Genomic DNA, 72,089 nt, shown 5'->3' with positions numbered 1-72,089 from the left:
CTAAACACGCCATCCTCATCAATTGGGAAGATGTCAACGGATTGGGCACCGCATTATCGTTTTCTCTACATATATATGAACGCGACATACATGTTTCTCCGTCTAAACGCGCCCATTCATGTAGCGTCTCGAGACAATGGTGTCGCGTGTGAAACGGCTCTAAGATTAAAACATGTATTGCTAATTCTAACCCTCGATATAAAACTGCACCAAGGCAAGAAAAATAACACATTATACAATTGAACAAACCTGATGTATTGGTCTGTAATCTGAACCCGGTTGAGGATCTTCAACATCACATAATGGGTCTATTACATCTTCAATAATCTCGCGCTTGATGACGGATAGTTGATCATCCGTCTCGGGTTTTATATTAGAGAGGTCCGCTGAAAGATACTGAAAGAAACATTATGGTTAACACAGTAAAACCACTTTCACGTTCAATGTCTAATTATAGTCAAAATGAATTAGAAGATAACCTGCCCTAACCAAATAACAAATGTATCGTAGCTGTCAAAATGTATAGGTAGTCGAGTTATTTTTAAAATCAACGGTTAATATCATTGTATGTCACTACGCAGTTTATAAAAAAGCAACATATTATTATTCCACACTAATCGTTGTTATTTCAAATCTAAAAAAATCAGTTTAAAAAACTAACCTCGAAATTGCAACTTAAATCGTCGGCTTTCTCCTGCTTTACTTGAGTGCGAACTTCCGGGCTGATTGGGTGGCTAATCTGCTTATCAAACAAAAGTTTGACTTCTTCATCAGATTGTTCTCCATCACATTCTCGCTTTACGTCCATTTTAATGGTAAATATGTCAGGAAGAACGTGACAGATAGGATCCATTCAAGGTACCTACATTAATTTAAGAAAAGTGTTGCCGCAATACGTAATTATTTATTATGTATGGCCTAAATACTTAAAAGTCTATTCCGTGGAAGCGATCAAACAATAAACTGTGTTTTATTGGATTTAAGTTTTGTACTATTCTATTTGAGGAGGTAGTTTTTTTTCACTCGGGTTTTGCCTTTCGATATTTTCAAGCACTATGCGTATTCACCAATGGCAAATACACACTAACAGCATATACTGTTACACCCGTGACTATTGGGCCTCTCTCGATAGTCTAAATTGCGTCTAATTATTAGGTGTAAACATGTCACCTGACTTCTAGTCAACAATGGGCGTACGTACGTCCAAAATTACTTGATTAACTGTAAACATGTTCAACATGTAGGTACTTAGCAAGTAAGAATTGAATCTAATTATAATACTAGTATGTCAGGGAAGAATGTGATTGTGCCGAATAAAAGAGACGAAGACAAAGAAATTCGGGAGTATGTAAAAAGAAAAGATGGCATCGTTGCTCAATATAAAAAGAATGGAAAACAATACATACCTAGTCACGGGAGGACTTGGTATTGAGTTAGCGAATTCCTGCGCTAACAACTTATTCATGTAATAAAAAACGAATTCAGATAATAATAAATAATTAAAATATAAGCGATATAATTAACATTATTAACGTAATAATATAATATTAATTTGGATAGGTACTGTTAAACATAAGTTTCTTTTCTAAAAATAACCCTTGAAAATATTATAAAGCCACGTTTTCAAAAAATAAAGACTTTTCATTTATTATTTAATTTTTGTGAAACCCGGGTCCTACCAACATCCCGAGATAGCCACAGGACCCGAAATATCTCAATATGTACCTACACTGTGATTTTTAACCTATATATTAAATCAATTAGGTACCTAATACAACAAAGTAGAGACACTTTATTGCCTAACCATTCAGTCAAGGATCAAGTAAGTATAACAAACATGACATTGTCAAAGGGCCATGTCTTTATTTGACTTTGCCCTGTCCATCCGTGCTTGGTGCAAATCACACCCAATGTCCGTGTGCCTGGCTCAAAAATGGGTGGCATTTGGTTTGTATTACACTGACAGATATGTTCTTTTACCACGTTGAAGATTAATATTGTATTTAACAACGTCTGTAGAAGAAAACTTGAAAATAGGAAAAATGCAAATGGGTCCTTTTGCCATTTGAATGCCGAGATGCGCTAATCTCGTTATGATTGAGGAAATGCAGACGATCATTTTCGTGCCATTGTTTTGTTTAGACAACAAAACACTTGTGGCAACACTATTCTAACATTACCTTGAAAGGATACTGTCTGTCACGTAACACGGGGCTTCTGGAATATATACCCTTAATATGGATGTAAAGCAAGAATGTGACGGAGGACACTCCGATACAGAAGGCAAGTCTTTGTTTGACATGATGCCTAGCCGTCCAAACAACCCGGACCCTCGCTTTCATGTAACGCAAGAGAATGCGGACGTTTCAAGTTGCAATTTCGAGGTTAGTTTTTGGAAACTAAATTATTTTACAATTACATTAGATTGAGAATAAGAATGATTAGTTTATTATTGTAAACTGTGGAATTTTTACATACTATTTAGGAACATAAGGAGATATTAAACTTTGTTTCAAAAAATTACATGTTTAAACAATTTGACAGCTATGATACATACGTGTGATATAAGTTAGGTTATCTACTAAATCATGTTAAATATAATTATTATAAGTACATCGTTGTATGGATGTTTCGTGAACTGAAACTTTACTGGTTTTACTGTGTTTACAAAATGTAATAATGCTTCTTTCAGAACCTTATAGCGGAACTCTCCGATAAAACATTTGATAATCAACCAGCTGTCGTCAAGCGCGAGATTAATGAAGATATACCACACCAATTATATGATGATGAATACCCTCAACCGGGTTGTTCATATTCAGATGACAGGCCAATACATCAGGTATGTTCAATTGTACGTAGGTATATGTGCCGTTTTCTTCCCTTGATACCGTCTTATATTGAAGGTTTGAAATTGCAATGCATCTTTGAAACTTCATAAAGAACTATTATAATATAATTCAGTCAAACTTGTTTCATTTATTGATTGCGGAGTAGATTCGAGCTATTGGCGATTGCTAAAACAGATATTTTGAGACAGTATTGAGTAGGTATATAAATCTTTTGTTTAATCACGTAAGTATATTTAAATATGGCGATTTATACATCACAATCATTCGAATGTAAAGCAATAATTAATGTGATTATTAGTAAATATAATTAATCGCCCGTGAGCCCTTTTTAGGTAGATAATAAAAAACTACTTTCAGTCATAAAATACTATAAACGGAAACAATATCTACGTGAAATGGAGTGAGAATAGACCAATTCTATTTCCATAACTTTTTGTAACAAATTAATGGGTACTGTTCGGTTATCAACCTAATCTAACCTAAACTAACCCAAACTAACAAATAATCCAGTATATCGGGTATTTTCAAAATGTGTTTTCCGCTGTATTCCTGATAACCGAACAGCAATTCCTTACCTTAAATAACTATTAAACGCCAGAGTGACAGTTGGTACTTTAAAAATAAAAAAAAACGATAAATAATTACATAATTTCGTAAGTTAAAATATATAGAAATAATCCAACGGCGCTTCAATAGGCGGCCCATTTTCTTACGTGTCTAATTTAACAAGATAATTAAGAGCTAGTCGAAGAATCTAGGTTATCACAAGTTTTGTGTTGTTACGCGAACGAAGTATAACTTCTAACGTGCGTACATAATTACACACACAATTTTTTTTTAATTGTCCGACATTGAAATAAAATATATTTCGAATTTTACTGATCATTAAGTTATTTTTATTGTTCTATTTTATTTCTCTGTTTTATATTATTTTTATTGATTTTTTATTTCTATAATAAAAGAATTTTTATATAAAACACTAATTTTAATAAAATTTTATATGAAAAGGAGCATTTGGTTTTTTTCTATTAAAACCATGAAGCCGCATATGCAAGTTTGTTCGTCAATTCTCAAACTATATGGCCGCAACTGCAAAAATCCACAATATAATTTAAAAAAATATATTTATATATTTAAGAACTACAGTAGGGTAAAGTACACAAAATGATTCTAACATGGTACAACTTTCTGCTATCTACTGCAATTAATTAAATTGTAGTTAATTATTTTACATTCAAACTCAAATTACACAATATCATGTTATTTGCAGTTACTACGCTATAGATCTCAATGTGCGATATGTTTACAAAAGGAAGATTAAAGTACGCTATGTGCTGCAGTTAGCCGGAATGTCTTTCGGTGAGTATACATTCACTTGCCAAATGCAGTCGTACATTGGTGGTCACTGAAAGCAGAGGATGCAGCTGTGGCAGGTCTTATCCAGAAATGGGTTGACTCTGGCTGATCATAATGGTGATACTGTTACATAATATTATCAATCATGTTGTTTTTTTCAGGAGTGTGAAGACATCCTGATAAATACAAGATCAGAGAATGATAATGAGGGTGTCATCATCAAACAAGAATTTGTTGACGATGCAATTCGCCAAATCAATAATGAGAATCCTCAACCCGGCTCCTCCGATCGACAATACAGCCCAGTAGACCAGGTACGTTTATTTACAGGTTCACTAATACACAACTTTTAAACATTTTTTTTATATTCGAAACATCGATATCTACATGGCATTAAAATTTATATGGTTACCGCAATTGTTCTCAAGGAAGAAAATTCTGCAAGCGCTATATAGACGGATTGGGATTTAACTGTATGTTAATACCGTAATTTTTATCTCAGTCTTACAGCCAGTCAGCTTAGTCTGATTAGGTCTGACCCTTTTGATCATACGGGCCTTCAATTTTGAAACTAAGCACTTTACAGTATCAAGATTCGTTTCTAGTGTAAAGTGTGGTTATCTATAAGTCTTATCTAGTTAATCTATTCTAGTAAAGGTACCGTGTGAAGTATTCTTCTTTATTTTTAATTATTCTCTGAACTCTTAATAAATACTAAACCTGGAACTATTTCTATTTTATAAATTAGTTATCCTATACATGTTTATTTTTTGGTTAATTTCATACGTACACCAGTGTGCTTATTTCAGATTTTAATAGTTTTTTAGTACCTAATAATAATTGTAATTGTGATATATCGAGTAGGTTTATAGAAAGTGTTAAATGACGTTACAATTATATTGTACACGATGGAGTGAAAGATCTGAAAAATCACTGTTTCTGATAGGAAACGCGTTTTATAAAATGATATAAGTATCAATAGTAATTATGATTATGTCTAGCTTTTTAAGATTGTACTAGATTTAAATTGAAGTATGTTCGGGACTCCAAAATTCGAAGTAAAAACGTAGGTTATGTAGGTACCAATTTACATCACCGAGTACCATAGGCCGCTTTAATCGATCGATTCAAGTACAAGCCTAAGCATTCGGAAACTAGCCGTCAACAAGTGGTATTACCTCTCCTGCGACTCCTACTGCTGACTAATCATTATTTTATAGTAGCGATGGTGAACATATGCCACGTGACTGTTTTAAAGAGAAAAAAATATTACGTAATATAATAATAAAAAAAAATACAAAAAGTGATACAAATAAATATCATCATAAGCCGGGGTCAATCCACTGCTGGATGAAGGCCTCCCCAAGCTTTCTCCAACTCTCTCGGTCCTGTGTCGTTCGCTGCCACGTATTTCCGCCGAACTTTACCAGTTCGTCAATCCAGCGGCTTTTAGGGTGACCCTGTGGCCGTTTCGTCTTCTTCGAGCTCTAGAAGTTTGGCGTTGCTGGATAATGTTCTCACGTTATAGGTGGCAATGGTCATTGGTAGGCAGCCGTTACCGTCTTTCCGGGGATTCTTAGCACCCTCTGCCTTCCCTTGCTGATTGCTGCCGTGATCAGTGTCAGGTTGGCCTCCGGGCCGAGATTTTTGTTTTTGTTGTTCTTGTTCCATAGGGGTATTTGGACATAACACACCACGCTGTCTAATCGAAACGGATTGATTTGGTGTCCGCTGAATTTTTGCAATTTGCAATAAGGACGAACTTATCAAGAAAGTGTTCCCGAACATCATTGCTAACCACAAAAAGCACAATTGGTAGAGTGAACGAGTATTCTTGCGGCAAAGAACAAAGATGTGGATACTTAAACTTCACAATTCAAAAATAATCGTTGGTCCACTGCATTCCTTCAAATCTACCGACTGTGTAACAAACGAAGACTAAGCAACTAACTATCCAACTGAATTTTTAAAGTCATTGGATCTGCCTGGCTTGCCACCGCACAATTTACAACTGAAGGATGGCTCAGTAGTCATCATGCTTTGAAATCTGAACCAACAAAAACTACGTAACATAACGCGTTTGGTGGTGAGTTAGTTGTCAATGCCGTAATACTCTTTTTCTAAATAAATAAATAAATAAAATAAAACTAATGGGCAATATGATTCACGTGACGATAATCAAAGGAATGTTCAAAGGTGAGGAAGCTCTCAATCCGAGAATTTCGATGATCTCAACTGATATGCCATTCGAGTTTAAACGAATTCAATTTTCAATTCGTCTTGCATTCGGCATGACGATCAACAAATTACGAGGCCAATCCTTGCGTGTTTGTGGCCTGAATCTATAAAATGAATGTTTCTCTCACGGTCAATTGTATGTAGCATGTTCATGTGTCGGCTAACCATCTGCTTGTACGTTTTTGCACCTGACAACAAAACGAAAAATGTCGTATATCACAAGGTGATTCAATGAAGGGAATCGACCCGAGTGCAACTCATCCAGCAAATAGTTTAACATAAAGTAGTGCAACAATGCTACGCGAATCATTTCCATTCGCTTCAATAAAGCAAATGCCTTGCTGCCACGTGAATAACATTCTTTTTTTTCTTTTGACCATGTCCGATCCTAATAGGATTATATGGGCCTCCACAGATTGGAGGTTTGTATTAACAGATTTTATATTTACGAGAAATGGATGTCAGCCACTTGCTCAACCTATTAGGACCATACTCTGACTCATGAACAAATTGAAAAACAATATGTGAACTTACCAGACCCAGGATTCGAACCTGGGACCCTCGACACTATAGACCGGCGCTTAATCCACGCGGTCATCGTGGGTGTACAGTGTGTACAGCTCAATATAATTTACTTTTCATTTTGATTTGATTTTTGCTTATTTATTGAACTTATTCATTTGAGTATTCATTTTAACTTAATAAAAAACTGAATTTAATTTAGCTAATAAGTTAACACAAGATTATTGATTCTGAGGCGGTACGAAGTTCGCTGGGTCAGCTAGTAATTTATATATAATATAGTTCTTAGAAAAACTGTAAATAAATTATATATAGTTTATATTTATAAATATAGGAACTAATTCGTAGAATTTTATTGAGTATTAAAGTCCAAATTTATTTATATATATTTATTTATTTACTTTTTATTAACTTATAAAACTCTTAATAATGTGTATAGTTTATTTATAGAAATATTTATATAATTTTTCTAATTGTCTTTTGTTCAAGGAACTCGGTTTTATAATGAAACTTATAAAATGTTTATTTATTCATTTATAAAACTTAAATTTTACACCTTATTAAAATGAATAGAAACGATTTATATAATTATTTATAATGTCTAGATTTACACTAGGCGGCTTAGAGGTATGAGTCGCTAATTAGAAAGTTGGAGAACCGCACACGTAATTAGGATGTACTCGCGGCGGAACGGCTGATCGAAGTACTTAGGAACTTATTTGCGATCATTAATACTGGTGAGTCATCGGAGTATGACTAATAATTATTATCGCTCGGTAAACTTGTTAGTGGTTTACTTTCGGATGTGTGAGTGCTTCTGTTTACGAAGACTTTTACGAAAAGTGCGAAGTTTGCACTGAAGAGATCCTGCGCGTGTTTTGGAGAATATCACTTGAACGGAACTGAATTCTATAGAAATTTGGGCTCTTTTACGTGGTACGTGGCATCTAGCTATGTATGAGAGCCAATCAGGTTTGACCGGAAAAAGAAGAGAAACGCTGCGCGAATTAAATTTTTACCTCTCAAATAGTTACATCTTGAATAAGATAAGTTAATAGTTTACATACATAATGGTCCCTTAGCTCATCGACTGGACTTGTAAGGATGTGCGTTTAAACTTTATTGTTATATCGTCCCGTTTTGAGCTTTACAAACTATGATTTTTCATTTCTACCTATGTTCGGACATACTCGTCTAAAGCATAGATACAACGTTATAAAGGCTTAAGATTATCTTAGTCTATTAGTTATTACTATTATAAAATTAATACTTTCGACCGAAGGTACTTGATGGAATTTGAATTCTAATGGATTCAAGCTCTGTACTATTCTATTTAAGTCGTTTTTTGCGACCCGGGTTTCGCCTTTCGGCATCTTCAGGCGTCATGTACACTCACCAATGGCAAACTGACAACGAACACCCTTAACTCTACCTTATATAGTAAATCAATACAATAAAGTAGGTAAAAACTCCATTACCTACCTATTTAGTCAGAGGTTACAATAAATAAATTATGAATAGCTGAAGTGTCAGTAAAAAACCTAATTATTAAAAACCCTATCTTATTAATAACAATACACTGGGCAGCATATTGTTATAATAAATCGTCAAACCTAATAATAGGTGAAAATTCTTTATAACAATAAAAATACTACACTCAAGAGGTGTAAATCGTCAATTCTAAGAAAAATAATTAATCGAGTAACCAATTAGATATTAGTCTTTAATAATACTCTTATATGGTACCTACTTTTATAACATTATTTTTTAACAAAAACAAAATTATACATATAAACTCGCTTAATATAATATAATATATAACTCACCTAATATTATAATATCTCTATATCTCTATATATATAAAAATCTCGTGTCACGATGTTTGTGGTCGTACTCCTCCGAAATGGTTTGACCGATTTTTATGAAATTTTTTATGTATATTTGTTAGGTATGAGAATAGGTCAATAAGTATATTTCATACCGCTAGGTGATTAGGCTATCTCTATCCAGAAAAAATATTCTTTTATTTTTTTTGACAATTTTTTTTGGTATTTTTTTTATTATTTGGCATCAAAAAATACATTTAATCCCAAATTTTCACCCTCCTACTCTTATCCTCCCATTTTATAATCGCGATTTTATTATTTTTGTATGAACAAATTTAACCGTCGTTCGTATTTCAAACAGAACGAAATTATTTATGTTGTTGAATGACAGATGGCGCTACGTCCGAGAAGAATTCAAGAGAAACGTCACGTCATGTTAACATTTCATTCGGCATACCACAACGCAGTGCGTGCAAAATTTTGTACGATTTATTTTAATTTTCCTATTTTTGTGTGCGTGTATTACTGTGCACAATGCCAGCAAGACGCAAAGGGAGCCATTTGGGCCGTCGAACGAATAAAGCAACAAACATGCAAAATAGTAGAGCAGAAAGAACAGACGAACAAATCCAACAAGATAACAAAAACGTGCGTATGAGCATGTCGCAATTCCGTGCATCTCAATCACAAGAGGCACGAGCTGAACGAAATCAACAATGACAGTTGGAACGGAGCCAAGCGCGCCGGTTCGTAGTTAATACACGCAGAGCAAATGACTGACAACGCCAACAAGTACATCGAGCATTTTTACATCCGCTTCGTTCCTTCGTCTCGCATTAGAGTACGACCCAGATATTGAATATTCCGCTCATCCGAAAGTGTTGATTGGTGCTATGGACAAAGAATGTCCCCATTATCATGCGCTCAAATTCAAACATGAGTCAGCCGGGGTGTGTTGCGCATCAGGAAAAGTGCAACTACCAGAAATTGAGATACCACCAGAACCATTGAACGGCTTGCTCATCGGCACGGTTCCAGATTCAACTCTATTCCTGAAGTCCAATCGCACATTCAATTCATGCTTCCAAATGACTTCGTTCGGAGCAACAGAAATAGTTCACAATACTGCGGCAAATGGTCAACAATTCCATTCTACGTTCAAAATCAAAGGCCAAGTTTACCACAAAGTAGGCTCATTGCTGCCAATGCCAAACGAACCACATACATTTTTACAAATCTACTTCATGGGCGGTGAGGACATCAATCGTGTAGATGCACGTTGCGGCTACAATAACCTCAATTCGCCTAATACCAGGCGCATCGTCGGCGAACTGGACGCCCTATTGAATGAGCACAATGAATTATTGAAATTCTTCAAAGCACACATGCACGAATTGCAAAGTGACAATCACGCCATTGTGATAAATCCTGATAAAACACCAGCTGGAGAGCACGTGCGTCTATTCAATGCGCCTGTTGTTGACGACATTGCTGGAATCATGGTTGGCGACCGCACATCAACGCGAGAAATCATGATTCGAAGAAGAAACAATAATCTGGAGTTCATCGCTGACACACACCGTTCATACGACGCTCTCCAATATCCGCTAATTTTCTGGAAGGAACATAACGGATATTGCATAAACATTAAACAACGAGATCCAATCACAGGTAATTCATTCATAGTGAACATCATTACTCATTTTGAATTGAGAAAATGAATGGTTGGTGTTTTTTGTTTTTATCGGCGGTCATCGTCTACATCGCTCCATTCCTCTTTCTGTCATAAATCCCATCCCCACACACTTACGATACATTCGATATTTTTTATTTACAACCAAAATATTCACTAGAAATAATTTATTTGGCAGAACAACGTTTGCCGGGTCAGCTAGTATATATATAAAAATCTCGTGTCACGGTGTTTGTGGTCGCACTCCTCTGAAACGGCTCGACCGATGTTTATGAATTTTTTATGTATATTTGTTAGATATGAGAATATGTCAACAAGTATATTTCATACCACTAGGTGATTCGGGTATCTCAATCCAGAAAAAAAATAATTTTATTTTTTTTGACAAGTTTTTTTTGTATTTTTTTTTTCATTTGGTATCAAAAAATACTTATAACCCCAAATTTTCACTTTCCCATTTTTAATCGAGACCTTATTTTTTAATCGCGATTTTAGTATTTTTGTATGAACAAATTCAACCGTCGTTTGTATTTCAAACAAAACGAAATTATTTATGTTGTTGAATGACAGATGGCGCTACGTACGATAAGAATTCACGATAAGCTTCGCGTCATTTTGACATTTCATTCGGCATATCACAACGCAGTGCATGCAAAATTTTGTACGATTTATTTTAATTTATCTATTTATTTGCGTGTATTACATTGAACAATGCCAGCAAGACGCAAGGGAGCTATTTGGGCCGTCGACCGAATAAAACAACAAACATGCGAAATAGTAGAGCAGAAAAAACAGACAAACAAATCTAACAAGATAACGAAAATGTACGTGTGAGCATGTCGCAATTGCGTGCATCTCAATCACAAGAGGCAGAGCTGAACGAAATCAACAACGACAATTGGAACGGAGACAAGTGCGCCAGTTCGTAGTTAACACGCGCAGAGCAAATGACCGACAACGCCATCAAGTACATCAAGCATTTACATCCGCTTCGTTTCTTCGTTTCGCATTCGAAAAGGAGCCAGATATTGAATATTCCGCTCATCCGAAAGTGCTGGTTGGTGCTATGGACAGAGAATGTCCCCATTGTCATACGCTCAAATTCAAACATGAGTCAGCCGGGATGTGTTGCGCATCAGGAAAAGTGCAACTACCAGATATAGAGACACCACCAGAACCGTTAAATATCTTGCTCATCTGCACGGATTCAGATTCAAACCTGTTCCTGAAGTCCATTCGCACATTCAATTCATGTTCCCAAATGACTTAGTTCGGAGCAACAGAAATAGTTCACAAAACTGCTGCAAATGGTCAACAATTCCATCCAAGGCGCTTGGCCTTTACTACAAAGTAGGCTCATTGCTGCCAATGCCAAGCCAACCTCATATTTTTTTACAAATCTACTTCATGGACGGTGAGGACATCAATCGTGTGGATGCACGTTGCGGCTACAATAACCTCAAGTCGCTTAATGCCAGGCGCATCGTCGGCGAACTGGACGCCCTATCGAATGAGCACAATGAATTATTAAAATTCTTCAAATCATACATGCACGAATTGCAAAGTAACACTGAGCGGGACAAGGTGGACTCTTTTTTTTTTGATGCACCAGGTGGAACTGGCAAATCATTTCTCATTTCGCTAATTCTCGCCGTAATACGATAAAATAATGTCATCGCATTGGCCGTTGCATCATCTGGCATTGTAGCAACTTTATTAGATCTCGAATCGTCCATAGCAACAGTGCTGAAACAATGCAAAATTATCATATGGGATGAATGCACTATGGCCCACAAACATTCTCTTGAGGCGTTGAACAGAACACTCAAAGATAAAAAAAAAACAATGACAAACTATTCGGTGGCACTCTGTTACTCCTTTCAGATGATTTCAGACAAACACTTCCCACCATTCCAAGTTCAACGTACCCTGATGAGATTGCTCAACGCTTGCTTGAAATCATCGCAACTGTGGCGTAATGTTGAAAAAGTCCAGCTTTTTTATTTTTATAAACATGCACGTCCAAATGCTACAAGATTCATCCGCTGACACATTCTCGAACCAATCGTTAGATATCGGCGATGGAAAAGTTAATTTCCATTCGTTGATTCGCAAAATGCTCTCATTGACCGTATATTTCCCGATGTAAGCACACAATACATAAATCATGCGTGGCTGGCAGAAAGAGCCATTTTGGCAGCAAAAAATGTAGACGTCGACGATTTAAACTTCAAGATACAGCAGTCGTTGCCTGGCGATTTGGTATTATACAAATCGATCGATACAGTTTGCGATGGCAACAAAGCTGTAAATTATCCAGCAGAGTTTTTGAACTCACTGGATTTGCCAGGCATGTCAACACACCTTCTACGACTGAAAGTTGGATCTCTGGTTATTTTACTTTGGAATTTGAACCCACCACAGCTGTGCAATGGCACGCGTATGGTCATTAAAAATTTGATGATAAACATTATCGAAGCCACCATTTTAAATGGCAAATTCCGAGCCGAAAATGTTTTGCTGCCACGAATTCCAATGATTCTCACAGACGTGCCAATTAAATTCAAACGCGTTCAATTTCCTATTAGATTGACATTCACAATGACAATCAATAAGTCGCAAGGCCAAACGATGTCTGTTTGCGGATTAGATTTGGGCACACCATGTTTTTCACACGGACAATTATACGTGACATGTTCTCGCGTGGGCAAACCATCGAGTTTATTTGTGTTGGCTAAAGACGGACTGACAAAAAATATCGTACTCTCAATTGCTCTTCGAAATTAATATTGATTTTCTTTATTTAATTTTTCTACTTTAGGATAAAAATTATATTACTTTTTTTCACTTTACGTTTAACTTAAAAATAAACAATGAATATGTCTGTTACTTTAATGAAATACATTGAATTGAGAAAATGAATGGTTGGTGTTTTTTTTGTTTTTATCGGCGGTCATCATCTACAGCGCTCCATTCTTCTTTCTATCTTAGGTCCCATCCCCACACACTTACAATTATAATACATTCATTATTTTTTATTAAATAACCAAAATATTCACTAGAAATAATTTATATGGCAGATCAACGTTTGCCGGGTCAGCTAGTATATATTATATGTTAAACAACTATACATACCTAAATCCTCATCCATACACCCTCATACAAACATATATAATCTCATTCAAACATATATAATTTTTTTTTCAATACAATTGACCATAATATAGTCTCATATGTAAAACATCATATAGGATATAACAAAGGGCTACTAGGAAAGCTAAGTTGATCGTTCAATATAGGTAAGTTCTGCAACTGTGCTCTATTTATTTCTAATATTTCTTGGTATAATAATTTATAATTACCCGTATGACTGTGAAGTAGTTTTGCACCCTTTTCAATGTCAAACGTGTGTTTTTCATTTAATAAGTATTTCGCAAAGTTGAAGTATCCTTTTTCAATCTTTGGGCTGCTAAATGTTCTGAAATTCTAATATTTAGGTTCCTCGTAGTTTTACCAATATAAAATTTAGGGCAGTTGTTACAGTCTAATTTGTAAATACCGGATTTATTTTTAATCTCTATGGAGTCTTTATTATTTATTAATAATCTACCAACTGTATTATTACAATAAAATGCCGGTTCGACATTATTTTGGTCACTTACACTGGATTTACCTATATAACTTAATCTACACCAATGATTAGCAATGGCCGGTATGGTAGGTTCTATACCTTTATATAGTTATTTAGATACTAATTTTATTTTCTTTTTTATTAAAAGTTTGTCTATAAGAGACTCCTCATAACCGTTGTTAATAGCAATTTGCTTAATCGTTGAAAGTTCGTTTTGAAAATTTGTTTCACTTAAGGGCACAGTTACAAGTCTATGTATATCTGAATGAAATGCGGCTAGTTTATATGCAGGTGGATGATTCGAGGAACTACGTATAATGCAATCCGAATATAACGGTTTTCTATAAATTTTGTACTCATGTATGTTCTTTTCTATGTTAATATTTAGGTCTAGAAAATTAATTTTCTTAACACCAACTTCTAATGGAAATTTAATATTATCATCTAGTGCAGTGCTCCGCAACCGGTGTGCCGCGGAATTCTGGGAAGACCTTTGGTGTGCCGTGGGTTCGTTGTCAGTGTGTGTTTGCCTTTGGTGAGTGTACATGACGCCTGAAGATGCCGAAAGGCGAAACCCGGGTCGCAAAAAAACGACTTAAATGGAATAGTACAGAACTTGAATCCTTTAGAATTTAATACTATTATGTTCGCCTTATTTCTAAGTTTATATATATCTATTATAGCATCATAAAGAATTAATCTGCAAGGAAATTTTGATTAATTCTGTTTTAGCATTACGGTTTTATCTCGCTCACATATATAGAGTTTATTTATGGAAAATTGCCCACCTACTTAGTGTGTTTTCCTTCCACTCCCTGCACTCTAAACAAAACGTTTGTGGAAAATTGGCCCGATCGCTGGCTCTGTCAGACATACGGAGTTATACAGCAATTATAAGAAGGAGAGCTTGCACTTTATTATTAAATTTACGTAAATTTGCATAATAATAAATATGCTGCTTTTTACACGATTCTATTTGGGTAGTCCCAGAAGTACCTGACCTGACGTATAGATAGCAGTTGTTGTTTGAAAATAGTGACCATGATGGAAAGTACCAACCTTTTATAGCCTAACTTTGACGATGCTACGTTGTTCAGTAGTTATTTGTCAGCCATCAGTAGTGAACGCTCTCAGTGAATTAGTAAACATGGAAAAAATTGGTCATATTTATGTCATACAATACTTTCATTTGAAAGGCTTCAGTCCAACCAATATCAAAGCGGCGCTAGAGTCTACTCTGGAGGTGTCTTCTCCTTTGTTTACAACAGTAACATGTACCGTTTAAAATAAAAAAGAATTTTTCGGTTAGGTACATGTTCAAACACGCGCGTTAACATGATCTTACTTCCTACTTCAGTTGTATCATGTCAATTTATGGGTACGGCCGTATTTTGTAACTAAACTACTGGGACATGCCAAAAGAAATGGCGTATTTCAAAAAAACACTACCTTATTCTTAGGTCAATAATAATTATAAATCAATCATTATTCGTAAAATGTTTAACACTTGAATGTTCAAAAACATAGCTTATAATTAGTATCTTTAGAATTATCTTCAAATATGTTAATCTTGCCCATTTTTTGAATAATAAAATGCCTAATTCTTGTCAAATTTGGGATCACAGATATTATCAATATAATTTTTTATCGTAAATATTTATGTAATAAAAATACTTTATGCAGTCATCAAATGTTTAAAATAAATATAAAAGATAATAAGGCTTTAAAATTATATAAATAGATTATCTACAAAGTTTAAGGAATGTTCAGGATCATGCTTTGAAAATACAATAAAAGCTCCATTTTGATCTACGCTGAGCATGTCCGCCCTTAAACGAGGCTGTACGAGCTGCCAAAATAGGCATCGCAGTGGTCGACCAAATGAGGTGACCATGCCAGAAATAGTGACGAAAATCCACAAAATGGTATAGGATGAATGTCGACTAAAATTGCGCGAGCTACTAGACATGGTAGACATTTCAACAAGTGTTGTACATCACATATTGACTGAAAATTTGGACATGAGAAAGCAAGGTGGAACAAAAACAGCGTCGTGAGGATGTTTCAATCGAGTGTTTGGCGAAGTTTCACAGCAATAATCACAGTTTTTGCGTCTAATCATAACCATGGATGAAACATGGGTCTATCACTTCACACCTGAGGTGAAAGCACAGTCAAAACAATCGACTGAAAGGGGAGAATCGGCTCCAAAGGCGAAGACAGTTCCATCTGCAGGCAAGGTCGTTTTAGGATGCGCGTGGGGTAATTTTCATTGATTATCTTCAGAAAGGAAAATCAATAGACGGCTTGTATTATGCAAACTTATTGCAGCGTTTGAGTGATGAAATCAAGAAAAAATAACCACATTTGGCGAAAAAGATTGTTTGGTTTCATAGGGAGAATTCATCAGTTCACACATGCGTTATCGCGATGGCCAAAATCAATGAGTTAAAATTCGAATTGCTTCCTCACGCACCCTATTCGCCAGATTTAGCCCCCTCGGATTATTTTCAGCTTCCAAACTTCAAAAAATGGCTCGGTGGTAAAAGATTTGCCAACAATGAAGAGGAGTCGGCGGTTGATGGCTGTTTTGAAGCGTTCGACGATTCTCACTATACACGGTATCACAGCTATTGAACATCGCTAGAAAAAGTATATCGACCTAAAAGAAGTCTACGTAAAGAAATAAAAAAAAATCCCAATTTTTTTGTGTTTTCTTTGTTAGGTCGGGTACTTCTAGGACCACCCTCGTATATAACAGCTACGTATTTTGATTCGTCATTTTGATTATAATATAATGGCAATTATATAATGATTGTTAATTTAATCGATTCTATACATTGAGTAATGGCATATTAAATTTGTTAAGTGATCGTATGTTATCAATACAATTAAACATTTAAAATATATATTAATTCGTTATGCATACGAGTAATACCTATATATATACTATATATATATATATTATACTACATCTAGAATACTAACCGCTTAGATCGACTCTTGGCATCCACAGCCCATCCTGAGTAGTTGTTAAACCAGTCAGTATAAATTGCGGGACTTACGTCGGTTACGCTGGTTAACGTCATTTTATTTAGCGACTGGATTTATTATTTTATGTCGTCAAATTTTCACCTTCATGAACACCAACTGAAGGTCAATGCTCTTGTGTTGTCACAGGCCTATGCACACTTTCCAACGACACTATTGCCATTTTACTCTCGCTTCGTTATTTAATAATGTCAGCAGAAGCTGAAAACAAAGTGAAAAAAAAACAAATGGAATATTATAACACATAATTGATTATATTGAATTTCTTTCTAGGTTTCTACCAAGGGTATTTTCACAAACCATTACGATACAAGCGACAGTCAACAATCCTCAGATGATGGAATCCAGGATAGAATGTTACAGTATGCAGAAGTCACGATAGATGAGAAAGATATTAAAAAAGAAATTTTTGAACGAGATACTCCGAAGGAACTTCGCCTTATTCTAAGAAGAGTAATCCATTTCTCACTTAATTTAATTTGCTGCATTTGTAGCGCAGTTTTTGGTAGCAGATCTGCTCTAAAAACTCACAAAATTGCTCACATAGACGTGATTGATGATCAAAATCAAATCGTAGTATCTTCTCAACACAGTAATAGTAAAGCAAATAAAAATACAAGTACAGGTGAAAAACCTTATAAATGCAATGTATGTTCATACAGATGCTCGCAACTTGGTCATCTCAAAACACATAAAATGACACATACTGGTGAAAAACCCTTTAAATGCAATGTATGTTCATATAAATCCTCGACATCTAGTCACTTAAAAAGACATCAAATGACACATACTGGTGAAAAACCTTATAAATGCAATATATGTTCATACAAATGCTCGCAACTTGGTGATCTTAAAAAACATAAAATAACACATACTGATGAAAAACCTTACAAATGTAATGTATGTTCATACAGATGCTCGCGACTTGGTCATCTCAAAACACATAAAATGACACATACTCGTGAAAAACCCTTTAAATGCAATGTATGTTCATATAAATCCTCAATATCTAGTCACTTCAAAACACATAAAATGACACATACTGGTGAAAAACCATATAATTGCGATATATGCTCATACAAATGCTCGCGACTTGGTCATCTTAAAATACATAAAAAGACACATACTGGTGATAAACCCTTTAAATGCAATGTATGTCCATATAGATGCTCGCAACTTGGTCATCTTAAAACACATAAATTGACACATACTGGTGAAAAACCCTATAAATGCAATGTTTGCTCATATAAATCCTCGACATCTAGTAGTCTGAAAACACACAAAATGACACATACTGGTGAAAAACCTTACAAATGTAATGTATGTTCATATAGATGCTCGCGACTTGGTCATCTCAAAACACATAAAATGACACATACTGGTGAAAAACCCTTTAAATGCAATGTATGTTCATATAAATCCTCGACATCAAGTCACTTCAAAAGACATCAAATGACACATACTGGTGAAACCCTTTAAATGCAATAACTGTTCATATAAATCCTCGACATCTAGTCACTTCAAAAGACATAAAATGACACATACTTTTGAAAACCCTATAAATGCAATGTATGTTCATATAAATCCGCGACATCTAGTCACTCCAAAAGACATAAAATGACACATACTGGTGAAAAAACTTATAAATGCAATATATGTTCATATAAATCCTCGACATCTAGTCACTTCAAAAGACATCAAATGACACATTCTGGTGAAAAACGTTATAAATTCAATATATGTTCATACAGATGCTCGCAACTTGGTGATCTTAAATAACATAAAATTACACATACTGGTGAAAAACCTTATAAATGCAGTGTATGTTCATATAGATGCTCGCGACTTGATGATCTTAAAAAACATAAATTGACACATACTGGTGAAAAACCCTTTAAATGCAATGTATGTTCATATAAATCCTCGAGTTCTAGTCATCTCAAAAGACACAATGACACATACTGGTGAAAAACTTTATAAATGCAGTGTATGTTCATATACATGCTCGCGACATGGTGATCTTAAGGTTCATAAAATGACACATACTGGCGAATAACCCTTTAAATGCAATGTATTTTCCTTAAATCCTCGACACCTAGTCGGCTCGAAACACATAAATTAACACATACTGGTAAAAAAAAAACCTTATGATTGCAATGTATGGCCATCTAGATGTTCGCCACTTAGTCATCGTTAGTCACATAAAATCACATATTCTGGTGGAGAACCTTATAAATGGAATCTCTGCTCATGTCGATGCTCGCAACGTAGTGAACTAAAAAACATAAAGTCACACCTACTGGTAAAAAGCCTTATAAATGCAATGTATTTTCATTTAGATACTCGCGACTGTTCATCTCAAATTTACACATAGTGGTGAAAACCTTCTAATGAAATGTATGTTCATATAGAAGCTCGCAACTTGGTGATCTTAAGAAACATAAAATGACACATACTTGTAAAAAACCTTATAAATGCTATATATCTACGTTTATGTAGATGGTCGACATCTAGTAGTCTTAAAAAACAAACAAAGACATACTAGTGTTATTGCCTTCTAATTATAACGTATGTTCGTATAGATACCCGCTTACTTATCCATTATTTTATATTGATGTTATGACGTTTATGAAGACGTACCACTTATGCAGTCTGTCAAACATCATGTTGGTATTATTGGCCACTGGCATTTATGTGACAAATTAGTATTTGTAGCATAGGATCTGAGCGTATTAACACTAAAGAATCCAATCACGGGATCCCTCCCGGACAATTTTTGATACCTATGAGTTCAAAGATTAGTAAACATTATCCCAAATCTTTTGGGGTTGATTTTTTCATCAATCACAATCAAACGGTATGTGTACAAAGCATTATGTTAGTGACATGTATGTACCTGCACACGTCACACGTGGAATCGCCGTTTGCTCGCGGATAATAAATAACTATAGACGTTATGACCTATTGTTTTAGGTTGTGAAGATATAACGTCTATTATTTGTATGTAGAAGGTTGCTTCGTGTATGTGATAATATAACGTTCGGGGGCTCGATTAAATGAGACACAGTTTTGATATGGATTGTTTTATATTGTCTTACAACATTTAAGATTAACGTGGCACTAAATTAAGACTGTCATATTGTTTTTATACTTTGTTACTGAAGGTTACATTATGATTTTGAATATGATATCGAAACTTTATGCGGAGTTGCTCGCATGATTGACTGCACTGTTGAAGGCCGGATTTGCAACTGAATTGTTGACTCATTTCATTATTATTGTATATGGTCGATCAATGATCATAGACAACAACTTGACATTTATAGAGTTAAAATAATATGTAACCTCTACATAACCATTCTTGCTGCTATACGTAATTGTAACAACATTAGAAGTACAATAAATCCGATTATTTAAAACGAGTTAGACGTCACTGAAGTCATGGCACGCAAGCAGAAATAATTACTACATTTAAATGGTATGCTAATTATATCGAATAGCCACTTCACCGTTACGCGCTTGGTGCGTCCAATGATTTAAACCTATGTAAATCCAAGATTCTATTCTGGTAAGTTTTAAGCAAACTAGGTTCACACGTCATAATCTTTAAATATTTATATTTCTGTAAGGGTATAATTGACCTTACAGAATAACCTAAATGTATTCATCATAAGATTCATCTTCAGAATTTCAATCATACTTTTATATTTTAAAAATGTTATATTTACTATAAAAAAAATACCAATCCCGAGATAGTCAAATTGTAATCGCGAGATCAAAATTTTAGCTCGAGATTGGATTCTTAATTGACACATAGGAATGACGACATTTTTTTACTTCATAACTATCATTTGTTATTATTTTGCAAGTGCATGAATCGTGGTTAAGTTGGTAAACTCCACAAAAATATAAATATCGCTCTGTTTTCATTCCATTTTTTTACATGCTCAACAGTGGCAGTATTTTATTATTTTTGTGATTATGTACTTACTTGAGTCCAGTTATAAATGGTTTTGCACAAATTACCATAATTTTCAACTTAATTATAATGATGTGTAGTATTTATTATTGGCTCCTGTAATCTATATATCGTGACGGATTGTCTTTCTATACACCCTGCATATTGGAAAATAATATTGTTATAGCATTATGTAGTATAAAATTCTTGTAGCTAATTTAATTTATTTATAGTATATCTCTAGAGATACAAGTAGGATTTTTTTAAACTTTGTAGGTACCTGCCTAACTAGAGTGCACTTAGTAGTACCTAATCACCCAGAATTATTTTAAATGCCAACATTGAAAAAATCTGATTCATTCAGAATAACTATAGGTAGTGTTACGTTCCTGGACTTTGGTCTTATACCATTACCCATCCTTTTGCGTATCGAGCTGGTACACGAGGCGTAGAAGTAAACGCTAACACAGGGTGAAAGATGAGGGAAGTACTTGTCTAGTAATGAGATTGGATAACTTTATAAAATGTCTAGCGATAAAATATGGAAATTTTGTCTACATAATATAAGTTAATTGATAAACATATAAGTATAACGTAGATAAATACATGATAGTGCTAACGGAAAAAAGCAGATGAAAGCTAAAGAAAATTAGTAGGTAATGAGAATTATATTATAATAATGTTTTTATTGGTATTATTTTGAATTGTAAATAAACATCATTATGTAATTGGGTATGTGTATTAAGATAAGAACCTGATATTCATTATTCATAAGATTTGTACTTAGACAATGTTGGAAATATTTGTAGATATAAGATTTTATGTATTCGGATAATAATTTTGATGCCAACCGTTAGCCAATTAGAAGCAGAGTTACGCGGAGTAATTTATCTTTGTAAAATGCGCCGGTTCTCGCGGGAAAGGCGGTTAGAGCCTCAGACTGAGATGCACGTAATATGATTTCACCAGTTTGTTACGAAAAATAGTGCAGAGTTACAGCCGACGCCGGTCGCTGCAAAGATTGTATTAATTATCCGGATGAATTAAAGTCATCGCTAGGTGTTTAAGTGATAGCTCAAATATAATAATAATTATTATAAAATAAGAACAATAAGGGTTGTAATCTAAAAGCCACAATTGTAAATTAAGAAACAATAAGGAATGTAATTCAAAGCAATAATAATTGTAAAGAGTAATTCGGATTGTGTTATAAAACATTAATTAGGTACCTTAAAAATAAGAAATATTAAGAACCATGTAATAAATGGAGTATTTTTATACAGTCATAAATTAATATTAGGATGCAAGTGTAAAGAAATATTATAAAAATAACTGGTGAAAACAATATACGAAGTAAAGCTAATCCTGGTGTTTTATTTAATTCTGCTTGCTCCTTTATAGCACTACATTACAAAACTTAAACAATCAATTTATTCGACACCCCAAGTGAACACCAACACCCTGAGCTAGCTTCGAACTTGAGGGTAGGTACATCAGTAGATACGTTACGTTCTGGTATATTGAGTCAAAGCCGAGAGGTTAAATAAGAAGGGGGTAAGGCTATCTGTGTGTGGCTGTAACGGGGACCATGAAGATATCCTGGGCTGATCACATTACAAATGTGAAGTTTTTAACAGCAGCAAATAAGACAGAATAACTTATAGGTAACTAAAACCATCAAGCACAGAAAAGCTGTATATTTTGACCATATTTACCTCAATGAGAAGTATGATTTCACTCCTACTCTTTTTTTCTGTTGCTCAGTTTATTGAGGAATGCATAGTCAACCTCGTTTGTGTATGACCTACAACCAAGTTATCATGGGTAATAGTCTGTAGGTAAGTTTCCAATGGCATTTAGGTAGATACTAACACCGACAGAACTGTCTGCCTTCAGCAAACGGCTCCCCTAGAGTACGAAAACACCGGATCATCGACCTCTAGTATAAATATTAGTCAGCTGGTCTTAAAAAATTAAGTAACCATCCTGCTAGCTACTATTCGAATACAATGAAAACATTAATTAATTATAATATTTATTGCATTAATAATGAAATTCATTCAACCTTAAGAGGTTAAAAAATGGCGCTATCTTTTAACACTATTCCTTATGCTTAATTATTTAAACATTAAATTTCTCGCGTTTATTTTTTTACGTCCTCTCGACTGGACAGCTTTTTTCTACTGACCTTCGACCTTTTATCCCCTTCTCCAGAACACTCTCGTGGACGATGCGAAGCCATCGGCAACGCAATTCAAAAACATCCGACGTTCCTCGCCCAATAAGAATTATTGGTCGACAGATCGCGCCATGTTTTAACCTTTTAAGGTTGAATGATTTTTATTATTAATGCAATTGATATTATTATAATTAATGATTATTTTCATTGTAATCGAAACGTAGCTAGCAGGATGATGGCTTACTTATTCGAGATATTTTGTTAATTAAATGATAGCATTTATAATACCTATCAATAGATGGCAATGGGTACCAATCCTATATCACCTATTTTGACAGATTTTTCATGGATATACCTAGTGGAGTTAAGGAGATAAGCAAGTTAAATTCATTTAGTAACACCATATTATAAGTAGGTACTGGTATAGATTTGTGGATGATAATATCTTTTATGATGATAACAGTTTTGGTAAAGATTTTGTTCCGTGACCTAATAGGTAGGTCGGTAATAAAGTTGTTTACCTACTTTATTGTGTTAATTTGTTATATAAGCGAGATTTTACTGTACCTATTCGTTTCAGTGTTTATTTGCCTTTTGGTGAGTGCATATAGCGCCTGAAGTTACCTTAAGGTAAAACACGGGTCGCAAAAAACTACTCCAATGGAATAGTATATAATGTAAATCCATTAGAATTTCTACACTTTCCTACCTATATTAAATATTATAGATTAATTAATTATAATCGAGGATCTTAATCTAGAAAAAGTGATACAGAAACACTTGTCACTATTAAATTCTAGGATCTATGTTTCATATTATATAAGCTCGTACTATTCACTTTCTCAGGTGGTTTATTAATGTGTTATTAACACAGCTTAACACTAAGGGGTTCATAAGGACAACTCATTCTCTTTCTTGACTATTTGGACGTCGATAATAATACACTTGGTTGTGATTAGCTCCGAGTAATTAAATTTTAGATGTTTCCAAGATCCAAGACGTGTGACCTGTTGCGCCTACGACAACTTAAGTGTGGACAGGGGAGTAAGGTCATGTTGACGCCCGTATTTGAACATACCGAACCGAAAAGAAACCATTTTTTTCCGTCTTTCGTTCCGACAATAATAACGGGTTTTCCGGTGTAGTGCCGGTTCGAAGACCTGCTTTTGATGCGCATTTGAATAATTTCCGACTGACTCAACATATTCAAATAGGTACGTAAATTTCTGAAGGGGGGCATGACACTAGTGGCTAGGGTGGTTATAAATTCTAGGCAATCTGACGGTAAATTTGTCTTTATTTCATAATTTTAAGACTGAGCTGAACAGGACAAGGTCATTCATAGTTCAGTCAGAAATTAACCTCAGCGTTGAAGGACTTGATTTTAATTCAATCCTTCAAAAACCTCTAAACATCGGGGATTTATTTTAAGAAACGCAATAATTATTAATTACAATTCTTGGTCGAATGAATTATCATTATTATTATTAGTATTATTATCTTCAAACATAAAATGTATGCGACGTAACCTGATGCCGGCCGAAGGAATACAGGGCTGTCAAAGAATATCAATCTAATGGAACGTTTTAAAGAGTTACAAATTTAAAGTTAAAAATTGCTAGTAAGCTATTTTATTATTATTCCATCTGTACAGTAGTACAGATGGAATTATTACATATTTCCAAGCGTCAAACGGCATACAACATTCGTCTAAAATAAGTATGAAAAGACTAGCTGATTATGTTATGTTATTTTTGTATTGTTCTTATTTTTTTGCTTATCAAAATATTTCACGTATTATCTGATGATGTGTATTTTCAGTATATCATTAAAATCATTAAAATTGGTATTTAGTTGATATAACATAGAAAAATCTGTATATCATTAAAATGTTAATTTAGTTATAGTTTTTAATTAAACCTGTACAATTACATATTAGATTTAAACACTGTTGTACTGTGTGACTTTTATAATATCAAATAGCCTTACGCGAGATGGGCAAGATAAAAAATAAAACTGTAGGATGTCTGCAGAAGATTAAACAAAACCCAGCTCATTGGATAACCGAATGGTAAACAACGCGCTAGCTTAGTATTGGTTTGTGACACAGACCACTTTTATCAAAAAAAACTTTTTTACGTAAAACGATCATTGAGTATTGTTATGTTACATATCCAGTGAAAAAAGACCAAAAAATATTGAAATAAACTAGTTGTAAGTATATTTTTGTTCCAAATCCATAAAAATAACACAAAAGATTGGATTGGTTTGTTCCATATCCGGATATAGAACAAACCAATACTAATAATTCGCTACGCTATATTATAAGTTGTATTGGTTTGTTCCATATCCTTTTCGACCAATGGCATTGCGCATTTTACCTGGAAGAATGTGGACAAAGAACAAAACAATACGCAAATTCGTCAGTTTATTTAGTCATAGTTACATTTAGTTAGGTCATGCATAATGTTTGACTGGCTTTAATATTTGTTTGTGATTTGTATTGTATTATTATAAATATAAGTTTTAAAGTAAATAATGGATTTTTCTCCATCTCCCCTAGAATTTCTGATAACATTTGATTTAGAAAATGTTTTTTTCTCTTCCAAAGGCAAACGTATCAAATTTTTTTGAATGTCTTTAATTTTACAGCTTATTGCAATATAAATAAAACTGTATACAATTATTGTATTTGGCACGAATTCCTAAATGGCAGATCTGGAAATGTTTTGGCAAGTGCATTGATCAAAATACTGACACAGATCATTCGTGACATTCCAACCATAAATTAAGTATATAATTTTGTGATCGGATAAATGTGTAGGTAGGTACCTCAAAATAAAAATTCCGTAAAAACGTAATTGAACAAAATTTTTCTGAACCTGGGCATGGAACATTACAAAAGTTAGATACTGCTCATAGCGTAATTGAACGTTTCCTAAGAAATTGGGAGGTTTATTCTCCATTTTCATTGATTCGGTAGGTACTTAGATATATTGAAAATTTCATAGGAAAAAAATGTTTTTTTAAGTTTTACAGCTGATGTTGGAGGCTGATTTTTTCGACTACCAAGTCATTGCAGCCTCTTATGATTTTACCAATATTCAAATCACAAAATTAAAGCATTTACAATACGAAAAACGATCTCTTCTGTCCAATGTGAAATGGCGAAAGGATTTCAATGATCACTTCATTGAAATTAATTTGATTCGTCGTAATATAATTACCCCTTCCAGTAGCTCTAGAAAAAAATGGGTTCCACTTCGTATACAAAATAGTAATTGCAATATTTTACCTCAAATTCCAATTTTAAAAAAGTATGTTCCTACAGGAAACAAGAAAATCGTTAACATTAAGTCACAAAATAATAAGGATTTTTTCAAAGCATTATTTGCACTGTAAGCAATAATTAATGAGAATTTTTTTTCTAAAAACCTTTGTATAATTCGTTCAATTGCCTTATTTCCCTTTATATTTCTTATTTTTTTCGATGATATTGTATTATTATTAGAAATTTCTATTATGTCCTTTTTCAATAATTACTTACCTACCAAGATTATTTTAATGTTTTATTGTAACAATTTTTCTTATCGCATTAAATAATAAATATAATGACCTATAATGTATTTATTATTATTGATGAAAACACAGTAACAATGAAATATTACGCACGTTGTAATACAAAAATAGGAAAAAATATTATCTTGGTTTGTTCCATATCCATAATTTGTTCCATATCCACAAAAACGAAAAACATTGTGTATTTTGTGGATATGGAACATAACAAAAACGTGAAATAAAGCATTACGGTGTATAAGTGCCATGTAAAATCACTATTAATAAGATAAATAGCTGAATATTATAACATCCCAACAGAAAGTTTGATTCTAAACCAAACGCAATCGCAGTAGTAAGCATGTGTACATGTAATGCTCGTTTCCCGCTAATTATTATTGAAGTTATTTGAATTGTTCTGTGTCACAAACCAATAGTAGGCTAGCGAACTGTGTATATTATATTTTTCCGCCAAATTGCACACAATTAAAAACAACTTATCACAAAAATAAGTAATAGGTCATCGACAGCCCTGGCGTGACTGTCGGTGCCTTTGTTATCTTCTCAGCGACGCTAGCTTTAAATAAAACAATAATCTGTGGGTGTCTCACGTTAATAATCATTTTTTTTATATAAATTATTTTTTGCATTGGCTTTACTTGCCAACAAAATACAATAATTATTATTGTACCTACCTATTTTTGTAAAAATAAAATTGCGTTACATCTTTGTAAAAGTGTCAGACTAAATTAATTAAACTAATCGGGTAAGTAATAAAGTCATTAATTTCTTTTATTTTGTTAACTGTCAATTCATGGTTTAACTGCATTGTATTGTTGTTTTTATTTAATAAAACGCAATTTTTTATAGTACTTATTCCACTTTCAATTAATATATTAGGACCGGTTTCGTCCGCTTCAGTGGGACATTTTCAACTGAATACATTTTTTTTGTCATTAATTGAGTTAGCATTTACTTGGTAGAACTCCATTTTAAAAGAAATTAAAATATAATTAATTATGTTTTCATTTCTTTTAATAAAAAGTCACTTTCTTTTTATAATAAACAGACATCACTATAGTCCACTTTTTTTTTAAATATGCATTAGAATTAAACAATATGTACCTATTTTTTTAATAATTATGAAATAGGTCTTACACAATATTCAAAATAAATACTATTTATTAATAATGTTTTTTGGATAGCACATGAAATAAAAATGTAGGTAGATATGTATTTCAACATCCTTCGTATGTTTAGCTCTCGGGCAATTTCAGGTTAAAACGTTATTAATATTATATTAAGTTTATATCGTGGCTATCCATCATATTGGTTGCAATATTTCCCACCAAACAGCTGATTAACAAATTGAATTAAGTAACATTTACGTATATTAAAAGATATCATTTTTTGGTCACCCCATGATTTAAATTTAATTAAGAGATCATTATTTACTTTAGACCAAAGCATTGTCGGCGACCTTTGAATATTACCAGTAGAGCAACAATTCCGGACCACATGTAAAAAAATCATATTTTCAATTCTCAAGGGCAATTCTGTAGAGCGTCCCCTTAAGTGTAAATATATTTTTTATCTTATTTATAATGTTTTTGTATTGTTTTTATTGTATAATGTTCTAATAAAATTATCCATTCCTATGAACAAGTTGTTTCCTTTACCTTCCCTAAGTTTATAGAATAATGTAATATTCTTCTGCAGTGTGACCTGATGTCCACATCATGTGCATGTAGTATATGTTGGCTGTTGGTTGCCACTGTTGAGGTCACTCCAGTGTGTGGTGTTCAATGCGTAGGTAGAGGATGATAGTAATGACGAAGTCTTCAATGTCGTACGGTGAGAATTATTAGCAGCTTGTTATACGATGATATTTACTTGCTAAGTGCTTGATTTGAGTGACATTGAGTTGAATTGTTTTTCCTTATTTATACAATACAAAAGTAACACGTCAACACAAAATTACACAATATAAAATATAATAGGTATACAATTACATTAGACTAATTATAAGCATCAGCGTTTTAAATTGAATATCGAAAAGAAATATTATTTATTATTGTAACCAAATACTATGGGAAATGTTTACTCAGCTCAATACCCGTAATATTATTTAAGTATTGTGGTATGTAATATTACACCGTCTCTAATTACGCTGACCGAACATGATCAGTTGTTTACTAGAAAATTTAATACATTCAGTGGGAATGTATCGCTGCAAAGTAACTTGATATTTTTATAAACAAGAGATGAATTTGATAGTTATTATTCGGCCACTACATATATTTTACTTATAATTTTTTTTTGTCATAATTACTCTTCTTTCTTCTTATGAATTCTCTTCCATAAAATCAAATAAATACTTTTTTCGATGGCTGGTTCTCCCTCGGGTCTCAAGAGGTATGTTATGACGGTATTATTTGTGCCCCGGGTTTCACTTTTCGGCATCTTCAAGCATTGTGTACACTCACCAAAAGGCAAATAAACACTGACAATGAATACTACTTTTAACTCTAACTTATATAACAAATCAATACAATAAAGTAGGTAACATTTCCATTTCCTACCTATCTAGTCATCGGTCACAATAAAAAAATATGAATAGTTAGTGTTTGTAAAAAAAAACCCCTATAATATAATCAATAATAAGTCGTCAAAACCTAATAGAACATTAGTAATTATAAACAATAAAAATAGGTACTACACTCAAGACGTGTAAAACGTCTATCCTGAACCATTACCGAGTTATCGACGAGACGGCGCTGATTCGGCTTAATCAGCCTAGGATCGCTCTTTACCGGCAGAACGAACATATCTGAATTTGACCAACATGTCTACCAACCTAAATTTTTGCCGTATTATGAATTGGAGATATGTAGCTGCCGATAACTGTTTAATGCATGCAATTCCTTCCATAATAATTTGGGTAATGAAAATAATGGAAACGTACTTAAGTGAATAGATCTGCTGGAAAGATACTTGTACGTCAATAATTTATTAAAATTGAGCGTTTCTGATTTTTCTTATTTGAAAGATGACGTCATAGTGTCACACCTTCGAATTGTCCCCATTCGAGGGTGTCTCCTCTGGGGGTCTAGAGGCCGGAACCATTTCCGAGCTAACTCATAGTAATGATTGGTTAAGATAAAAAAAATATCCGGCAACGCTGTTTGTCCGAACGCAAAAAAAGGCAACGCTCCATTTGTGTACACCGCATTTATGGTGGGAGATCACTTGCAGTGCTAAAGCGCGTCTCGCTGACAGCGATATCAAAAAACGCTTCTCGCTGATGGCGAGATCGAAAGCGAACAATATCTAATAGGCTTCCAGAGATTGCAATTGTAAACATATGCATTTCGCATTACGAAAAATTGATGAAAATATAATAAATCGTAAAAGTGTATTATGTCAAATAAAAATCGCCGTTTTAGACCATTTCGAGGTGTTTATTTGATCACTCCCAAGTCGCAAACGATGACCAGTAACCAGCATACCGAGCGAAGAAAGAGAATGCATATTCTTCGCCCTGACGGGAGATGGCAATAACTATATGGGTAACAATGATGAATATCATATTAATGTAGTTTCCTTGTGCGAACAGGTGCTACTTATTATGAATGGGATAGTGTGAATAAAAACGATTAAAACCAAATAAGTTTCCTAATTTCTTTATTTATATATAAAATATAATATTATCACTAAATCCAGCTTTTAATCAAGCTATCGTCATACTCAGCAGATACCTTCCACTTGTCAAACGGCTAATAATGTTGAGTTCATTCATTCAAAACAAAAACTTCCGTCGGCTGACATTTTATTTAGACAGAACCAAGTCCAATTTCTTTGGACATAACAAGTATTACCATAACAAGGCAAACGTTTAATATTAAGAGGAGAATGCACAGAACATTAAAATAAATAACACCAATTTACAGGCTTAAACGAAAATACGATGAAAGTTGTACAAGTGTTAGTAATTAGTGACGTCACATGTATTACGATTCAATTAAGGAGATGTCTTTACCTACCAGTGCATCTATCTTATATACAAAACTGATATCGGCAACTATCGATTGTAGTTTTCCATTTTTTCTATCGAAGTATTAGTATGTATTGTAACAAATACAAGAAGTTAGTTGTAATTGTTACAATAAGTGCTATGTTTTGACAACATCTCTATGTAAAGTTTATAGTGCGATAGACAGTTTTACTGTTTAGACGGCTAACTTATTGTAAATGTTACAATGCGTGCTAATACTTCAGTAATATAAAAATGAAAAACCACCCTCGATAGCAATCTTGTGTACAGAATAGATGTGCAAAGGAACCTAGCGCAAAAATACGAAGCACACATTAAAAAATTTATAAAAATCGATGTTTTTTTAAATAAATATAAAAAATATTAAAACTATGAATTAGTGAAATTAGCACTTTATAGAAAACCTAATAAACTAATTTTTAATAATACCTAAATATTACCTACCTAATAATAAGATGGGGTCCTTTGACAAATTCACAGTTTATAACATTTTTTTACAATTGTAAGTTTACTTTTGACTCAAAATAAAAAATATTTTTTTAAATGTTATCAGATACCTACATATTTATTAATTAATACAGTTGAAATTGTAAAATATCAAAAAATGTATATCGTCTTAAACCCTGCGAAACCAAACCATAACAAAATATACTTTGTCCAAAATACTCATTATCTATAAAATATCTAAAATTATGCCAATTAATCATACATAAAATAAGATATTTCATAGATAGAATAATATTTTTATAGATTATAGTTTGGTTTAGGCAGGGCATAAAAATTTAAAAAAATATTAACATGTGTGATATGTATTTTTAATTCAACGAAAATATATAAATCTGAATGGAAAAGTGTGCACCATATTGTCAGATCGCCTAAACAAAGCTACGAGCTAGCGGAGAGTCCAACGATGGTCACGCGGTTTAAGCGTCGGCTTATAGCGTCGTGGATTCCAGGTTCAAATCCTGGGTCTGGCATGTACATATATTGTTTATCAATTTGTGCAGGGTCAGAGTATGGACTGACTTAATAGGTTGAGAAAGTGGCTGACATCCGTTTCTCGTAAAAACAAAATCTGATGGAGGCCCATGTGTTCCTATTAGGATCGAATATGGTTTAAAAAACAACTAGCTTACGGTAGTGGAGTTCGATACACTTCAATTTATGTCACTAAGACCTAACGTCCACTTACACAAATCCAAAATACACTAAACAACAAACGAGATTTCTTTGAGCAAGTGGGTTTGAAGTATTCAAAAACTGTATTTAGCACAGACACAATAAGTATTATTGTATGGTTTAAAATAATATTACATACGGTTACATAATATCATGTCGCTATAGAATAGGCTACATGAATATTAATTATTTACTTTAACACCTTTATTCGTATAATATATTATATTAAAATAATGTCCTAAAAATGCGGAATTTCTTTTTAAATAAATAAGTCGTTGTGAAATATGCTACCAGAAGTTATGCATGAGTAATTATATCACATTCAAATGGCCTTGTCTGAATACGCCAATTAGGGTCGCCCTAATACAATAGATAAATTTCTACCCACCTGACAATTTGACCCTTACCTGGGACGACAAATAACGGTCAGTCATTCATCAACCGTACGCATATAAACATTTACCTACGCTAAACCGTCAAGTGCCACGCACCGGATGACCCAGTTAACAATACCGAACGAGACTGATAATACGACCAGGATTGACAACCAAACCATGGAGCCAGCCTAAATAGCATAAAAGGTTAGTGCCGGGCATCCTAAACATACCCTCCCCTCTTCCCAGCATCCGAATCATTCCTGGACAGTTTACAGTTCAATGAAAAGCAAAGCCAGTGTCTCTTATTTTAGTGTTTTTACAAACAATTTGCATGCGTATAAGCATTTACACGAATTGGCTTTTCACCGGAATGAGTCCTTTCATGTAATTTCATCTTATTAAAATCATAACTACAATTATCTCATTAAAATGACCTTTCAACAGAATGAGTCAATTTTTGCGATATTATGACACTGAACGTTGTGCATGAGTAATTACATAAATATAAGATTTAAATGGCTTCTCACCAGAATGAGTCTTTTTATGCCATTTAATGCTACCAGATCAAATGCATGAGTATATATTAGATAAATCACATTATATTAACGTTATACATGGGTAATTACATTTATCACATTATGACTTTTCACCAGTATGAGTCAGTTTGTGTCTTTTCATGTTACCAGACGTCGTGCATGAGTAAGTGCATGTGTCACATTTAAATGGCTTTTCACCAGAATGAGTCATTTTATGTGTTTTCATACTACCATAAGTCGTGCACGAGTAATTGCATATATCACAGTTGAATGGCTTTTCACCAGAATGAGTCATTTTGTGTATTTTCATGTTACTTGAACGTCTGCAGGAGTATTTGCATTTATCACAGTTAAATGTCTTTTCACCAGTATGAGTCAGTTTGTGTCTTTTCATGTTACTTAACTGTCTGCATGAGTAATTGCATTTATCACATTTAAATGGCGTTTCGTCCGAATGAATCATTTTATGTGTTTTCATGTGACCTGACTCTCTGCATGAGTATTTGCATATATCACAGTTAAATGGCTTTTCACCAGAATGACTCATTTTGTGTTTTTTCATACTACCAGACGTCGTGCATGAAAAATTGCAATTTTCACATTTATATGGCTTTTCACCAGAATGGGTCATTTTGTGTGTTTTCATGGTACCTGATTGTCTGCATGAGTAATCGCATATATCACATTTAAATGGCGTTTCGCCCGAATGTGTCATTTTGTGTGTTTTCATGCTATTTGACGTCGTGCATGAGTAATTGCATTTATCACAGTTAAATGGCTTTGCACCAGAATGAGTCATTTTGTGTGTTTTCATTCGACCTGACGTCGTGCATGAATATATGCATATATCACAGTTAAATGGCTTTTCACCAGAATGAGTCATTTTGTGTGTTTTCATGGTACCAGACGTCGTGCATGAGTAATTGCACTTATCACATTTAAATGGTTTATCACCAGAATGAGTCATTTTATGTGTTTTCATGTCATTTGAACGTTTGCATGAGTATTGGCACTTATCACATTTAAATGGTTTTTCACCAGAATGAGTCATGTTGTGTGATTTCATGCCACTAGACTGTCTGCATGAGTAATTGCATTTAACACAGTTAAATGGCTTTTCGCCAGAATGAGTCATTTTGAGTGACTTCATGGCGTGACCAGGACGAAATCTTGAAAAATGACCATCGTCACATTTAACCAGACTTGCAACGGAATCGTTCGTTTTCGCAATTGCGGTTTTGTGTATCGCTTTGTGAGGCAACATCAGGTCTAACGATGCAAAAAAATCAAAACAGATACTGCACACAAAATTTTGTTTATGAAACGATTTTTTTTCCAGTTGTATAACTGCCACTAATAATTCTGTGTTTACCATATTAATCGATTGAAAAATATCCCGTTCACTATTGCGACAGGCGACATCTTTCAACATTTCTATATATTCCTTCAGTTCTTTCTTGATGTCTTTTTCCTCAATGTGTAGGTCTTCGCTAGACACCTGTGCTTCAGTCGCATCCCAAGACGATATGAGACGCGGAACATTGGCCGCTACAGTGCTTCTAGCGATAATCTAAAAAAACATTTAAAAGTATTAATAAATTATGAGATTTTTTATTAACAGTTCATTATAACCATTATGTACCATGTCAGTCGTAGGGATTCTAATCATGCACAAAACTCTTTTATTCGGCGCACTTGTTTAAATTATTACAATATGTATTTCTTCATCGTTAATCCATTCAATAATTCACCTCTTTCGTTTAAACGCACTATCTTCAAAATTTTGTATAGATAGACATAATATGTCTTATATAATACTTATACATTCAAAAAACATATTACTTTTTTGTCTTTTCATTAGTCTTTCTCACTTTTCTTAAGTAATTTCTTTATATTTATGTTATTCTTACTTTTTATCTTGTTAAGCTTAACTATATTATAAATTATATATGAAAACTTTGCTGGTTGTCAAAACTTTTTATTATTCTATTGAAAACATATTTTTGTAATTAAAATGTAACTGCTTGTTTCCCCTATAAATTAAAAAAAATAGTAAAAGATCCAGGTGGAAACAATATGCCTAGATACGGCTAAATGAAAGTTAAGACCCAACCATACACTAATGGTAAAAACACATTGATCATTCATTGATAAAATAACGTTAAAATATTACGAGGTAAAGGAGCAAAACACACCAGCCCAGTATCAGACTTATAAAAAAGTTAAATTGACAAGTGAACACGACAAGACCTCTATAGAATTTCCCAAATATAATCTTTCGACTTTCTGACCTGTCGAGCAGTTTTTTCTAACTTCTAGATTTTATCGTTCACCATGTTTCTAGACGAAGGCATATCTTTTATTCTTTGAATATATTTTTCCTTGTTTGAAATTTTTCAAAAAGGTCGTGGGAGCATTTTGACCACGCTTCTTTTATAGATTTCCTATAACTGCACGGTTTTCCATTTTCACTGTCTGTCAGAATTACTACAACTAGCTCCACCAAGTATTTTTTTGTTGATACTAATGAAATAGTTTGTTACTGTATAACTTAGCTTGGTATTTTACACACAAAATGACACCAGAATTCGTTGCGATCAGCTGAGGCATTCTCTCGCTACAGTGGTCTCAAGCATTGTAAATCGATCATAATCAGAAGTTCGCGGAGCGGCTTCCTCCGCCGCCTGATGAGGTGAGTGCGATAATGTTATGTGTCACGCATAAAGCATTAGGAGCGATTTGTTCAATTATATATTTACAATAAACAAATTCTTGAAGAGTATTTATTATTTTGTATACGATACGATCTGTCATTTATGCACAAATTTCGTCGGTTCCGTTAGCGCATCGCATTCATGACTGGCCATGGAAACTTTGCGGCCAAACTACAGGGGTTTGGTTTGGCAGGACATGGGTCGGGTTGCTCATGTGGACATGACCAGCAGGACGCAGAGCACGTCCTGTGGGACTGTCCACTTATGGGCCCCGAAGGAGCGGAATTGTTTGCCCGGGTCCGACCCCATTCGGGCCCAATAGGACACGCGGACATGGTGGCAACCGAGGCAAATTTTGCGGCCTTTACTAAATTCGCCAGAGCGTACGGGGGGCGGGACACTCTCGACTCCCCTTGCGACTCTTCAAATTAAAGTCACTCTGATAGTTGCCATATAAATTAACATCATGCATTCGTACTTCGGTGCAAGGTTGCATCACCAGTCCCGTGCGGCTCTGCTCGGGACAAAATGAGGGCTTAAATTCTTTGATCTGGCACACGTAAGGGTTATGTTAGCCGGCCGCGTATGACGTGGCTGCATATACATAACGGGAGGGGAGGTGGGAATTTACACACCATGTTCTATTAGTAACAATAATAATATATTCATTGACATGTTTTCTTTTTAAAGTAAATGGGTAACGTTTTTAGTCATCTTTACACGATTTAAGAATTAAGTGGCCCGTCGCCATCACGAAACAAAGTGACGTGTTTCCAGCTCGACGTTCTCTCTCAAAATGAAAATTATTTGCCGTTTCACTGATGTACTACCTTAAGCTTGTACGTGAGTCGGCGTTGCGCGAACTGATCGATCGATTAAAACCGACTGTGGTACTGGGCTGGGCAAGGCCTGGCACGACAAATAACGGTCAGTCATTCATCAACCGTGCGCATATAAATACTTACGTAAGCTAAACCGTTAAATGCCACGCACCGGATGACCCAATGAACAATACCGAACGAGACTGATAATACGACCAGGATTGACAACCAGACCAAGGAGCCAGCCTCAATAGGCATTAGGCATCCTAGACATATCCTCCCCTCGCAGCATCCGAATCATTCCTTTACAGTTTACAGTTCACTGAAAAGCACAGCCTGTGTCTTTTACAGACAATTTGCATGCGTATAAGAATTTATACGAAATAGGTTTTCACCGAAATGGTATTTTATGTAATTTCATCGTATTAGAATATATGCATGAGAAATTGCAATTATCGTATTTAAATAGTTTTTCACTAGAATGAGTCCTTTTGTGCAATTTCATGCTACCAGATTTATGCATGAGCAATTACAATTAAAACATTTCAATGGTTTTTCACCAGAATGAGTATTTTAATGCAATTTCATGCAACCAGATTGTATGCACGAGGAATTATAATTTAAGTAACTTTTCACAAGATTAAGTCTTTTTTCTGTATTTTCATGCTACTAGACGTTATGCATGAGTAAATAAATTTAAATAAACTAAGTAAATGAACGTACCTGGTCCATTGGGCTGTATTGTCGATCGGAGGAGCCGGGTTGAGGATCCTCATTGTTGATTTGGCGAATTGCATCGTCAAGAAATTCTTCTTTGATTATGACACCCTCATTGTCATTCTCCATTCTTGTATTGATCAGGCTGTCTTCACACTCCTGAAAATAACAACATGATTAATAATATTATGTAACAGCATCACCATTATGATCAGCCAGAGTCAATCCATTTCTGGATAAGACCTGCTACAGCTGCTTTCAGTGGCCACCAATGTACGACTGCATTTGGCAAATGAATATATACTCACCAAAAGACATTCCAGCAAACTGCAGTACATTGCGTACTTTAATCTGCCTTTAATAGTACATTGAGATCTATTTATAGGGTTGCTACTGAAAATCACATGATCTTGAGTAATTGGTACAGCGAGGTATGGAGAAGTGTACGTTGGGCATAACGCGAAAGGACCGTAAGAGAAACGAATGAGTTAGGAAGCAGACAGGAGTACGCGATGTAATAGACGTTGCCAAACAGCTGAAATGGAGATGGGCGGGGCACATTTCTCGCCGAAAGGACGGCCGCTGGACAAATGCTGTCATCAAGTGGTACCTAAGGGGCACGAAACGGCCACAGGGTCGCCCTCAAAGCCACTGGATTGACCAACTGGTAAAGTTTGGCGAAAATACGTGGCAGCGAAAGACACAGGACCGAGAGAGTTGGAAGAAGGTTGGCGAGGCCTTCATCCAGCAGTGGATGATGATGATTTTCAAATGTACTAGTGGGTGATCAATCCATTCTCAAGATTCGACGGTACACATCTGACATTAACAGATAAGGACATTTGAAAGGATCTAAATAACGATCCTGAGCACAAAGCCTCATTTTCTGAGCTAGAGTTGTCAGCATTTTGGATATCATTTTTGTGTCAATATCCTCAATTGGATACCTACAACAGCAATTAAATCTCTGTTGCTGTTTGGATCGTGGTATCTTTACGAATTTGGTTTTTCAGCACTCGTGGAAATGAAATCGTAAAACGAGAGCAGTTACAAATGGTAGATGTGGAGCTACGTGTTTGTTTATCTAATTTAGAGCCGCATTTTACAGAATTCTTTCTAAAAATCAATTGCATCCTTCTCACTAATAAAGTTATTACCACCTGTGTACATATTTGTTCATAAAATAAAATAAAAAAATGGATCTACCCACACTATGATTTCCTTTATCCATATTAATAAGGAACATTTGCTTTTTAAGGCATTTTGTGTGCCGCGGAACAAATCCCATTCACGAGTGTGCCGTGAACAAAAAAACGTTTGGCAGACACAGCTATAGATACTCACAGCACCGGGATTTATTATGCGACAAATTTATTCGACCCACTTAATTAGACAGATTAATGAATGTCAATAATAAAATACCAATATACTAATAAAAATAACAGGCAGTCTTTTTCACAAATCTTGTATCCTAAAACATGTCATCGAAGGAGTGTACAATCCAAACAATTGATTGTTACGTTAAATTTATATAAAACATATTCTTACAAAATACAATTTGTATCCAATGATATAATAATAACGGAGACTTATATAAATGATCGCATTGATCGCAAACAAGCACGATGTGAATTACACAATATTTACTTATTTAAAATAATAATGAAATATTGTATAAATAGGTAAGTAGGTACCTGATTTATTGGCTCGCATTTAGAATATGAGCAGCCAGGTTGCGGATCACTGTCTTCGGTAAATTCTTCTTTGAAATCAATTTGGAGAGAATCAATCTCAGTTTTAATACCAGCACAGCTGGTTACAGGGCTCTGAAAAACAAGACAGAAGGTATTTCATAATACGTGTTTACACCTATATATTATTATTAAGCGTTGTGCGCAAACACACGAACGTTTCTGTATGTGACCTATTATCACGGTTCGATACTGTCTACTATTATTAATAAACGTTATATAGTAAAGTTGTCTTCAGATTAATGAAAGTAGTAAACCAGCAGCCACAGAGACGCAGAACCTATAGGTAGGTAGGTATCTAGTCAAATGATCCTTGTGAAGTGTCAATATTACGATGTATAATTTATTACGTCATGTTTCAGTTAGTAAAGTCCAATGTATCACGCATTTGCATCAGTAAGAAACCACTTCAACGTAGAATAAACACAATCTTACAATGATTAATAAGTTAGGAAAACCTAACCTCAATTGTGCTGTTGGCATCATAAGCATTCTCTTGCTTTACACAAATCTTTATAAGCGGATTGTTTGGATGGATAATTGGCACATCAAACCATTGCTGGACTTCTGTGTCAGATTCAAAACCATCTAGTTTACGTTTTACATCCATTTTACGAAGTTTAATGACGCAAAATATCTGATAAGATTGACTGACGTGTCAATAGACAATTGACCAAAGGTGCGTTCCAGTGATGTTTTCATCCGTATGACCATAGACAATATAAGTAAAATAATTTATTATCGAAGGCGTAGAAAGTAGGTAAACCGGAAACCGTTTAAGATTTGCGTTTGGTTCACTGTTCCAGCGAAAGTCAAACCATTCCCTGACCGTCAGAAATGGTTTAGTATGAAACTTCAGACCAGTTCTGAACAGAAGTTAGCTGTACAGTGAATCGTTTAGCTGCCGAAACCCAAATCATTCGATGGAAGTGTTCGCCTAAATATGTACATAGATTGTTTACCAACATACCTACATTGCTCTCAATGAGTTGTTATGTTAATCTATCACACATATTATTATAGGTAACTAAATTTTATTTCGTCGCCTTTTAGTGCAACCATCTCTCTGCACTCAATGGTCAGAATGTGACAGCGCTTGCGCTTGGCCGCATGGGCGCGCAATTTCGGACGTGGGTGCCTAGCGTTAGGATAAAATCAGTTTGGAACGTTCGTTTTGAATAAAATTATCAAAATGTTCTTGTTATTAGAGCTAAAACATCATTGTCCAACGACCGGTGTCGTTCGCTTTAATAACATTATTTGGTAGGTTGGTATCTAATCTACATACCTAATGTACCTACTCTTATTCCTCGTCACCGTTCGCATAAAATTAAAACCATAACCATATCTTCATATTCGTGTTCCTCGATGTCATCCGACTCTGATAGATGTTATTTTTTTATTCGAAGACGAACGCAGCCATTTTTACAGCCAAATACTTACTCGCGCCGTTGGAGGCATTTTTTGTCACTAGCAGCCATTCAGATCCCGCCCTTTTGCCAGAAACATCGGATGGACATCTGTATCTTCTCCTCTTGGCGAGAAATCAACGCATTGAACAATAATAGTCTCCATTCTATCTGATGAAAGCTTGCGACGTCAGGAGCGATAACATTATGACGGAGGGCATGCAAACCCGCCGACACCTATGTAAACATCTATCCTGAAGACCGGAAGCCATCAGAAGACAGTTACCACCTTCCACCATAGTAAATCCAGAAGCTTTGGCTTCCAACAGAAGCTGCAAGGTGCTACCTGCAAAGCAGTTACTAGATGGAGAACACGACATGGGCCGCATACATACATGTAGGTAAATTTAGGTAGGTACCTATTTAAAGACATCGCGGATTTAAAATACCAACGGCATAAAAAAAACCTAGCAAGTTAATAGCCTTATCTTTTTATACTAAAATCATGTCTTAAAGATGTAACTTTTAAATCGATTTTTGTATTTATCAAATCAATGGTAAAATCAATTAAAAATCGTAGGTACAGCGCGTTCTTAGCTTAATTCTTGACACTTTAATATCAATTTTATTTTATGAAAGTAAATTCGTTCACCCATAACTATTAATTTTTATTAGGAATCAAATTTAATCTTCTAAACTGTAATCCTTACGATTATAAAAATTATAGGAGATAGCCAGACGTGTCGTCTATATACATACTAATATCTGTGGCTATTTGGCAGAAGCAGATATGACCATTTCACCTACTTTTCAGGGGAGCAATTTGAATGTTGTGTGTCTTGTGATAAATCCTATGTATTTAATTATGAAAGAAAGTTAATGTAATATTATGAAGACATGAACTGAGTTTTAATTACTTATAAGCATTTGTATTTAAATATTACAGTTTTTCTTAAAAATCACTTTAAAGAACATATCAGGTTTTGGCAAATTCAATTTTAAAAATAATGTACCATATCTCACACATATCTAGGTTAGGCATATTATTATTTTAAAGTTACAGGTAGCTTAAAAATAACACCCAGGTTTTAATCGTCTTCGCTGGTAACAGCATCACCATAATTGGGTACAGAAGGTTGCGTTTCAAGTAATTTATAGAAAGTATGATACACGGGATCTATCAAATACATCATGCTCAGTAAGTCCTTCTTTTTTTGAGGATTTATTGGGGCAGGTGCCATATGAGTCCTCGGTATTATAGGAATATGTGGACGCCCTCTGGAATTCCTTAATAACTGCATTGTTCTGAAGGGCTCCTCATCATTCAGAGAGTATTTGAATTTTATATCACCGACTTGTTTTTCATACCGTAGCCACTTTATACTGTGCCAATTGATCGGTTGCCCTTCAACACATTTTAACTTCTTAATGAAAGTGGTTTTCAGTAAGTCTGAATAAGAGAGAAAAGTTTCTGCTGACATTTCCACCACATTAAACGAATGTTTGCCTTGTACAGTTCGTACAAATTGGTACCAGTCTTGTGGGATGTTAATGTTAAGTTCAATAGATTTTTTAGCTTTTTCTATGCGGGCATGATCCGTGTCGCATTCCATTCTGGTGTGTCCCACTTCCAAGAATTTGTGGTCTATAGAATGCACGTGTTCAGATTCACTGACAAAATAAGACAATGCTGAAGAAAAGTTTATGTTTTTGTTTTGCCCTGGACAGGAGTCTGAATAGGCTACTATATTAGTTTCTGTTTCTTGAAGATTCTGCAAATGCTCTACGAAGTACGATGCTATTTGATCAGATCCCTGACCAGCAATCCCTTCATGCCACATGTAACAGCTTGCGGTATCTGTTTTACAATCTCTAATTGTAAAATTATAAGTCCACAGTTGGCTTTTATAGTACACTATGTTGGTATTCAGGGAAGGCGTTAGCAGGCATTGTTGCAAATCAAAAACTAGCATTCGAGTGGACTGACTAGTTTTAGATAACAATTAGTCGTGTTCTTTCTTCTTATATGATTCATCAGCCTTAGCCAAGTGTTCGTTTTTTTTTCATTAAGTTCAGCTTTCCTTTCTAAATCATTTGCACACTTAATCTGAATGTTATATGTATCACATACTTTACAAGTGTCTATACTAGGACTAGTTCACGAAAAATTGAAGCATATTTAGAATATGTAAAAGGTATTTTCTGTTGAGAAGTCCGTTCATTTTTATACATATCATACATCTTTGCAATATTAAGTTGCGGAGATAAATAAAGCTTGCTTGTATGTCTTCGGTAGTAGTGACTTTGGTATTTTGGAAACCTGTTAATATGATTAGTTACTTCAATTTCTTCAATGTTATTTTTATTGTGTCGTTCGTGACTCCCCCTTTGGTCACCGTCTATAGTTCCTGTTTCCGAGCTGCGTTTTTTCACAATTGCGACATCAATTTTATTTCGGGATACGCCAAAAACATTCTGAAACATCTTCTTACAAACTTTTACTAAATTTACTTTATAAAAAGCTGTAATCATGCGTTCTTTTACTTGACCACCTTTGCCTTTTCCTTTCCTCTCTATTAATTTGTCATTAACGGTAATGCTGTCTGCGAGGAATTGGTCAGCCGTGTCTTTACTATTCATTCCCAGAATTTTTGCGAACATATCCTTCTGATTGTTTTCACTAAGCATGCTAAAACATTTATAACGGCAACAGGACTCTAATGGAATAAACAGCTTTTCAGGCTTAGCCACACCACCACGAGTTTTATACTCTTTGCCGCAGTCTTTCAAGTTCTTCATGAACCTTCTTTTATTCTTGATTTTTTCTTGAGATGAATTCGTGCTTCGAGATGTAGATGTACACGGATTATAAGAGCTGTTAGCAGAATTTCTTCTAATCTGTTGAGCAAGGGGTTCGTTATCCGACGAGGCAAAGTTTTGTTGAGATTCGGTAATTTGAATATCATGATCTGCTTGCGACACATACATTGGAATCTATGTAGTACTGCATTCAATCAATCTTTCAACTGAATCATCTAGTACTGCATTTTCACTGCGCCATGTTGAGGATAGAATATCAGAGTTGTCAATTTCAGTTATTATAAGACATTATAATAAAAAAACTGTTCCTACAAAAAACAGTAACTACCAAAACAGCAGCCATATCTTGTTTTGGCAAATAGAATACATTGATTATATTCAATACTTATTATTTTGCCAGAAGCAGATATGGTACCATATCTTATTTTGGCAAATATGACTTGCTTAATTTCAAACATATCTGAAATTTGTTTCGTTGATTATGAAGTCAGTAGAAGAGATAAGCCATATCTGATTTTGGCAAATAAAAATATAGACATAGAAGAACAAATCTGCATTTAAACCTCAAAACACCAAAATTCGACATATCTGCTTCTGCTAAATAGCCACAGATATGTAATCGAAAATTCGTTGAACAAATTAATTAAAACACTGCCCCACTCATCAGATTCCATAGCAAGCAATACAATCAATTATTTCATACCATGGGTATACTGTGAAAAAGCATTAAGTCAATAATACGAGTTTTAAGATAATCGAGTTTGAAAGTTAGCGTGGTCTTAACTTTTTTTATATATACCTATAAAAGGTCATAATATAGTTATCGATTTCAAATTACAGATCGTTTTATTGGCTACAATTTCTTAATGTGGTACTACAAAATAACCGCAGGTTTGATACTTTTTGGGAAAAAATATGAAGGTAGTAAGTACTTGACTTAGTGCATTTTCGGTGACAAATTAAAGTACAAAATCGAAAACACTGTAATATGGCGACTGTCATATATTTTTTTTCATACAATTTTGCAATACCTATTTACAATGGTTTCAAAAACATATTTTATCAAAAGTATAAAAATCAGAACAGCATTTTTTGTACAAACGAACGCAACCAACAAAAGTTGGAGTTTTAACATTGTGTGATCCGTGTAAATGGACCTTTCAGTAATAAAATTTTAATATTTAAATTACTTATTTTATCATAAATAATAAACTGTTTACATTTTCATATTTGCAAAAATACAATCATGGATAACGCACGTGTTTTTGTGCTATTACCTGAGGCCACATTACGTTTAATGTTTCAATTATTTGTGTTTTATCTTTAGTAGAAACAGCGGTCAAAATGAAAAATTTCACGAGCGATCAACAAATTTGTGAAAATATTAACATAATTAAGTATCTATTTGTATTGTAAGTATATTTTGAAACATATTAATATTTAACGAGACTAAATATCCACTTGGCGAATTGATGCCACATATTCAAATTATATTTATTAGTAATAAGCTAAACTATAAGTTATTTTTTAATTACTGTTCTTTTTTATACACCTATTTTTTTCTTACCGTTCTTTAATACTAGGTAATTGTTTTTTCCTCTTGTCTCATTTTTAACTTCTTTTTCTTCTGTCCTAATGCGATGTTAAATACATGTATTACTGCTCGATTTAAATTATGGTTTCTGTGTCCATTTGTTATTGGATTAGGGACCATCACTTATTCATGTATTTTATAATATTCACCTTAATTGTATAGGTAAATATATATGATTGATTGACCTTATGTGGATGATGAATAGGAACGAGGGTAGTGAAGTTGAAATGACGATATTCAGATAGGGTTGCGTGTGACAATGGAATTATCCACATAAAATTTTTAATGTCGTTATTAATTCAAGGTTTCAAAAGTGACAGATGCACAGTTATACAGATAAACAAATACTGATTGATGAAATAAATGATTAAAGAATGCAATGTAAACAAATGCTGATAATGCGGATTCTTGGAATTTACCTAAGTAATCGATTCTAATGAACGTCTAAAAACGCGTGTCCTTCGTCTTAATTCCCTTCGCGTAATTATACCGCTGTTAACAATGAAAGGTGGCTTTGTTATATTTGTAATATGGCACACAATAGCAGGGGCCTTAGATTATAGAAAAATATAGATAGAGCTATTGCAAGTGTTTGTCCCTCAAAACATGACGAACTTTTTCACGCACTTGCCTCGCTCCCTTCACGCTTCCTCCGCGACCCTTTCTTGGGTTATTCGAAAATATGTGTGAATGTGTACGTGTCGTAGTGTTGCCAGATATTGAATATTTATTCCGATGTTATAATTTTATAAGCGATGTTTATATAAATTATATTATGGCAACACTGGCGTGTTGGCTGCACTCATTGGCTACTCACTAAAATCGGCTTATGCGGAGGGCTTGGCAGGAGCAGTGACCTACTGATGACCACATTTTGCGATTGTTCGGAACATGAACTTTTGAGGACAAGTGTTACAATTATTGTATTTCCCTTTAATCCATCGAAGTCGATATCTATGATTTGAACAAACTTGCTTTCGCAATACAATGTATCATACTTTACTTTGTAGACTTACATTGCATTGTTTTATTAATTTGTAATAACAACAATGGCGTAAGGTTGAAACGATTTTTATGGTCATCAAACCTACAGAACATTATTTCTTAATTTGTATTGTAATTTCTTTATATTTATGTTATTCTTACTCTCTATCTTGTTAGGCTTAACTATACTATAACGTATACGTGGAAACTTTGGTGGTTGCAATAACTTTTCATTATTATATTTTAAATTTTTGTAAACAATAATATGTAACTGTTTGTTTCCTTAATAAGTAAATCATAAAAAATTGATTTTAATTATAACAATGTTGCAATAACGGATATCATACGGCTAGCTTTTGTGCATGTCATGTTAACATTGTAATTCTTTTGACACATGACACTATCGTAAGATCGCATTTCATACGATTAGATTTCTTTTGCTTAATTAAGCCATATACAAGTTTTACATGTTGAATTTATAGTAGGTACTTAAATAAGCTATGAGGGTTCAGAGACTGACCCCTGCAAAAATGTATACAATCTTTACATCTCAATTCGAATACTTAAATAAACTATGATCGGCTTAGAGTCTAACATAACATTAATAAAAGAAAAAAAAACAATAAAAAAACTACTACATACCTATACATAACTATAATAATATTTGTATTCCTCAACTAGATGTTCTGTTCGGGAAAACCCTTGTTTAATAATATTTGTATGAATAAATCCAAGGTGTTGCAAACATTACCTAAATATTTTTTTTCTACAGAGTATTGTTTATTATACCTTCAAAAATCCAAGCACTTCCTAAAATAATTGGTTGTTTTGTACATATGCTAGCGTAACATATTTTTTTTGGGTAAAAAATATACTAAAAAAATGGGCAAAGGTGGATGATTTCACGTTATATTATGTTCGACAGTTTTGGTAGGAAACAAGACATACTTTTAATTTATTTTGTAAATCCAATACTCACAATGACTCAACCAGAAAAAAAGTGTTGATTGAATTCAGCTTAATACAAAGGTGACAAAATCAGATTGCACTAAAAGGGTAGTCGTTCGAGCGAAACCCGACACAGCGACCGTTTAAACATTATAATATGCCCTACTCCCAGGCAGCTGGTCAAAAATGCATATAATCGTACTAACATACATAGATAAGGGGTTTCAACAGTATCAAGCATGTCATGTATTTTAAACATAGGACGATGCGAACGTGCATATGAATATATATTAGATATTTAGGTTATTCACCAACATGACTCATTTCATGTTTTCTAAGACCACCGAGTCGCGAGTAACTAAATGAGCATACCTTGCAATTATAAAGTTTTTCATGAGTATGTGTCACATAATGTTTCTTAAGATCACCGGGTTGCGAGCAACTATAAGGGCATACATTGCATTTATAAGGTTTTTTACCAGTATGCGTAAATTTATGTATATTAAGTCTACTAGATGTCCTGCATCTATATGAACACACAATGCATTTAAAAGGTTTGTCACCAGTATGTGTCATTTTGTGTGTTTTTAGACTACTAGATGTCGAGCATATATATGAACATACATTGCATTTATAAGGTTTTTCACCAGTATGTGTCATTTTATGTGTTTTGAGATGACTGTGTCGTGAGCATCTATATGAACAGACATCACATTTGTAAGGTTTTTCACCAGTATGCGTCAATTTATGTAAATAAAGTCTTCTAGATGTCATGCATCTATATGAACATACAATGCATTTAAAAAGTTTTTCACCAGTATGTGTCATTTTGTGCATTTTCAGACTACCAGACGTCGAGCATTTATATGAACATATATTGCAATTGAAAGGTTTTTCACCAGTATGTGTCAATTTATGTCTTTTGAGATGACTGCTTTGCGAGCATCTATATGAACATACACTGCATTTAAAAGGTTTTTCACCAGTATGTGTCATTTTGTGTATTTTCAGTCTACCAGATGTTGAGCATATATATGAACATATATTGCAATTAAAAGGTTTTTCACCAGTATGTGTCAATTTATGTGTTTTGAGATGACTATTTTGCGAGCATCTATATGAACATACACTGCATTTATAAGGTTTTTCGGTTAAATGTGTCATTTTATGTGTATTGAGATGACCAAGTTGCGAGCATCTAAATGAACATACATTGCATTTATAAGGTTTTTCACCAGTGTGTATCATTATATGTGTCTTAAGATGATTATGTCGCATGCTTCTATATGAACATATATTGCATTTATAAGGTTTTTCACTAGTATATGTCATTTTATGTGCTTTGCGAAGTCTAAGTTGCGAGAATACATTGTCTTGACTTTGATCAGCGATCACGTCCGCGTGAACCGTTTTGTGACTTTTTAAAGCATTTTCACATCCAAAAACTGCGTTACAAATGCAGCAAATCAAATTGCGAGTGAAGTGTTTTACCCTTCCCAGAATAAGTCGAAGTTCTTTCGGAGTATTTAGTTTTGAGATTTCATCTTTAATATTTGGCTCATCTACCGTCACTTCAGAATACCGTATAATTCTATATTGGATTAGATCAGCTGAGGATTGTTGACTCATATCTGTATCAAGGTGCCTTGTGAAAAAGCCTTTGGTAGAAACCTAGAAAAACCAAAATAATCGGACTCTATTATAAATTCTAAATTAATTTTAACACCATTCCACTTCCACTACATGTAACATCCAAAACCAGATGCATTATACACAGATGCAATAGATGTGGAAAGATTCTAGATGCCTATAGAAATTATTATAATTCGAATGCAAAATTTCAGATTGAACAAAAATATTGACTGATGTGAACAAAATAGATTTACCTGCAACCGTGCGTTGTTTATTTCTAATGTTTCGTATTATGCAAGATTACATACATGAATCAAAAAGGTTCAGAAGTTTCTGAATTTTCACGCGACAATTAGAATATGCAATATTTGCGATTGCTCAATATAACGATAGAAACGTACCTCTTGGTAAAAAAAAAACTAACTACACCGCGCAGTTTCATTTTGAGGTTAACCGATTTTCACAACCTGTCAAATAGTTCCATGAAATGACAGCATCGCGTTTCGCTTACACTTGAAAAATGAAATTGCCGAGACAGTTAGCATGTTTACGTGTAAACAGTTATTATCGCGATAGCTTAAAATACATATTAAGTACTGGTGCAAATAAATCCATGCACGTGTACAGGCGCTAATATTCTGTGACAGCGTATCGTTGAAGAGTGTGCATAGTACCCGAAGATGCCGAAAGGCAAAACGTTAGCGACAAAAATACTTAATCAGAATTATTTATATTTAATTTTTTGAAGCATCCTCGATTCATTACTATGGACAATATTTAAATATAACATATTACGGAATTTCAGATAAACAGAAAATTACTATACCCAGTGGAAACTTTTACTGTCGGTTTCAATATTTCGTGAATTTGCAATATTATTATTAAATACCATTAATTTTTAAATACGCCCACTAGTTTTCACTGATCTTTTGTTTGTATAGTCTAAGAGCCTGTCCACAAGCACTCGCGCGTGACGACTCTCGCGCAACCTGCAAACGCCAGATTCTGGGCAATCGCGGCGTTTACAGCCATTACAAAATGAAATACGATCGCTTGGCGCTCGAACCCGAGACTTTTTATTGCTACTCCCTAATAAATTACGTCACCTAGGTTGAAAAGTGCCGAGAATAGGAATAGAAAGTAATCGCGAAACACAAAATATCATAGGAACCGACCATCACCATCGAGTTATAGTGCTTTTTTCTACACTCGCGTTTCTTTTGTATGCCGATTCAATAATGAATTACATCACCTAATTGTTTCAAACGCGCAAACTACACCGCATCTGGATGGAAGATATTTCTGGTTCTCGAGCGTAAATCGCGATGGGAATCGCGCCATGTGGACAGGCTCTAAGACAGAGATGGGTGAGGGATGCAATCATTTATCCACACTAAAAATACACGCCGCATGCAAGGAGAGCCAAGAATATCTTACTTACTTTAGATATGAATTTTTAACCACTGCACATAACTACATTCGTTAACAACGAACAGCTTTATATTTTATGGCAGGTGAAATATTATAAATAGGAACGACAACTGACTCGATTCGCATGAAATATCATAGGTAGTCTTTCTGTTTTCAAGATATCACAATGGAAACAAAGTTTTATTTTTTGCTTACAAAGAATTTACGAAAGGGTTAACTGTCAAACCGAACTGTTATACTGCGCAAACTTTTTGGCATTAAATAATCAGTATATAGTCCGGCAAATCATGAATACAATGAAGATCGAACAGCGATTCCGAATAGGTAATCTTTTACTTAAGCAACGACGTTCGTTTTTGGCTAAACGGGTTTGTTAATAAGCAAAACTAGCGCATATGGAGTCCAATCTAGAAAAAACCGTACATGCCTGGCTTATGCAGTTTACATGCTGGTGGAATCATCGAACCTTATTTAATAAAAATGAGGCCGGAGCTCGAGTTATCCGTGATCCGAACAAGATGCGGTTTTAACAGGATAAAACTACGTGTCGTACCACATACCTACATTAACTTATTGGAATCAAAATTTGGCAGTTTATTTCATTATATGAACTTCTTAATTTGCCTCCAAAGTGTTGCGATTTGACAAATGAGGAATATTACCTGTGTCGCTAGCTGAAGTCGCTGGTATGCTTTGATAATTCATACATAATTGATACCCTCAAAAGTGGCCCAAATTCGACGGTCTAGAATGCGCTTCGTCAAGGACATCCGCGGTGGCCATACGCGACAAATCATTTTAAAAGGTTAAGCAATGTCGACTGTTTGACAGTACAAGCTAGGTAGGTACCTATGTTCATTAGTTTTAAAACTCAAATACCTACACTTCTAGTTAATGTTATTATACATAATTAAAAGACACTGATCAGCAATCACGTCCATGTGAATCATTTTGTCATATTTTAGAGCATTTCCGCATCCAAAACTGCATTACAAATGTAAAAATCAAATTACGGGAGAAATGTATTACCCTTGTCAGAATAAGTCGAAGTTCCTTAGGAGTATTTGGTTTTAAGATTTTTTCTTTAACATTTTGTAACTGCACCATGCGACCTTGGATTCCATCAAGCGGGGATTGTTGACTCCTATCTGTATCGCGCTGCCTTGTGAAAAATCCCTTGGTAGAAACCTAGAAAACCAAAATTATCGTTCTAATAAATTCTAAATTATGTTATCCGTTTTAGATATTTTATCAACGTTTCTGGACGAAGGACGATTTCTGCGTTGCAATGCTGCACATCAAATCACATTACCCTTGTCAAAATAAGTCGAAGTTCTTTTGGAGTGTTTAGTTTGAAGATTTCTTCTTTAATGTTTTGTTTATCTATTGTCACTTCCGAATACTGCATCAGTCGATCTTGGATTCCATCAGGCGAGGATTGTTGACTCTTATCTCTATTTTGTTGACTTGTGATAAATCCCTTGGTAGAAACCTAGAAACCAAAATCACTGAAGTCAATCATATAAATTCTAAATTATGTTTTATACTATTCCATGTAAGTTATGTTATTCAACATCATCACGGTCAATGGAGATCGTTAGATACCGAATCATGATCAATGATTTGTTCGTGTTGAAAATTTGGACGACAATGATCTGAACGAGATGTGGTTTCAACAGTATGGCACTAGGCGCCGTACAATGACTGCAAGCATCAACTTATTGAAATTTAAATATGAGGAACGTTTTACTTGTGTGACTATTTGTTTATTTCAGCGTAATTAGGTAAGGCAGGTACAGGTGGCAAATCGAATTCGACTTTTTCCAATAGGTATGTTTCTGACGTGTTTCTAAATTAAAAGGATAACTATTTACAATTATTTTCTTTTTAATTACCCTATTGAAAGAAAGAGTGACATAATTTCAAAAGCAATGTTGGTTTTAGTACGATAGTACGATGTGGTTAAGAGCCGGGCCACACCGGGCGACTCTGGTCTCGAGACCAGTCGCGTGACTGGTCTCCTCGGGCGATTTACTCGGACGACTTGCCGGCGACAAGAGAGGCAGCCAATAATAAAAATAATATTGAACGTACACGCAAGTATGCAAAAAATACGTTCTCTCCGAGACGTGGCTTCTCGCGACTGATCGCCCAGTGTGGCAGCACTCAATACATAGCTATATGTTTTCATACATCGCTACCGGTCGCCCGACCAGAGAGACCAGACCGAGCGCAAAACGAGATTTTACTGATCGCCCGACTTTATTACTTGCGCGACTACTGGGCGACCAGGTGTGGCATGGTCCATATAACTGCATGCATCAGTCTGGTCTCGAGACCAGAGTCGCCCGGTGTGGCTCGGCTCAAGGCTGTCATACTGTTAATAATGTGAAATTAAGATGTAAGCCAGCTTTACACACACGTGAACGCTCACAGACAAATAGTAGGGGGGATCCATTTCCAAACAATAACCATAACAACTCAGAAAGTATTGATATTTTTTAATTGAAAGAAAGTAGTCAATGGGACATCATTGTCAATAACCTATCTCCACCCTCGCCATTTAAATAGGATATAGTTTGTTATGAAAAAAACGGTGTTCAATAGCAAAATAGCCCATTATTACAGCGTTTGCAATGAAAAATAATATACCCATCGATTTTTTGCACGTACTTAAACACTAAACATATTTTTGTAGTCAGTTTTAGAAAAAAAAATACCCACAGCATAAAATTAAATGTTAAACATATTCGGATATGTTTCTCAGTAGAATGCATAATTCAACAATTATTAATGCCAATAACCTACCTGGTCGATTGCTATATGACCATTGATATACTACTAGATGAATCATATGCTTCTTAAAATGACGCCCGATTTTCAGCGACTCGGCCAGTTTTAAAACTTACTGTTTTAATATCAGCGGACTTAACTCGATATAAGCTCACTTAATATTTGTCTCGAAAACGACCTGGCAATAATTATGAGTAAGCCCGATCTAGCTTGCATCTTACTCTAACTAATAGTCAGCGCATGACGACTTGCTCTGTCCGCTCAGACATGAATTTTTGGTAGCTTGCAAGCTTTGGGTTTCAGAACCCTTAGGGTCACTATTCCAAAAACGCAAATTTAGTTTTACAGCCAGGGCAATACGGGTGAAATTCGGGAATCCATGTTAACGGTCTTAACGCATTATACCTACAAGGAAATATTATAAGACGATATTCGTAATATCTTCTTTTGTGGTACATTTTTAAAATGACACTTGTATGGGAACTCCTCATCTAATAGTACCTATATCACTGTATATGACATATTTAAAGCAAAGATGCCAAGAATGTCACTTAACACTAATTAAACGTGTTTCGTGTTATCGGTTGTTATTAGTGCTTAAATTGTGTGCACACCGCTTGCGAACAAAAATATGCGAACGAAATGGATAAGCTGAACATCCGACAGCTGTCATATTCCGACAAAGAAAAATTATGTTAAGTAACTAATGATTACATTATAATATACGAATACGAAATACTACTAGCAAATACGTCGTATTATATTATCTACATTTGTCAACAGACGTGGTCCTGTGCGAAAGATATTAGCCTTTCATTCGGTGATAACAGTTTGATTCCTGGTACGGTATGATGCATTATTGTGATATTTTCTCAAAGTATGGATAGATTTTTGATCGTTTCACTTCTATTATTACATTAATGTTTCACTACACTGTTGTCATTTAAACTCATGGCATGTTGTAGTGTCAATTAAGAGTAGGTATAATAATATATTAGGTAGGTAACCTTGAAGAATATTCATGCTTTCTTTTAAAAACTGAATGCGCATTTGTTAACACAATTGTGAATACTTTCGCCTTAACAAAATATGAATCTACTTACCTCTTTTAAGGGGATACTTTTGATGTCATCGATATTTTCCTGTTTGACTGTCACGTCAAATCGACCTTTGCTCTTGAAGTGATTTAGGTCAATCGATTGGTATGCACCGTCGCTGATGTCCTCCGCCGTTTCGTCAGATATTTCATCGATTATTTCAGTTTTTACTTCCATTGTATACGGTATTTGATATCAAAACTGTCAATAGCTTCACGACCACGTGTGCGCTGAATTATTATAGGTTAATATACAATGGCATAGACTAAAATGGCTTCTACAAATCTACCATAGACATCAGGAGAGTGTTGCCATGTATTTTTTCGAATTATTTATAGTACGCAGTCCAAGAAATTATAGTAGTTCACGGTATTTCGGATAAAATTATAGTACTTACGAGCTGTAATCGTTGTTTGATAAACAGTTCCTTTGTTTAATATTATACCTTTCAATTATTACGTCAAAAAAGAATTTAATAATTTACAAGAAGAACATAAACATTATTGTAGGTTACGTGGTCGCTTGTTTGACACATTCGTAGGTTTTTTTAATGTTTTGTAAAAACTAAACCATAGTAATTATTATTCCTGATCGCTGATATATTTTTGCATACACAATAAAAACACAGGAAATTAGTTTTAATAAATAACATTAAAATTGCACCTAGAATTATCAATATTAATCTGTTGGGCATTACGAGGCACACTATTATAATTGGTACATAAGTCCAAGGTTTCTTATCTGTGTCAGATTGGTCTACATAAAATAATTTTATTTTCTTAGACAAAAATACAAAGTGACAATTTTATTATTGTCGCTTTGTATCAAAAAGATTGAAAGACGTCCAAAAGAAAGGAGTCCAATCTCTTTGCTTTGTATCCATGTTTGCGTACCTATTTAAAAGATACGTCTTAACTGTACCTATCGGAGTGATATTTTTCTCTTTTGAAAAAGTGTTACCGCAATTTAGATAATAATACAAACAAACTAATAATTATTAAACATCTATATTTTTTTATGATTTTACCGAGGCTTTGACTGCGACTCGCTGTCATAATCACCTCTTCGCTTCTAGAAGGGGATCCATCGATCAGGTCCTCACTCCTATTCTGTTTAATAACTTTACAATTTTGCCTAGCTCTTCCGTCTTACCCACCGCCAGGACACCTTTCAATTCGTCGACATTCTCATAGATATCCGCAATTCGCAACTGTACTCTGTGAAGTTCATATTTAGGGCATTGTAGTGCTATAAAATGTACAATGTCCTCTAAAACATGACAGTGATTGCAGAGTAGCGATTCGCTTCTTCCCATGAGTTCATCAAATCTTTTGCCCATTGTGTGTCCTGTACTTAGCCTCAGTTTTAACTTAAGCTCATTCCTCGTCAAAGGAGACTCTACAAACCAGAGCACCTCTCGTGTTGATGGTAGAATAGACTTACTCCATTTCCCCTTTTCTAATGATGCCCTAGTATGGTGAAAGTCTATCCACATACTTTGGCCCATTTTCATTATAGCCTCATTCCAGTCCAGGTTTTCTGGTATCCACTGATATGGTTAACCTGAATAGCCAGCTTCCTTTGCCAGATCAAAACATCTATATTCTGTAACCTTGTTTTAGATTGAAAATTACATGTAAGAGGGTCGTGCGGGTTATAATACCAAAATATTTTTACCAAGAAATACCTATTAGAAATATTAAAATCGAGAACAGACAGAGTTTTAATTTTTTTTTCACTACAAAATATACCGAAGTCGATCAAAATAAGTGACCAAAATTAATATCAATATCCTCTAGCATTTAAACACAAATTGTCTATAATAGGTAATGTAAGCATAACTATCTATGAGAAAGCCATGAATAGTATCCATGGTTTTTTACAAACAATAAATTAAAAGTACCTACCTATTAATAATTTGTTTGTTATACTTGATCCTTCACTCAATGGGTAGGTAATAAATAATGTGTTCTACTTTATTGTATTAATTTAATATATAAGTTAAAAATAACCGTATACGTTGTCAATGTGTATTTGTTTAGAATATGCTTTTCAGTAATTTGGCCTTAGATAATTTATACGTGTTGTGGCAACACTTCTCTAAAATTAATATACCTTAAATGGATCCTGTTTGTCACGTTGTTCCAAGCATACTTACAATTAATTAAAATGGATGTAAAGCGAGAATGTGATGAAGAACAATCTGATACAGAAGGCAAGCCTTTATTTGATACACAGACAAGCCACACAAACAGCCCGGAGGTTCGCACTCATATAAAGCAGGAGAATGCCAACGATTCAAGTTGCAATTTCGAGGTTAGTTTTTGGAAAATGATATCTTTTACAAACACGTTAAATTGGCAATAACAGCGATACGTGTAATATAATAATATGTTGCTTTTTACAAACAATGTAGGAACTTGCGATGATATTAAACTTTGTTTCAAAAAATTACATGTTTATACAATTTGACAGCTACGATACATCTGTGATATTATAGGTTAGGTTAGGTTATCTACTAATTCATGTTAAATATAGTTAAATATAATACTCGACGCACTCAGAAAACAAGAAATCCCTGGACGCTATATAAATATTTTCAATAATATATACAGTAGCGCAACAGCATCTGTAAATCTCCATAAACCATCGCGCAGATTTCCTATCAGCAAAGGAGTCCGACAAGGTGATACAATCTCACCTAAACTATTTACAGCTACCCTTGAAGACTTATTCAGGCAACTTGACTGGAATGACAAAGGGATCCCCATAAATGGAGAATACCTGAGTCATCTGCGCTTTGCCGATGACATAGTAATTTTCTCGCAAAACTCAGAAGACCTCCAAAGCAGAATGCAGGAACTCGCTGAAGTAAGCAACAAAGTAGGTTTGAAAATAAATGTAACAAAGACGAAAGTCATGTTCAACTGCTTTGCAGGCCAAAAAGAGATCCTCATCAATGGCACTCAGCTCGAACAGGTGAAAAGCTATATCTATCTGGGACAACAAGTATCTATAGATGGATGTATATTTGATGAAATTGTTCGCAGAGTAAAGCTAGGCTGGAGTGCTTTTGGCCGCCTGAATAATGTCTTCAAAAGTGACCTTCCACTGTGCCTAAAGCGCAAAGTGTTCAACCAGTGTGTGCTTCCCGTGATGACATATGCGTGTGAAACATGGACCCTAAGTAAAAGAGAGATCCAGAAACTTAGAGTAGCACAACGTGGTATGGAGAGGTGCATGCTGGGCATAACGCGAAAGGACAAAAAGAGGAATGAGTGGATAAGGAAGCAGACAAGGGTTTGCGATGTAATAGAGTTTATTAAAAGCCTTAAATGGAGATGGGCTGGACACATAGCTCGAAGAAGAGACAATCGTTGGACAAATCTAGTCATCCAGTGGTATCCAAGAAGTACAAAACGTCCACAAGGTAGACCTAGAGGCCGCTGGATCGATGAAATGATAAAGTTCTGCGGAAGTACGTGGCAACGCAATGCACAGGACCGAGAGAAGTGGAAGCAACTTGAAGAGGCCTTCATCCAGCAGTGGATAGATTCAGGCTGATGATGATGATGATGATGATAATTATTATACATTGTTATATGGATGTTACGAGAACTGAAACTGGTTTTACACTGTTTACAAAATATAATAATTACTTCTTTCAGTGCCTAATGGCTGACCTCTCTAATATAAAATCTGAGACAGATGATCAACAAGCCGTCGTCAAGCGTGAGATTATTGAAGATGTTTCACACCCGTTATATGATTATGAATACCCTCAACCGGGTTGTTCCTATTCAGATTACAAACCAATTGTAAGTAGACATCATGTGTGCTGTCTTATATAGAAGGTTGGAATTTGCAAATGCATCTTTGAACCTCATTACACCATTATTAATTCGCTCCAACTTATTTCATTTGTTGGTTTTAGCTTACACTAATAATATGTTAATATAATATATGTGTAGGTTTGTACACCTTCAGTTAAATGGTGAGTATTTAATTATGATAATTTATACATCACAATCATTCTAATGTAAAGCAATTTTTAATGTGAATAGGTATCTAAAATTGCGATTCACTGTACGTTAAATTAATCTCCCGCGAGTGCCTTTTATGTCATGCAAGGTAAGATACGAGTATTATGTAAAAAAAATAACGTTTATTCTTTTGTCTATGTTACGCCGAATGTGCGAAATTGACGATTACATGAAATGGGAAAAATTTTGGCTAATTCATGTAATAATCAAGCCTGTTGCCTTATTCATGAATTAGGCAAATTATCTGCCGACTACGTGAATTCGCCAGGGTATGGAATTCTTAAACTGTCAACATGACAGTAGAAAAAGTAAATTTAATACGGATGGTTTTATTAGTTATAATTGGACGTAATATAATATTTTTATTATTAGGTTAGGTTAGGTTAGGTCATGTAATTCTGAATTCAACTGAATGTCCATTTTGAGGTTAGCTAACAAGTGTCGACAAACTATCACAAACATACAATCGACCATTGCACGATTGATACCCAAGCACGAATCAAATCGCGTAAATAGCTTTTAATAAAATTCTTCCGTTAGGTATCATATTATAGTTCTAGATTTTTTTTTGCGCATAGTAAATGAATATGAACGACATTGTAGTTATTTATTGGTATATTTTTATATTATAATCAATGACATTTGACATATTTGGTTAGTTTCATTAGTTGCAAAAAACACCACTGGAGCGCGACCATCTATTTTGACTATAGATAATATACGTAAATTTTGACCAATGCATGATCATTTGACTTTGTTGCAAAAAAACACCACCGTAGCGCTATTATCTAATTTGTCCAATACATGAACTAGGCAGAAAAATTAGCGCTGAATTCACGCACTCGGCAGATATTTTGTCTAATTCATGAATAAGGCTACGGGATCGCATTTTTCATGATTTAGACAAATTTTTGCCCATTTCATGTAAATAGTCAATTTCGCATATTCGGCGTAACATTTATAAAAAAAATTGCTTCCAGCAAAAAGGAGGTTTATCTCACGCATCCCGACGCGAAAGCTGCATGGCCATCGTTACATCCTATCTTTGAATTTGCATTCCAAAGTACAAAATAAATTACACATATTGTACGAAGACTTGTACCACAATAATTGTATCATATTATTCTGTTTTATGTATTTCCTTTTGGATGTTACATGTTGAGTTCCATATTTTGTTTTAACTTTTTACGGATTATTCTGTAACAATATTGAATTCGTATGTAATACCTTGACAGGGGTAGGGTAGGTACTATGATCATTTCGTCACTGTTCTGGCAGAAGACACTAATTCGAAAAAATGACATATTGAGTTAGTTGTACCAAAATGTTCCTTATTTCATACTTAACCGCCTGGAAACCTTCTTAATAAATAAACAGTCTTTATTTTAAAGTCATCCTTTTTACGATTACTGAATAAACTCACATGATAGACCATTTCAAACATTTTAACAACTTCAAAGTTAAATTACTCTAAATTAGTATTCTCCAGTTAGTATGTTCTGCCAGAACAGAGACGATTTATTGTCTTCATTTTTACTCTCATTTCTTTACTTAATAAATACCGGCATATAATTTTCAACTATAGGCGCGACGAAATTTTGGACTCGCTGGTATTTGGAGAGTGAACGTCGAGGTGTGAATACGTCAATTTGTTCCGTGATGGCGACGGGGGTATTAATTCTTAAATCTTGTAAAGATGACTAAAAACGTTAACTATTTACTTGAAAAAGAAAACATGTCAATATATTATTATTGTTAAAAATAGAACAATAAACAAACATTAAATGGATGCATCTTAGATTTATATGACAAATTATATTTCGTTCGGCAAGCGTCATTTGCACCCGCGACCCGCAATCCGCGCATCGCCTAGCCACGATCTTTTTATACCATGCCTCAACTGAGGTATAGCCTTAAAATCGATTCTTTGCTGGTCTACTAATTACTAATTAATTATCACATTTAAATATCATGTTAATTTTATCTAATGGCCAACTAATTCAATCGTGCCAGTCGCAGTGTCAGCTCTAATTGGGTTGATGTCTGAAGATTCTGAAAATCATAAACGTTGAAAAAAAATAATAATTTTATAAAAAGTAATTTATAATTATAATTTTGGCTTTCTAGGTTTCTACTAAGGAATTTTTCACAAGGCATCACGATACAGATAGGAGGAAACAATCCTCGCCTGTTGGAATCGAAGATCAAGTGACGCAGTATTCAGAAGTGACGATAGACGAACAAAACATTAAAAACGAAATCTTTAAACAAAATACTCCGAAAGAACTTCGACTTATTCTGACGAGGGTAATATATTTCTCACGTATTTAATTTTTAAGCATTTGCACAATTCTGAATGCGGAAGTATCCTAACATGATTGCTGATCAGCGACTTAGTAATCCTTAATCACATGAAATATAATATCCTCGCTATTATTTATATCAACAGGTAGCGTATTTAAGCTTTAAAATTAATGGACATAGGTATCTATTGTGTATCTTTAGATAGTCGACAGTGCCTAACATTTCAAAATGATTTGTAGTATCTGGCCACCGCGGAGTTCTTCACGAAGTGCATTCTGTACGTCTGGTTTTGCGCCACTTTTTCGGTTTGACGATTTATTATAATAATATGCTGTCCAGTGTATTGTTATTATTAAGATAGGGTTTTTACTAATTGGGTTTTTTACTGACACTTCAGCTATTCATAATTTGTTTATTGTACTTTTTGTTGTAATTTCTGACTAAATAGGTAGGTAATGGAGTTTTTACCTACTTTATTGTATTGTTTTATTATATAAGGTAGAGTTAAGGGTGTTCGTTGTCAGTGTGTGTTGTGTCAGGCGAAACCCGGGTCGCAAAAAACGACTTAAATGGAATAGTACAGAGCTTGAATCCATTAGAATTTATTTATATATATTTATTTATTTAATTTGTATTGACTTATAAAAGTCTTAATAATGTCTTAATAATATAGAGTCGCTAATTAGAAAGTTGAAGAACAGCACACGTAATTAGGATGTAGTCGCGGCTTCTCATCAGGTTTAACCAGAAAAAGAAGAGATACGCTGCGCGGATTAAAGTTTTACATCTCAAATAGTTACATCTTGAATAAAAGAAGTTAATAGTTTGCTCACATAATGAACCCTTAGCTCATCGACTGGACTTGTAATAATGTAAGTTTACACTTTATGGTTATATCATCCAGTTTTGAGCTATACAAACTATGATTTTTCATCTGTACTTATGTTTGGACATACTCGTCTAAATGATAGATACAAAGTTATAAAGGCTTAAGATTATCTTAGTCTATTAGTTAATATTATTATGTTCGCCTTATATCTATGTTTATATAAATTAATTATGGCATCACAAATAATTAATGTGCAAGAAAATTTTAATTAATTCTGTTTTAGCATTACGGTATTATTTCGCTCACTCGTATAGAGTTTATCTATGAAAAATTGCCCACCTAGTGTATGCTCTTTCCACTCACTGCACCTTATACTTCAAACAAAAGGTGAGTGGAAAATTGGCCCGAGCGCTGGCTCTGTCTGACATACGGAGTAATATAGCTATTATAAGAAGGAGAGCTTGCACTATATTATTAAATTTACGTAACTTTGCACAATAATAATACATATTTAAAAGATGCAGTATTCTGATACGTCATTTGATTATAATATAATGGCAATCATATAATGATTATTAATTTAATCGATTCTATACATTGAGTAATGGCATATTAAATTTGCTCGGTGAACTTATGTTAACAATACAATTAAACATTTTAATACATAATTCGTTATGCATACCAGTAATACCTATAAATTTATTTATTTAATCCTATATACTTCATCTATAATACTTACCGCTTAGGTCGACTCTTGGCATCCAGAGCCCATCCTGAGTAGTTGTTAAACCGGTCAGTATAAATTGCGGGACTTACTCCTTGGTTCTTACTTTGTTTTTGTTATAGGTGGTAAAAGTAATTTTATTTAGCGACAGGATTTATTATAAGGCTGAAATATGCAGTTATGTCGTCATAATTTCACGTCCACGAACACCAACTGAAGGTCAGTGCTCTTGTGTCTGTGTCACAGGCCTATGCACACCCTCCAACGACACTATTGTCAGTTTACTCTCACTTCGTTATTTAATAATGTCTACAAAGAAAACTGAAAAGGAAAAAAAACAAATGGAATATTATAACACATACTAATTGATGATATTGATTTTTTCTAGGTTTCTACCAAGGCATTTTTCACAAAGCATCACGATGCAGGCGACAGTCAACAATCCTCAGATGATGGAATCCAGGATAGAATGATGCAGCATTCAGAAGTCACGATAGATGAGAAAGACATTAAAAAAGAAATCTTAGAACGAGATACTCCTAAGGAACTACGCCTTATTCTAAGAAAAGTCATCCATTTCTCACGTAATTTAATTTGCTGCATTTGTAGCGCAGTTTTTGGTAGCAGAAGTGCTCTAAAAACTCACAAAATTGCTCACATGGACGTGATTGATGATCAAAATCAAGTCACAGTATTTTCTCAACATAGTAATATTAAAGCAAATAAAAATGCAAGTACTGGTGAAAAACCTTATGAATGCAATGTATGTTCATACAGATGCTCGCGACTTGATCTTCTTAAAACACATAAATTGACACACACTGGTGAAAAACCTTATAAATGCAATGTATGTTCATATAGATGCTCGCGACTTAGTAGTCTCAAAACACATAAAATGACACATACTGGTGAAAAACCTTATAAATGCAATGTATGTTCATACAGATGCTCGCGACTTGGTGATCTTAAGATACATAAAATGACACATACTGGTGAAAAACCTTATAAATGCAATGTATGTTCATACAGATGCTCGCAACTTAGTAGTCTCAAAACACATAAAATGACACATACTGGTGAAAAACCTTATAAATGCAATGTATGTTCATATAGATGCTCGCGACTTAGTAGTCTCAAAACACATAAAATGACACATACTGGTGAAAAACCTTATAAATGCAATGTATGTTCATACAGATGCTCGCAACTTAGTAGTCTCAAAACACATAAAATGACACATACTGGTGAAAAACCTTATAAATGTAATGTATGTTCATATAGATGCTCGCGACTTAGTAGTCTCAAAACACATAAAATGACACATACTGGTGAAAAACCTTATAAATGCAATGCATGTTCATATAGATGCTCGCATCTTAGTGTTCTTAAAAAACATAAAATGACACATACAGGTGCAAAACCTTATAAATGCAATGTATGTCCATATAGATGCTCGCGACTTAGTAGTCTCAAAATACATAAAATGACACATACTGGTGAAAAACCTCATAAATGCAATGATACTTAAAATCAATGCTAGGTACCGCATTCTACTCTCCGACACAGAGCTATCCTGATGAAAAAGTGGAAGAGTTTTACGAGGAAATAACATCCTTGAAAAATAAAAGTAAATGCCACTTCAACATCATAATGGGAGATTTCAATGCACGTATTGGATCATACCAAAGAGATGACGTAGCGGTTGGACATTTCGGACATGGCTCAAGGGATGGTAGAGGGGACATGCTTGTGGAGTTTGCTGAAACCAACAATCTTCACATCATGAATTCCTTTTTTCAACATAAACCTACACGTAAATGGACGTGGAGAAGCCCGACAGGAAGGACCAGCGAAATCGATTACATCCTCGCTGACAGAAAATATACATTTTTAAACTGTAAGGTGATCAATCAGTTTAACACCGGCAGTGATCACCGGATGGTGAGATGTAAGATAAGATTGAACGTCAAATCAGAAAGATCCAAACTGCAGAAGAAGTCAAATGCTCGCGTATACATGCAGAACAATACTGAATTCCAAAATGAACTCAAAAATGCACTATCGGCTTTCTTAGATGAGAACGAAACCGTTTCCCTATCCAACGCGGAGGATATAACGAATATTATTCTACAATGTGCAGAAAAAACAGGCGTAAAAAGCTCAGAAGTTACACCTTCCACCAAGCTTTCGAAGGCAACATTGAATCTTATGGAGCAGAGAAGGAAAACCAAGAGCGATAGACAGGCGCAAAACGATATGGAGTTTTCATCACTTTGCAAAACCCTCCGAAGGAAGATTAGAGAAGACCTTCGTAAATTCAATGTAAACCTCATACAAGCAATTGTGAAAGCAGGCAGAAGTTTAAACAAAAACAAGCAATGCTTGTCGATAGGAAAACGTCAAATCACAGCACTAAAAGCAAAAGATGGTTCTATCGTCAGAAATTGGGAACACTTGTTAAGCCGAGTTGAAGAGTTCTACAGCGATCTCTACAGTGATGACACTGACAATACGACTATAGACTTAGATCTTCAGAGAAATGGAAATTCGGAAGACCATACTTCCGAAATTACATCCTGGGAAGTAACCCATGCTTTAAATTACATGAAAAGTGGGAAAGCCCCCGGGGAAGACGGTTTAACGATAGATATCCTCAAAAAAGCAGGAAAGGATGCAAATGAAGTACTTGCACAATTGTTCACAGCCTGCATATGCAAAGAGGATGTCCCAGAGGTATGGAAAAATGCCAGCATTGTCATTCTTCACAAAAAAGGTGACAGAGAAGACCTAGCAAATTATCGTCCAATAAGTCTACTCCCTATTCTCTACAAGACGTTCACAAAAATTCTCTCAAACCGTCTGCAAAATGTACTAGACGAGAACCAACCGAGAGAACAAGCCGGATTTAGAGGAGGATACAGCACTATGGACCATATCCAAGTCGTCAGAGAAATCATAGAGCGGTACCAGGAATACAAACTGCCACTATGCATGGGTTTTATAGACTATGAGAAGGCGTTTGATTCGATAAAGAAATGTTCAATACTCGACGCACTCAGAAAACAAGGAATCCCTGGACGCTATATAAATATTTTCAATAATATATACAGTAGCGCAACAGCATCTGTAAATCTCCATAAACCATCGCGCAGATTTCCTATCAGCAAAGGAGTCCGACAAGGTGATACAATCTCACCTAAACTATTTACAGCTACCCTTGAAGACTTATTCAGGCAACTTGACTGGAATGACAAAGGGATCCCCATAAATGGAGAATACCTGAGTCATCTGCGCTTTGCCGATGACATAGTAATTTTCTCGCAAGACTCAGAAGACCTCCAAAGCAGAATGCAGGAACTCGCTGAAGTAAGCAACAAAGTAGGTTTGAAAATAAATGTAACAAAGACGAAAGTCATGTTCAACTGCTTTGCAGGCCAAAAAGAGATCCTCATCAATGGCACTCAGCTCGAACAGGTGAAAAGCTACATCTATCTGGGACAACAAGTATCTATAGATGGATGTATATTTGATGAAATTGTTCGCAGAGTAAAGCTAGGCTGGAGTGCTTTTGGCCGCCTGAATAATGTCTTCAAAAGTGACCTTCCACTGTGCCTAAAGCGCAAAGTGTTCAACCAGTGTGTGCTTCCCGTGATGACATATGCGTGTGAAACATGGACCCTAAGTAAAAGAGAGATCCAGAAACTTAGAGTAGCACAACGTGGTATGGAGAGGTGCATGCTGGGCATAACGCGAAAGGACAAAAAGAGGAATGAGTGGATAAGGAAGCAGACAAGGGTTTGCGATGTAATAGAGTTTATTAAAAGCCTTAAATGGAGATGGGCTGGACACATAGCTCGAAGAAGAGACAATCGTTGGACAAATCTAGTCATCCAGTGGTATCCAAGAAGTACAAAACGTCCACAAGGTAGACCTAGAGGCCGCTGGATCGATGAAATGATAAAGTTCTGCGGAAGTACGTGGCAACGCAATGCACAGGACCGAGAGAAGTGGAAGCAACTTGAAGAGGCCTTCATCCAGCAGTGGATAGATTCAGGCTGATGATGATGATGATGATGTTCATATAGATGCTCGCGACTTGATGATCTTAAGATACATAAAATGACACATACTGGTTAAAAACCTTATAAATGCATTATATCTACGTTTATGTAGATGCTCAACAGCTAGTAGTCTTAAAAATCATACAAAGACATACTAATGTTAATAGCCTTCTAATTATAATGTATGTTCGTATAGATACTCGCAAACTTACCCATTATTTTATATTTATGTTATGACGTTTATGAAGACGTACCACTTATGCAGTCTGTCAAACATCATGTTAAACTCCACAAACTCCATAAACTCCATAAACTCCACAAAAATATTAATATCGCTCAGTTTTCATTCCATTTTTTTACACGCGCAACAGTGGCAGTATTTTATTAACTTTGTGATTATCTACTTACTTGAGTGCAGTAATAAATGGTTTTGCACAAATTACCATAATTTTCAACTAAATAATAATGATGTGTAGTAGGTATTTATTATTGGCTCGTGTTATCTATATATCGTGTCGGATTGTCTTTCTATACACCCTGCATATTGGAAAATAATTTTGTTATATCAATATGTATTGTAAAATTCTTGTAGCTAATTTAATTAATTTATACTATATCTCAAGTAGGATTTTTTTATCAACTTTGTAGGTACCTGCCTAACTAGAGTGTACTTAGTAGTACCTAATCACCTAGAATTATTTTAAATGCCAACATTGAAAAGATCTGATGCTTCATTCATAATAACTATAGGTGGTGTTACGTTGCTGGACTTTGTGGTCTTATACCATTATCCATCCTTGAGTAATTAATTAGCGTAAACACGTTCCCTGACCTTGTAGTCAAAAGGCTGAAAACATAATAATATTATCGATTTCCTTCTTCAGATAAAAGTCGTATGCATTGAGTATCGAGCTGGTATACGAGGCGTAGAAGTAAACGGTAACACAGGGTGAAAGATGAGGAGAGTACTTATCTAGTAATAAGATTGAATAATTTTGTAAAATGTCTACATAATAATATAAGCTAATTGATAAACATATAAGTATAACGTAGATGAATACATGATAGTGCTGACGGAAAGAAGGAGACGAAAGCTAAATAATATCAGTAGGTTATAATAATTATATTATAATAATGTTTGATCTGGTATTATTTTGAATTGTAAATACACACCATTATGCAATTAGGCATGTGTATTAAGATATGAACCTTATATTCATTATTAATAAGACTTGTACTTAGACAATGTTGGAAATATTTGTAGATATAAGATTGTATGTATTCGGATAATAATTTTGATGCCAACCGTTAGCCAATTAGAAGCAGAGTTACACGGAGTAATTTATCTCTGTTAAAGGCGCCGGTTCTCGCGGGAAGGGCGGTTAGAGCCTCAGACTGAGATGCACGTAATATGACCTCAACGGTTTGTTAAGAAAGATAGTGCAAAGTTACAGCCGACGCCGGTCGCTGCAAAGATTGTTTTAATTATCCGGATAAATTAAAGTAATCGCTAGATGTTTAAGTGATAACTGAAATATAATAATAATTATTATAAAATAACAATAAGAATTGTAATCCAATAGCCACAATTGTTAATTAAGAAACAATGAGGAATGTAATTCAAAGCAATAATAATTGTAAAGAGCAATTCGTATTATGTTATAAAACATTAATTAGGTATCTAAAAAATAATAAATATTAAGAACCTTGTTATAAAGTATTTTCGTATTCATATTAAGTCATAAATTAATACTAAGATGCAAGTGTTAAGGAATATTATAAAAATATCTGGTGAAAACAATATACGAAGTAAAGCCAATCCTGGTGTTTTATTTAATTCTGGACCCGTGCTCCTTTATAGTATTAAATTACAAAGTTAAACTAACAATTTATTACACTATTAATTTATTGACACCATAAGTGCACACCAACACCCTGAGCTAGCTTTGAACTTGAGGGTAAGTACATCAGTAGGTGCGTTACGTTCTGGTCTATTAAGTCAAAACTAAAACGTTAAATAAGAAGAGGGTAAGGCTCTCTATGTGTGGCTGTAACGGGGACCATGAAGATATCCTGGGCTGATCATATTACTAATGTGAAATTTTTAACAGCAGAAAATAAGACAAAATAACTTATAAATAGGTAGGTAACTAAATCTATCAAGCACAGAAAAGCTGTATATTTTGACCATATTTAACTTCAATGAGAAGTATGATTTGACTCCTACTCTTTTTTTCTGTTGCTCAGTTTATTGAGGAATGCATAGAATCAACCTCGTTTGTGCATGACTTACAACCAAGTTATAGTCGGTAGGTAAGTTCCCAATGGGATTTAGATAGGTAGGTACTAACACCGACAGAACTGTCTGCCTTCAGCAGACGGCTCCCCTAGAGTACTAAAAGATCGGATCATCGCCCTCCAGTATATTAGTCAGCTGATCTTGAATAAGTAAGTGACCATCTTGCTAGCTACCAGTCGAATACAATGAAAATATTCATTAATTAAAATAATATTAATATTAATTGCATTATTAATAAAAATCATTCAACCTTACAAGGTTAAAAAAAGCGTTATCTTTTAACATTATTCCTTATGCTAAATTTCTCGCGTTTATTTTTTTACGTCCTCTCGACAGGACAGCGTTTTTCTACTGACCTTCGACCTACTATCCCAATCTCCAGACCACTCTCGTGGACGATGCGATGCGATCGGCAACGCAATTCAAAAACATCCAACGTTTCTCGCCCAATAGCTAAGTCCACATTTAGTCACTACAACGCCGACTTCCTCTTCAATTTTTAAAGTCTGGTTTTACACCGAGACGTTTTGTGCATGCGCAGAGGAGAAGAATCCGTTTTACCATCTACATTCGTTCATCACAGCTTTCACTTCGTTGAGTCATAGATTATACATCGAAATAAATTCGCAGGTGATGAATAAAATTATTCAAGGTAATACAGCGCCACCACGCAGCGTACGGGAAACTAGAGTAAAAGGTTAAAAGAAAACAGTCAGATTTGGAATGACAAATACTTAATTATATTAGTTAATTTTTAAACTTATTGTCACAATCATATTGGTTATAATAATTATATTCTCTAAGAAATTGTTTTTCAAAATTATATATGTTAAGTATACTTTAATTATTATTAAAGAATGTTTAAGAGGAATAAGATATATAGTGATCACACAGTCTCAAATTATGAATAATATCAAATAAAAGCAAAGAATAATAATTATTTTAAATACTTTTACTCACCAATGTAATTATCACAAAATTAAATTCTTATATATACCTCCACCCATATACTTAAAAAAGACAATACTTATAATTATATAAATTCTCGGTACATATATATTGATGTGCCTTGAATTGATTTTAATAAAAAACATTCTTAATGAATATTAATACTGCGGAACAATACATTGATATTCGTCGAATAAGTGACAATCATTATACTCACCTCTCTTGTATGAGTTGTGAAATGGCAAAATGAGTGACTACTCCGCACTGCAGTACTTCAATAATACACCAGTCGAAAATCATATTACTAGCAATCATCACATTTATAAAATGATTATTCAGGATTATTAGTGATTAATTATCCTTTCAACCAACCAAATCGCAAGCATTTCATAATAATGCGATATTAAATAAATTTCTTCTTCTTCTTCGGTCATATCTGCTCCTTAGTTGGAGCATATGGACATCACGCGGCGCCTCCAAGAATCTTTGTCGCTAGCCAGTCTTCTTGTATCATTTTAAGTCATACCAGACCACCATATTATACAATATTTAGCGCCCTTCAAAACCCCGGAATATGTTTGATTTCAAAAACAAGGAGCCCGGTTGAGGTTCTCTTCTGGCATCTGCAGCACGATGCCTCTTCACTATCAGCGTGTCAATAGGTTGCTTGATGCTTTTTCTTATCTACTCATTCCTCCTAAAGTCATACCCCACCGCACACCCATTATCCATCAGAAAAATCTGTTTACAAAGCTCAGTATACGGTTCCATTCGTTAACGTAAAGCAGCACCATCACAATGCAAGCGTCAAATAGGCGCCATTTGCTAAACATTAGATACATATAAACAAAACAACATTGTTTATTTATTCTTCATTCAGCAAAGTCTTTTTAAAATAAATTTAAAGATGAACATTTTTCGAGTATGTATCGCATTGATATATTTTTTATTCACCAGCTACAACACTAGTATGTTTCCTGCTATGTATTTTTAGATTATTGAGCTGTGAGCATTTGAATGAGCAAACCATGCATTGACATGGTTTTTCACCAGTATGTCTCATGGTATGTGCTTTGAGATTACCAAGTTGAGAACTTTCAAATGAGCATAAATTGCATTTAAATGGTCTTTCGCCAGAATGTATCATTTTATGCGTTTTGAGATTACTTGAAAACGAGCATTTAAACGAGCAAATGTCACATGCAAATGGTTTTTCACCTGTATGTTTCACGTTGTGTTTTTTAAGATCACGGGACCGCGAGCATTTAAAGGAACAAATAAGACATTGATATGGCTTTTCGCCAGTGTGTGTCATTTTGTGTGATTTGAGATCACTTAGTTGCGTGCATTTTAAAAAGCACACATCGCATTGATACCGTTTTTCTCCGGTATGTGTCATTTTATGTCTTTTGAGATCACAGAGTCACGAGCATTTAAATCCGCATTCTTGACATTCCTCCGAAGTTACCTCCTGTTAAATATCGTTGGGTGGGAGTAATCTGCAAAATGATCAGGCAAGGTTATTCAATTTATTTATTTAGAAAAAAGTGTTTTATGACCAACGTGACATCTACTAATTTTTAGGTAATAGTATATTGTGTATTCAAGAAAACGCATATTTCTTCATAGTTTTTAATAATAATGAAGGCAATTGATGCCCTTGAGATGTGGTGTTGGCGCCGAATGCTTCGCATATCTTGGAAGCAGCACAAGACGAACCAGTCAATCATCCAGAGACTGAAGATAAAGGAACGGCTCTCGACGATAAGTCTGAGAAGAATTCTGCAGTTTTTTGGACATATTGTCAGGCGCGGACCGGACAACCTGGAGAGACTGGTAGTTTTGGGTAGTCACCAGGGATGGCGAAGCAGAGGAAGAGCGTCTGCGCGATGGAGCGACCGAGTGAAAGAGCTGACTGGAGGCACCATCCATTCTGCCTTTAGAGAAGCGGAAGATCGAGAAGGATGGAAAGCCTTGGTCACTCAAAGGATGGCAAAATTTAAATGTGGTCACGATCCTCAGCCATGAGTGCCCGACCAAGAAGAAGTTTTTAATTATTAATGAAAAAGGAATGAACACATAAAAATAAATAATTTATGTGGTCTTATATTTTTCTGAAGAAATTTTATAAAAAAAAAAATATTTTATAAAAAAGTGTACTTGGTTTTGATTTCAAATAAGAATAAATTTTTGGCAGGACTTGTTAAAATTTACTTTGGAAATTAACATTGCATATGGTACTGCGACTTGCAACTGTGTTTTTTAGCTCATCCACAACTTATTCACTAGAGAAAAGACCCTTTCTATCGGTGCGTTAGTGCCGGGCAAACATAAAATGTATTCAATAATTATACGAAAGTTTGCATGATTCAAATTATTGGTGTGAAACTGTGTGAACAATTCTACCCAACAATTTTCGGTTGGAACATTCCCAGTGTTCCATTCTAGTTACAATTAGTATCTAATGTATTTACAAATAGGTGAATACTCATTAAATACTTCTGTATTTAAAATTGTAAATAATAATTATGCATACCCGATTTAACAGTGGCGTCCATTCAGAGTATGAACATCCGGGTGCAGGATAAACATATTAAAATGGACGCTTCGTGTTTTCACCGAAACCTACATTTGAATTTTCCGACTGGCTAAAAGGTTCAGCCTTTATGTTGATAACGTCTATAGTGCCAGGCTGGAAAAAAAATAGATTTGCTAATTTAATGCAAAATTTACCTACCTAATGTGACCGTACGTACTTGTATCATGTACAATTGTCTGGATAGTGGTAGTCGAGAACGCGGCAGGTAAAGAGAGGAGCTGACTGGGTGTGACGTCCATCGATCGCAAGGCTAATCCCTACTCTGAGGCGGCTCTCGTGGTGCAGTGGGTAAGGCGCTCGCCTTCCACCCGAGAGTTCCTGGGTTCGATTCCCGGTCATGACAAAAACATTTATGTGTTTTTCTCAAAGCCTGGGTGTTTGTGATTGTTCAAAATTACTAACAACCACCTTGTACGAAAAAGCAAGGACATGGTTATTAATAATTCTATATAAAAAAAAAAAAATCCCTACTCTGGTGTATCATATGTATGTGTAATATCATAATATGTAAATCTTTATTACTTGGATTCCAAAGTACACATATGATTCTATAACAACGACTAT

The 72,089-nt window shown here is 34.5% G+C and overlaps 1 protein-coding gene across 1 annotated transcript; it reads right to left on the bottom strand.

The window, feature by feature from the left end:
• Positions 1–34,200: 34,200 nt before the first annotated feature.
• Positions 34,201–53,953, bottom strand: LOC147075506 (uncharacterized). Its single transcript, XM_085942396.1, has 7 exons — positions 53,725–53,953; positions 51,141–51,320; positions 50,858–51,016; positions 38,954–39,085; positions 37,266–37,418; positions 34,333–34,577; positions 34,201–34,276 (listed from the first exon to the last, which is right to left on the bottom strand). Exons 1-7 carry the CDS (start codon positions 53,893–53,895, stop codon positions 34,201–34,203), a joined length of 1,116 nt encoding a protein of 371 aa, XP_085798522.1. The 5' UTR covers positions 53,896–53,953.
• Positions 53,954–72,089: the final 18,136 nt, after the last annotated feature.

Source organism: Rhyacophila brunnea, unplaced genomic scaffold (assembly GCF_057557595.1).
Source record: "Rhyacophila brunnea isolate RB1 unplaced genomic scaffold, BYU_Rbru_1.0 scaffold_142, whole genome shotgun sequence".
NCBI classification, from domain to species: Eukaryota; Metazoa; Arthropoda; class Insecta; order Trichoptera; family Rhyacophilidae; genus Rhyacophila; species Rhyacophila brunnea.
The sequence above is the reverse complement of the archived record's forward strand: the minus strand, read 5'-3'. Positions and strand labels throughout refer to the sequence as shown.

Excerpts from the sequence above, each read along its gene's own strand:
- LOC147075506 (XM_085942396.1), bottom strand. The coding sequence starts at position 53,895 with ATGGAAGTAAAAACTGAAATAATCGATGAAATATCTGACGAAACGGCG. Across the intron at positions 39,086-50,857 it reads TTCGACTTATTCTGACAAGG|AGCCCTGTAACCAGCTGTGC; the intron begins GTAATACATTTC and ends CTTGTTTTTCAG. Across the intron at positions 37,419-38,953 it reads AATGCGAGCCAATAAATCAG|GAGTGTGAAGACAGCCTGAT; the intron begins GTACCTACTTAC and ends TGTTATTTTCAG.